A 72,089-nucleotide genomic window follows, 5' to 3' on the forward strand; every position below is an offset into this window, starting at 1 on the left:
TTCTTTGTATATAAGAATCAAGAATCTGATTGCAATTACTAGGCAAATGTGCTTAGCAGTTACATACAGTAACAGTAAAATACTTCCACTAGCATAGTCATGACCTGACCAATATCTCTTTCAATATTGCCCATGTAGTCCTTTCCACAGTACAAGCAGTGCTACCTCCAGCTGTAAATTATAGCTTTCTGTGCTGTTGTGACTTTCCATACGTTAGTATGACTGCTAACTGTGGCCCTTGCTTTTTTTCCCTTCATGGACAAGGTGTTGGTGGGCAGCCGTCGCCTACTGGTTAGCACTTCGGACCTGTAACCGGAGGGTTGCCGGTTCGAGCCCCGACCAGTAGGCACGGCTGAAGTGCCCTTGAGCAAAGCACCTAACTCCTCACTGCTCCCCGAGCGCCGCTGTGGGATAAATTTTATATGTCTCTCATTGAATGTTTAGTATACCTTACATACATGTAGTGAAATCTAATTGTCATCTCCTTACTCTGACCCTTGTGTTTTCGGAAACTCCTATGTTAGAATGTTTAGTTAAATTAACCCTTGTGTCAGCAAATTGTGGGTAACCCTCAGGATGGGGGGTCATAAACATTTCTTATCTTTGTCAAAACACCAGATGGTTAAGTGGGGTCGTAAACATTTCTTATCTCTGTTAAAATACCAGATGGGTAAGTGATTAATGGAGGGTGACAACTTGTGATTTTCCATGGGTGTGGGGTAAGGTATAAGAGTTGGCTTCACCCACAGATGTGTGGGCTTGTTACTTTGACATTTCATGTGGGTAACATGCTCCCGGCGTCGTGAATAAAGCTGCAGTCTCACACCAGTTGTCTTGGATTAATTTTGACCACACCGCTGTTGATGCAGGCAGCTCACTGCGCCGGGATTAGTGTGTGCTTCACCTCACTGTGTGTGTGCTGTGTGTGTTTTACTAATTCACGGATTGGGATAAATGCAGAGACCAAATTTCCCTCACGGGATCAAAAGAGTATATATACTTATACTTACTTATACTTAGTACAAGCACTGGCGCTGTGTGTGTGTGTGTGTGTGGGGGGTTCTTTAATGTGTGCTTGTAAGCCAGACCTGCACCCGGACATACTGTATTTACAGCCCCATCTTTAACCCCACCATTAGCTTTGATAGTTCATGAAACCCAATGCCCCCTCCCCACCACCACCACCACCATCCCATAGAGGTCATCAGTGAGCACAAGTATACAGTACAAGTAGAGTGCTTGCTATTAAAATGCATAAATAATACTCAACAGGTTTCCCCTCTTTCTCACCAGTTCCTGCAAAAAGTCATGTACTGTATGTGATAGCAGGAGTCTCAGTCTGTGGAGCTGCAGGTCTGATCTGTGTGCTGGTCTGGATCAGGTCAGTGCTGATAGTGTTTAGTGTATTTACTGTAGGTATTTATTATGTAATTACTGTGATGATCTCTATCTGTGGAGCTGTGGGCTTCTTCTGTCTGGTTGTCTGGCTGAGGTGAGTGAATGTGACACAGACAATGTAGTCTCACAGTGTTCTTCAAATACCACACAAAATAATGTGAACCCTCTGGTTGTGTCTGTTTCATGTTTACTGACCGCTGCATTATAACTTGTTATAAATCCATTGTAACACATTATCATATGATGTTGTAGACCTTTGTATCAACTTAAGTTATATTGGCTATTACCAGTTTTGAAGTTTCATTTGCTGTTTATGGCCTTGCAGGTCTCATTGACCTGAGGTCATGCATGTCACAAAGGGGAAGATACTATTGGGGAAAGGTTCCAATGGGGGCTGGCATAGAAGCAAAGAGGGGGAGTGAGGGTGTGTGTGTGTGTGTTTTAATGTATAGAATCTCACATGCAGTCCATCTGATCAAAAGGTATATGAGCCTGGACTCAATTTTATACACTGACCCATTCATTTCTAATGGCCGGTCATTTTTGAACAGGAATACACATGGGTGTTCTAAAGTAAATAAAAAAAACACCAAAGTTGTTATGAAAATTATAAAAAAAATGTTTTGTGTGTTTAGATGCCCACTGTTAACAAAGTCATGGAGCCTCAAAATAAAGTCAGAAAAAAATTAACAATATTTTTGAGAGAAAATCGGTGAAATTTGACCAGGAACAGGAGGGTTAAATGACAATTTATGAATGTTTTAGCAACAGTGAATAATGTCTCCCACTGCAACGTTACATGACTGTTTACATTTTAGTTATACCAAAACATGCAGAAGGGCAGTGGTGGCAAAAAGAAAAGATGAGCAGGTGAGAAAAGAGTTCTCAAGAGCATTCTCAAGTATGTACTGCAGATGGTAACATGCATGAACAGTATGCACATAATGCATAGTAGCATTGACTGTGTTTATGCCATCTTTAGGATACTGATGATTATGTCAACAATGTCCAAGTTGGGAAATCTACCGCCATCCGAATGAGTTCAGTGTCCCAGAGCCTGAATCCCAACACCACCCAATCTGATTCAGTTTATCATAGCCTGAACCCCAACACCACCCAACCTGATTCAGTTTATCATAGCCTTACTTCCCCCCCCCCAACCTGATGCAGACTACCAAACCCTAAATGCAAATACCTCTTAATGACATTTTTCTCATTCACGCCTGAAATCAGTATCACCTAAAACTTCAGTGTCAAAAGTCCAGTATCATCCCCAACCATCTTTAGAACTTCACCTGGAGGAGTCACCTTGACAATATGTTTGGACGTTTACAAATGTCTAACAATGTCTAACATTCTTTAAAGCGCCATGAGACATGTGTAATGTTTTGGCACTCTATAAGTGAATCTCACCACAAATAGATTCATTTTCGTCTGTATAATTGAATAGAATATAGAAAAGTTACATTTTCGTTTCCAAAGAGTTTAGTTTGGCTCAATGTTCAGCACTTGTTGACTGCTTTTGATGTATATGATAATGCAGTGGCGGACCGTCAGGGCCTTAAAGCCTTCTCTGAAGGCCTAACTATTTTCAAACGAATGAAAAATAATAGTGTCTTTAATAACATTGTACTTTAGCATTTATTATTTGCTTCTGCTTCTCCTTCCCCGATCGTTCTTGACTACGGATATCCCACCGCTGTCCGATATGTGATTTGATTGGCAGATTGTGTGAACAAATAGTGAGGGGGTGCGATACATTTTAATCCAATCACACGTCTTGTTAAGTCCCGCATCAGGCCTTCACAAGGAATCACTGCGTTTTCGGTACCTAAGCAACCATTACAAAGATTGTTAAGGCGGAGCAAGATATTTCATCAGGAGCCACTTCCGGGAACCCGGATCGCACGAGGGGGGGGTCAAAATCCCCCTTTATGCAGAGCAGAGGCAGTGACTGCTCCATTGAAGTCTATGGGCATACAGTAGCTCAGAATTTTACCACATATGCTAAGGTCTTGGTTCTATAGAGTTAAGAATGTGAATTTTGGGCACGTTTACATGATCCTCAAACCCTTCTGAACATTTCAGGTACATTTTTAGCATTTTTGAGCATTCCAGTCTGGAGAAAATCGACTTTATATCAGGTGTGCGCCGGTTATTTATGCCGCTGTTGGCCGGTTCCAACGTACGCTCATCAAAACGTCATCGACACGCCTCTTTATGCAGACAGGATTCGATCCCCATTTCGTGCCCATAGACATGAACTACAACGAAGTATCTTGCTCCGCCTTAACAATCTTTGACCATTAGAAATCATATGTTTGGATTCGGCTTGATTGATGGCTACATCTGACTGATTAGCCAATCAAATCGACCTGTTATGGCGAGGTAGGCAGGTCTGACTGCAGCTGGGCCTGCAATGTTCCAAAAGAATACCCGGAACCGTTCATCACGAATTTTGACGCTGTCTGTTACGTGATGAACTTCGTGAGCAACTTCTGTCAGTCAGACAGACAAACATTCACTGGAAAATTACATGTCACACTGACATGACTATGGTTATAGTTATGAACAGTAAATTGACCGTTTTTGTTTAAAAAATATATATTGATACGCCTTCATTAAGCAAAATAATAATGTAACGTTGCAGTGTCAGCTGGACTACATGTTAGCAAGATGCACATAACGTCAGCTAGCTCTGCACGTAGCTGGTAACCTATGCAGGAATTGGTAAGTTTTGTTTCATGTTTATTTGATAACATAGACTTGTAGTACAGTAGTACTATAGATGCTTGTTATCTGGCCCTTTTCTATATAAAAACTGTTTTTGTGCTGCTTGCAGACTGCAGTGTCTGCTTGGTTACTCTACTGTATGCTAGCTTGAGGAGTTGGTGGCTTTGGTGAAGATGTCTGGATCGGCATCTATGTGAAAACTGTCATTTGTCTTTGGTTCCCTGCCCTGCTAGTTTAGTCTGACTTTTTATCTCTCTGAGTTTTGTGGAAATTATTGGTGAAATCAGACCATCAGACCAGGCTATCAGACATTCTAAAATAGCCAACAAGCAGTAGCAGCATTAGGCCAATACACATATATATACGGCAATACAGTACATCTGGTGACTTTTATGTTTAATAGCATGGTGGTGTGCTGTGACATTTTTTTTTATAATTTTCCGTTGAGACATTTTCTCATAGTGTAGGCCTACCGCAAAATAGCCTACGTTTGGCAAACACTGTAGGATAGCCTACTGTAGTTTCACGTGAGTAATCAGAGCAGCGTAGTACCTAGAACAGTTGCACTGTAACGTTAACGTTAGAGCTACAACTAAATAGGAGAGCCACAGTCTGAAGCAAGTTTGCTGATGTCAGATTAAACTACTAAATGGTTTGGACACATCATTGTAGACCGGTGGCAGTGCTATATGTGCGTGCGAGTCATGAACATAAATTAGGCAACCGATAGCCTAAATATTTCAAAGTAGTCTGCACAAACCCATACTTGAGTACACTTGGTGTTCACTTTCAATATGACATGGACTAAATTGCACGTCTTTACTGGCAGCAGCAGGCAGCAGTTTATAATGTACTTGTGAATATGGGTGGTAAATAAATAGCCTAGCAGCCTACTTTGCTGCTGAGGGTGATCTGTTAACCAATAAGCAATCGGAGCATTAATTGTTTGTGTAACGAAGATTCTAGTGCTACAGACTCGCGTAGGAGAGAGAAAACTATTCCCCCCACCATGAAATGCTGGGAAATTGCATTTTAACGCTGAAATGTAAAAAAAAAATAACGTTAACGTAACGCCCCCCTATTATTATTTTTGTCAAAAAATAGTCATCATTGAAGGCCTAACCACTGAACGCACGGTCCCCCACTGTGATAATGGCATATTCCTTTACATTCCTTTAACTAACTAACTAACATATATCAATCATCTAGTTAGTTTAAGACTTTATATACAGTATATTCTCAATTTTGAAAATTGTCTTCCAGCATTTTGTAAACTAGATGTACCGCATAGTGGTACAAAATATGACCGCCGCTCAGTCCTGTACATCCATTCCGCGAAAATAAATCACACTTCAATTTGTCTCCATCTTTTACTCCATCCCCCACTCTTGAAACTTTTGTGTATGCTTGTTTGGCATGCCTGAGTGTGTGTGTGCGGCTGCACAGAAAGTAGCCTACTGGTGCTGAAAAGGTGAATAGATTGTAGAATAGCCAAAGAAGATGTAGCATTGTTATAAAACCTTTAAAATCTCTAAACAATCACAAGTAGGGCAGGTCATCACAGTTCATCCATTGCAACTGGATTGATGAAAGGTCACTTACACCTGTAGGCTACATTGTATTTGGGAAAAGCAAAAGGTATCAGCATAATGTTATTTATTTATTTATTTATTTTTTATGTATTTATAAACAAAAACATCTCTGTCAGTTCCATGCCGTTTTCAACAGCTATCAAAAACAAAGGTCATTTTTGGATGGATGGATTTTTTGTGAATGTTTCTTCTTCTACATAAGATTTTAGTCATCTTTAGTTCATGTAATACTTTATTGTCAATGCACAAATTAAGTAACAGTAGTCTGAAACGAAATGCTGTTTTACATCTAACCAGTGGTGCAAATAACTGACATGTCCAAATGGGCCTTGATGAAATGCGTCGCTAGACTGTTCATACACATTTTAACGGGCCAAAGTTGAAGAGCTTTTGTCCGTTATTGTTCGTGCAAATATAGGCTGATTCATGTTCCCTTGCATTGTGTAACTGAGGTCCATGGCTAGTCTGGCTTTCATCAGACCAAGCTCAATCTTTTAAGAAATCAAAAAATAAATAGCGGGCAGATCAGGCTGGGTTCACCCAGCCTAGTCCATAGGCACCCGATATTGTTTAATTTTCAGATTGAGATATACACGCTCTGGCTATTCTAAATGCAAAAATGCATTAGGGAGTTATGACAAAACTGTAACTAACAAACTAGATCCTAATAGAAAGCTGTTAGCTTCCCTAAGCTACAGGTAGGATTATAAGGTAGGCCTATTTACAACATAAATTGTCAATAGGCTATGCTGGCGACACAAATAAAATCTCCTTTGGAAACCAATGGCTTACGATTTACAGTATCAAGCGGACTTAAACTGCCATATCGTGGCGAAAAGTTGTAATAACATTCACGCAGCTCCATGAGTCAAGGAAAGCGCGAATGAAGTAGCCACTTCTAAATGGGACCCACTACACAGTAGCTTAAGGTGTGTTGCTAAAGCAGCCATAATGAAATGAAGGTGTCATTGTTTGGATACTTCACACACACGTGCTTTTTAATTTCACAGACTACAACTACCAAGCTGGAATCAAAGCACATCGATTCCCCTCTCACACCCTGCACGCACTTAAAACAAAATAAACAGGCGTCTCAGTCTCACGCATGTATAGGCAAAACTGTATCAGACCGGTGTAACGTTGGTAAATCTTCCATTGCACAGAATGATTTTGTAGCACGTGCAATAAATGACAGTCGAAAGATACAAACAGTGCTGCTATCAATTTGCTTGGTATAACCGCATTTATAGTTTTCTACCAATGCAATCAATCAAATGGGCCTCCATCACTCAACCAACGCTAACGGTAACATTACCTAGGTCCTTATTGATATTACAAGATTAACGTACCTGCAGTAAAAACCAAGCATGTCCGATAAACATCCTCACTTCATCCTCACTTACACTTCATGTGAACATCGTCCTGTCCTTATTAGATGTTCGCTGCGGTAAATTACAGTCCTTGTAGGAAGTGTCCATTATTTTTTCAACCCACTTTTAACTTCCAACAAAATTACGTCTCACTGCAACGATGCGCCATCTAGTGGACAAACGACTACTTATCGCCAATACTGAAAATGCAGCCATGATGATGATGATGAATATTTTGGCTTTCTTTTGATCCTATTGAATTTGTAATTATGTATCGGCCGTTCTAATACCGATAGTATGTGGGTGCCTGTGTGTGTGCATGTTTATATGTGTGCACCGCCATTTACAGGCCAATGAGTGTACAGTCACTAAATGTACACATAACCTAATTTTTTTAGCCCCCCCCCCATGGATGAAATTCTACGAAACTTGGCATACCCCCAGACCCCCAGAGAATGCCAGGTCAATCATACACATAAAATTTGGTGCAGTTCTGAACATCTTAACTGAAGATAGGGGCGATTAAAGCAGAATAATATTGCATTTTCATTTTTTACCGGGGGGGGGGGGGGGGGGGGCAAATCACAAATGAGTGATTATGAGCCAGGTTGATGTGGGCCCTTGAGACCAACATACCATAAAAGATTCACAGAGAACTGTGTCTGCCCTACCCTCCTTTCGGGGGGTCCAGTCCAGCGGGGGGGCTGCAGATGAAAACGAAAAATGACGGTTCCATGCTATCCATGTGGGGGTACATGCCCACCAAGTTTTGTGTACCCCGGTCTTTCAGTGTCCCGGGAATCCTTGTTGGTGTACGTCACTAAATGTACACATAAATTATTTTATTGTAAGGCCCCCCATGAACGAAAGTACACAAAACTTGGCATGCATTCAGAGGGTGTCATAATGATCCTACACTTTTAATTTCGTGCAGTTTTGACCTTGTCAGCCAGAGATATTGAGATGAAAACACCTAATTTTTTGCTTTTTAATTTTTAACTAGGTGGCGCTATACATGAAATAAGTGGTAATGGGATGGGTTGACATGCCCCCTTCAGACCAATATACAAAAAAAGGTGGACCTCCTAGGCCCTACGGTTCTCGAGATATTCACAGAAAACTGTCTCCGGCCACCTACAGGCCAGTTGGTGTATAGTAACATAAATTAATTTATTGTGTGGCCCCCCATGAACGGAATTCCACAAAACTTGGCGTGCATACAGAGGGTGTCATAATGATCCTACACTTCCAATTTCGTGCAGTTTTGACTATGTTAGGTCACAGATACCTTCAATTACACCACCTCATTTTTACTTTTTTGTGTTTAACTAGGTGGCGCTATACATGAAATGAGTCCTCCTAAACCCTACGGTTTTCGAGATATTCACAGAAAACTGTGTCTGCCCTACCCTCCTTTCGGGGGGTCCAATTCAGCGGGGGGGCTACAGATCAAAACGAAAAACGATGGTTCCATGCTATCCATGTGGGGTTACATGTCCACCAAGTTTCGTGTACCCCGGTCTTTCAGTGTCCCGGGAATCATTGACGGAAATTTGGGCATGCGAAAAAGAAAAAAAAAGAAAGAAAAAAAAAAATCTGACTAAACCTATATGACCACCGCTTCGCTGCGCGGCGGTCATAATAAGATCAGATTTAACTGTAGCTGTTGTTTTCTTCTTTTCATATAGACATACCAACAAGTCCCTTTTTTAATTCATGTTTATGAACCCAACACTGCATTCAATGAGTTGTAAAGAGTTCAAATGTATTCACACCATTCAGACAAGGCGATGCATTACTGATTTTTTGACCAGGATCATGATTAATCTACAACCTTGTATGGTGACATTTCACGTCAAATTTACAGCCTATAGATAGAAAGTCATGATATGAGAGAATGATGAAATTTTCTATTTCTTTTGTAAATGCAACATGCCTAAGTTATACTGTCATCTGTCAGTGTCATAGAGAGATTGCAAGAGAGGGAGGATGTTCCACCCCCATTCTGTTCAATGGCTGATGGTAGACTAGCTAATTCAGCCAACCCAAAAGGGGAAAAAAACACATTTTGATTGTTTTTGTTTTACCGAATACACATTTTTTTAAATAATTGTTTTGTGTTTAATATACACTGTACATATTTTGGCAGATGTAGTCATTTTGCTCTATTTTCATGAATTCATGAAACCATATTTGGTCTTCCTCTTTTGTAATGTGGTGTAAGAATGTATTTAATTTTTTATCCAAGTTTATGAATCCAACACTGCATTGGAGGAGATGTATTCAGTGGTCAATTGTATTCAAAGACATAGATAGAGCTGATGGTGATGCATTACTATAGACATTTGAGTTGATGGTGCTGAGCAACATTGAGCTGTAGTAGCATATGGAGTCCAGTAGGGGGACATTTATAACACCACTGGGCCCCATAGTCCTCATGTCCTCTGTCTGATGCCCTTCTCTCACTCTCAGTGTCTTTATGAGTTTAGACTATATGACCGCCGCCCAGTCCAGCACATTTTTTCCACAAAAATAAGTCACGCTTGTCCAATGGTGGTCATTTCCTACTTTGTTTTTTTGTGTTTGTAATTGAGTGTGTGCAGAGGGTGTGGTCATTTTGTGTACATGTGTGCACATAAATTAATTTATTATTTGCAGCTTCGCTGCTTGGCCCCCAACAATTCATAAAATGTATTAGGTATCTCACTTTCTCTTCAGTTTCTCCGAAAAACACCACAGCTGTTTTCAGTCCTGATCTGACTGACCTTTTTTTTCTGTCTTGTTTTCTGCCTGAGGTGAGTGAATGTGATACAGAGAATAGAACACTTATAATGGGGAATAAAGCATGCTACTGTTTCCATTAAAGCAATTTTTGTTGGAACAAGAAATGTATTTGAAGTATATACTCTTTAGATCTCGTGAGGGAAATTTGGTCTCTGCATTTATCCCAATCCGTGAATTAGTGAAACACACTCAGCACACAATGAAGCGAAGCACACACTAAACCCGGCGCAGTGAGCTGCCTGCAACAACAGCGGCACTCGGGGAGCAGTGAGGGGTTAGGTGCCTTGCTCAAGGGCACTTCAGCTGTGCTACTGGTCGGTGTTTGAGCTGGCAACCGTCCGGATACAAGTCCGAAGTGCTAACCAGTAGGCCACGGCTGCCCCAATGCAGGACAGCAGTGGCAAAAAGAAAAGACAAACAGGTAAGAAACCACTAAAGTCTGTAATGAAGATGCTAAAATGCATGAACAGTATTGTATATTGATTGTAGTTCTGCCTAGGATGCCGGTGATTTTGGTGACAATGTCCAAGTTGAGAAATCTACCACCATCCAAATGAGTTCAGTTTATGAGAGTCTGAGACTCACCCATAGTGATTCAGTTAACCAGAGTCTGAACCCTAAAAACACTCAACATGATCCAGTTTATCAATGTCTGTGAAACTGTGAAAATTGCAGACAATATTTGTCTTATTTTTCATGAAGAAATATTGCAGTGCAACGTGTAAACATCCAAACAGGCACAGAGGGAAAACACATGAATTCATTGAATTGCTGGAGCTAAAATGTTTACACGTGTGTGTGTTTATGATTCTTCAATTCTGTACAGTGAGACAGTATGGGCCGTGTCATTGAGCATGCCAGAGAGCTTTTCGCTGAGCGGTATCAACTACTTAACCACTGCACCCTTGCTGTTTATTGGCAGTTATTTTTACAGTTAACCACAGCGCTTGTAAGAGCCTTGTTCCACTTCAGCATGATCAAGTTTATCAATGTCTAAACTGTGAAAATTGAAGACAATATTTGCCTTATGTTTTAAAAAAAAAAAAAAGAAAATGCCTCCTTTCTTCTTATTAACGGACTACAACTTAGTGATGTGCCTTTACCCTTTGACTTACTCACCATTGCATTGTTTGTTTATTAGCCTGGTTTGACACTTAACATTTAGATAGATAGATAGATAGATAGATAGATAGATAGATAGATAGATATAATACTTTATTGATCCCCAAGGGTAAATTCAAGAACAAGTAAAAGAGCAGTAATGCAATGCATGAATCATTTGTGTTTTTTTTTCACAGATAAAATGCTATGTGGTGCATGGTTTTGTAATAAATGAATGCTGCTGAATGACTCCTGCAATCTGATCGGCCTCTATGGTAGATTGATAACTGAGATCAGACCAGAAGAGTTTGTTTTGTCTTCTCTCTTCTCAGAGAGAGAGTGTTCATACTCTATATCTGTAGTCAAAAAGAAAATATTTCAACCTCTACATACAGTAACATAATAGTATTTCCTGTGCTCAGTTTGTGTTTGGTTATGCGTGTGGTAAGTCAAGGACAGAAATACATACTGAAGTGCATGTAGCTGAAGTCATACACACACTTTATTTTGTGTATGGCTGAAATCCTGCTTTTGTGTATTATACTAGCCTAGAAATCTAGTTACATTTGCTGCCAGAGCTAATCTAGCAACTCTCGGTTGGCTTGTGAGCTGGAAAAATTAAATTTCTATCAGGCCAATTAAATCGTGTATAGAGACGTTAGGCGGGCTTAACATAATGATTGATGGCAGAGTTGCAACTGTTTGGCTTGAATTCCCTGCTACTTGAAAACAAAGAAGATGGATGTTGCTGTTGGCAAACAGTGTGACACGAGATAAGCTTTTTTTTAAGTTGGCAAAAGTTTGAACTAGCCAACTAGCTCCGCTGGTGGGAAAACAAATGGGACTCATCGCTGTCCTATTGCGTGCAGAGGGAATTTGAAAGACAACCAATTATCCCGCCCCTCGGACTGAGCACTGCCAGCGGTGAGTGCCCAGACCCAACATTTTGATGTGGGTCTGGCTTGTCAGGCTAGTATTATACATTATTGGCTACAAGAACTAGCATTTGTGATGATTAACCCTGTACTTGTCGACTCTATGGATATTTTGATGAGATTACAATTATATACAGCTCTGAAAAAAAAAAGAGAGATCACTGCAAATTTGAATATGACCAAATATCACTTAGCAATCATAGGATGACATCAGAAAAAAATGCAGTGGTCTTTTATTTTATTCCAGACCATTATATGGCATGAAAAATGGAAGATGACAGTTACACTTTCTGTCTGGTGTTGTTCTGTAGTGTAATAAGTAATTCAGTCATATCTCATATCATTTATACATTTGTTTTAGATGTCCCTAGCAAGAGTAATACAGGAGTTTGTCCTAGATATGACTGGGTAAACAGTGTCTCATGGCCACAGCCTGTGTGCAGTGAGAGGATCATCAGTGGTCATACCCTGCTCCTCTACCCCCCCTGCTGGTCAAAATATGACTAAAGTCTTCTGGTTCTGCTTCTGTAGTATACCGTCATTGTCCTCTATTTAACCCATTTTATCCCAACGACCGTACAAAAAAAATCTTGCTCTTGTGCCTTTAAAACTGTTACTGGATGAATTATCAATACATTTCTCCCAAAAATAGAAACCTGAAAGGGTCTCAGTTAAATATGTGCAGCGTTAAATGTGTAGTGTAATTTGTCACATGGCCAGAGCTGCTTATGTTTTGGTTGCACCCTGACCAGAAAATGTCCACCCAAAAGCTCCCAAACTAAAGCTTAGAAAAGTATGTTTATGTAAACATAGGACAAAGATTTTTAGTACACATCATCTTTAAGGTGTCTAGTATGGAGGGATGCAATTGAAATATGTGAACTTTGTTCAGCGTTCTCATAGCATGAGTGAACATGATGACGGTCACAATTGTGACCGTTGGGAAACAACATAGTCCGATTTTAGGAATTTTCACACATCTCATTGTACAATCATCTAATTTCCACTAAATTCCATTCAGAGATGATATGGGGACATTGTCCCAGGTCTGTTCTTTACTTTTAAATTTGTATCACATGGCATTTCTCAACATGGCCTCTGAAATTCTCTATTATATTCTAAGTGTGCCAATGTTTACATAGATTACATACATTCCCAACGGTCACAATTGTGACCAAGCATAAAAGACTCCTTTTCACCCAAAATTTGAAAAAATAGTAATTGATTACTTCAAAGGGTTACTCAAGACACATGATTTTGATATATTCAAGTCTGGGAAAAATTTGGGATTAAACGGGTTAAAAAAAATGTTCTCCAGCATTTTGCAAATAAAATAAATGCAACTGTTACTGATTCCCATCTTCTTTACATTTCAGTTAGTAAAGATTGTAATGTAATGTGGTGTAAGAATGTATGTTATTCTTTTATCCATGTCAGAGTCAGAGGTAGAACTGAGGGTGATGGATTACTATGAAGACATAGAGAGTTTCTAATGACACAGCACTCAAAGAATGTCCCAATAAAATGTATGGGGTTAGTTTGTGACAACAATATGGCAGTTGTCTGGCACATATCCCACCCCTTCCGCTGCCAAAAGTCGACATGTGAACACATTGTGCCAATCATCTGTAGTGCCTTGCGCATATGCACAGTTCTGCCTGAAATAGATGCCAAATAAGTACCCAAAGTGCATGGCAATATGGCCGCCGATTGGAGGGACATGCCCAAAAGGACTTTGATCAGTGACTAACTAAGGGACTGAGTGACATTGAATTGTAGTAGCACATCATGCCCAGCAGACATTCATAACACCACTGGACCCCCATATTCCTCCTGTCCTCTGTCTGATGTGCTTCTCTCCTTCTACATGTCTTTACTGTAGAGGCCGGGACACACCAAGCCGATTATCGGCCGTCGGACTTTGTTGGACAGTCGGAGCCGGCGGAGCCATCGGCGTTCGCTGTGGCCGATTTGACACGTCCAGTGGCAGTCGGCCTCAATGACCAATCTGATTGATGGAATGCTAGCCCTTGACTAAACATTAGCCCTACACCTTTCACTGTGACGGTCAGCTGGAGCAGATGTTGCTACACAAACTCTGTGTGTGATGAGATTGCTGCACCCTTGACTGAACAGCTACAGCACCCAAAGCACAGGCTCTTCCACCCGGCCATTGTTCTAGCATACAATCCATAACGTACATCTAACATAAATCCCTCTCCATCTTCAAAACATTCCTGAAGACCCAGCTCTTCAGAGACTATCTCCTCTCGTTGCACTACTTACAACTAGCCTTGCTAATTCTAGCTTTTACCACCTGTCTAGAAATGACACTTCAGATGTGTTTGTTTTGTAACTGACAGATGTGTTTGTTTTGTAACTCAGAGAGAAAGTGTTCATACTCTATATCTGCAGCCAAAGAAAAAATATGACAAATATTTCAACCTTTAGAGTGGTGGTCAGCATCACATGAGAAAATACTGTAGTTCACTCTCTTTTTCTTTTGGTCTGTGGTCAGACACCAGCAAACAAAAAGCTTAAAACTGCTTGACCCATTACTTGTGTTCAGTCTGCGTGTGGTTTTACAATTGTCAAGGACAGAAATATGTATTGGAATGCATGTAGCTGAAGTCATACACACACTTCATTTTGTGTCTGGCTGAAATCCTGCTTTTGTGCATTATACATTATTGGCTACAAGAACTAACATTTGTAATGATGAAGCTTGTACTCATCGACTCTCTGGATACTTTGATGAGATCACAATTATATACAGTATGTGGCATGAACAAGTGGAATATTACTCTTTCAATTCCATTCAGGTGTTGTACTACCTGTAGTGTAATAAGTAATTAAATGATATAGATCATATCATGTATGCATTTATTTTAGATATCCCTAGTAAGAGTAGACCAAGAATTTGTCCTGGAGATGATTGGGTAACACTCTCTCATGGCCACAGCCTGTGTGATCATCAGTGATCAAGCCCTGCTCCTCTACTCCCCCTGCTGGCCTAAATATGACTAAAGTCTTCTGGTTCTGCTTCTGTAGTAGCATACCATATCCAGTAGGGGGATTTTCATAACATTGAACTTGACTTGAAACTTGATCACTGAGCCCTGATGAAATGGTGACATGTATGTAACTCGTATGGATTTGAACTGCTTTCAGTGAAGTACACTCACAAGTTGCACTCTATGTCATTATGAGATGCTCTTGTTTACACTGAAACCAGTGGCTTGTATGGATCCATGAAATGGCTTTGAGGGCAATTTATGGTCTGCAAGCAACTTGACAGTCTGCTGCCATCATGTGGTCAAACATAGAAACTACAGCTTGACCTTGTCCCAGTCAAATACATTTACATTAGATGACCAGCAGCTTCCTTTTATCTTCTCTTCTGATTCTAAAACCTGAGCACCATAACATTATTAAAAACACATTGGCAGTCTTTCTCCAGTTTGTCTACGTCACATACAGTAGAAGGAGCATGCTTGTGTTTTAGCAGTGTGGCAATCGGGAACAATTTCTGCGGATCTAGATAGAGGTGATCACTCAATAAGGTCACTCTCTGACCTTAGCATGCCATTGTGTGCTCACAGCAGTGCAACGTGTAAACATCCAAACAGGCCCAGAGGGAACAACTTTGTCTTGTGACAGAAAAACATTTGAATTCATTAAATTGCTGGAGCGAAAATGTTTACAAGTGTGTGTGTGTGTGTGTTTATCATTCTTAAATTATCTACAGTGAGACAGTATGGGCCGTGTCATTGAGAGCTTTTCGCTGAAGGGTATCAACTAGTTAACCACTGCCCTCTTGCTGTTCATTGGCTGTTATTTTTACAGTTAAACCACAGCGCCTGCAAGAGCCTTGTTCCACTTCAACATTGCGTTGAAAATAACCTAGACTGCACATATCACCAGGATCAAGATTAATCTACAACCTCGTATGGTAAGATTTCACAACAAACTTATTTTTTACAATTTATAGATACATGTATCACAACCTATAGACAGATATGTTATTTTAGGGCACCACTATGGTAAATGACTGTGTTACAGTCTGACCACCCAAAGCATTTAAACAGCACAAGGGATTTTACTGTTTCTCAAGACTGAGAGGAAGTTCAGTAAAGCATATATCAGCAATGCTTTGTGTATCTTCTACGATGTTACTTCTACGAATGTTACTTCTACGATAAAGTAACCGAGTTAGTCACTGTGGAACAGTGTTATAAAAGTATCTGGTTATCAGGGCAAGTAAGTATTGTGTTACATTTTTATTTTGTCATATACTGTATGTCATGTAAAATGTCTGTAAAATTTCCCTTATTTGAATTTTCTCATAACCAGTCAGTCTCTGTAGGCTACTGCTGACCTGTCGCTACACCCAGCAAAACAATGTTTTAAAGGCATCCTTTTGCTTGCTTAAGGCGACGTATTACTTGATCTATAGCCTATAACGGTATTGTTGTTGTGAGAGCATGTTTTGATGCTGTTTATTTTTAATGCCGTTGTTCCCATCACTGGTAATCAGTAACTTTGTAAAATATTGTTTTGTTCATCATTGTGGCCAAGAAGTCATGGGTGACCTGCACCTACTGATGTTTGAGTGATCATGATATGTCATGAACCAAGCTCCTTGGCCACAGTGGACATTTACTGTAATTATTATGCATCAAGGCATAATAACAAATGTTACAAATGTGTTTTATTTTGTAGATGTATTCAGTAATGGGGAGAATAGACTGATGTGCGCTGGGTTTAGTTTCACTGCCTCTTAGTATGTGTGAATTGCTCTTACTGTAGTTTGTGCGAGATAGCACCTCGTTTTGCAGACACTCACAAGCTGTGGTTGTGGGTGACATTGTGTCATGAATGTGTTGCAAAATGCATGCATACAGTTTGTCTGTATATTTTTTGTGCTCTGTGTGTCTTGCTCTTAGTGTGTGTGTGTGTGTGTGTGTGTGTGTGTGTGTGTGTGTGTGAGAGAGAGAAAGAGGTAGTGTATCAATAGTCTTTAGCTTTAACTTACATTGCTCTCTCTTGATTCTTTATGTGTAGGCCTACGTTTATATGATTCACAACCAAAGTGACATCCACTTGTCTATTCAACAAAAAAAGACAACCAGGATTGTGTCACCTCATTTTAAAAACTCTTTTCAAGATCAAAACCTGCCTTGTCTTGTCCTTCACTGCATCTTTTTCCCCTCAAAGCTTTGCCTCTTTCATTCTGGCACATGAAATGATAAGATCATATAGTCACTTTAGCCTACATTGTTCGTTATTCATTAAAAAACAGCATACAGCCTAAAACATTTTGCAGTGTAGGCTAAAACCCTTCAGGCAAATGTGAGGGGTTTTTTTTTGTTTACTGGTAGCTGAATGTAGGCTATGCTAAGCTAATTCCTCAATGAGACACTGCTAGTAGTCTGGCCTATTTTCATAGTATTTACATTGGATGGCTGCTAGGCTACTTGCATTGTTAACAGACAGTTCATAAGGATCGCCTATTGAACATAGATCAACCAATAGCGGTTCAGTACCAGCACCAGCTATTAAACAGCTGAATGGGGAGACCAGAGAGAGAGAGAGATGAGTGGATGACACAGTAACTGCTATCTGATTAGCTAATAACAATGCGTTGAAATGAAGCACCACTGTAGAAAAAAGAATCTTGTGATTTTGGGCGGGCACCTGCCCACTATAATTGAATAGGCACAATGCCCCTGAGTGCTACTATAACAAATTGTTTAGAGATTATTTAGTTTAACATTGAGCATTTTCTAATATATGTTTCTAATTTGCTTCAGGAAGAGCATGAGTGAAGATGAAAGCGACAAGTTCACTCCCTGTGGTTGTGTTTCTCATATTGACCATCAGCCAAGGTACGCCATTTTATATTCCATCATTTAGAGATAATGGTAGACTACTGGACATTTTAAGAGAGTTGTGCTATTTGTGTCCATAGGTCAGAATTTTATCTGAGAGAAATGTGATGATCAGAATAATTTAATAACTTCATGAATATGATTAACATAAAGTGATGGTATCACCCTTGTGTCTCTGTCACATTCATATGTATATGAAGAAAAACTGCAATTTCTGATTCAGATATTATCCAGGCTCTAAGTCACTGTAAAATAACCTAAATATATATATATTGCAGGTGTCCTCAGTAATATGGGAGGACGTTATTTGTCAGTAGCGCTTTACGGCTATACGGATATCTGCGCTGTGAGAGGATCATCAGTGGTCATATCCTGCTCTTTCAAGAATCCTTGTAACCTCACCATCTCTAAAATCTACTGGGGGATCACAACCCAGGAAGGAAAAACACCTACTGATCTCAGATTGAATGCTGCATACAAAGGTCGTGTTCAATATTTCTGGAAAAATGACACCAACTGCACAATGGAAATACAGAATGTGAAGAAGGAGGACAGCTCAAGTTATCAACCCATTTTTGAGATTAAGAATGCCAATCAGACAAGGAAAGGCCAGTTTGAGATCAATTTGACAGTCACAGGTAAATATGATTATTTGTATGGTTCCTGCTTATCATGTACCTACCAAATGCCATATTAAGATTTTGAGACAATTTGATTATCTGTGTAGTGAAGGGATCCAGCCTTGTGCCCGGGTCTCTAGGGTATTAAAACTGCAGTTTGACGGCAACATCAAAGAGCCAGTATAGTATAGAGTCTTTATTGTCCTATAAGGATATTCTTTTTCAAACACATCATTGCATTCCAAACAAAGACAGCAGCATCTGATGTTGATGTACATGCAGGATATATACAGTCTAATACATATAGCATATCACATATATACAGTCCAGGGCTCTGTATCTGCGGCCAGATGGGAGTAGGGTGAGGAACCGGTTCAGGGGATGGTCAGGGCTGCTTACTATGGTGCGTGCAAGGCGTGTGGTGGCTGTGTCATTTGCATCAGTGAGGCTGGGGGTAGGAAGCTGTATTATCTTGGATGCTAAGCGTGAGATTTTAATGAGTTTGTTCTTGCTGGTGACATTTAGTATGGTGAAGAAACAGGGGGAGCAGTAGAGTAGAAGGGGTTGGATGATGCTTTTGTAGAGTAGCAGAAGGAGATGGGGGACAACATACAGTGATATTAGTTTGCGTATTGCATACAGTCTCTGTTGTGCACATTTCTGTGTAATGGTGACATGTTCATTGAAGTTAAGCTTATTGTCAATGGTGAGAGATAAGCATATATTTGAAAATGCTGACCTGTTCAACTGGTTGGCCATGGATGGTGATGTGAGTGAGTCCAGGTGGTGATTTTGATGCAAAAATGACCAGTTTTTTTGTCTTGTCAATGTTGAGTTGGAGGTAGTTATCAGAGCAGCACTGTGCAAAATCTGTGATGGGACTGGTGGGAAGCGTGTACTGGAAGGGACTGAGTATGCAACCTTGGGGGGTTGGTGTTGGTGATGATGGTCGATGATGTTATTGTCCCTATTTTCACTGTCTGTGGCCTGTTGCTGAGAAAGTTGTTTATCCAGTGGATGAGGGGTGGGGTGACATTCAGGTGCTGTAGTTTATTGATGAGTTGATGGCGCTGGATTGTATTGCTTGTTGTTATGACTGTCAGAGTGCATATTCAACTGTAGGGACTCCGTCACACTGCCCTCCCCACTTCACATACACTGACGTCCCTCATGCAGCCACCAGCTGTACTTCTCCCATCCCAGGGTGCCCCACACTCTAGTACTTCACACATCTCGTCCCATACACGGGGATCAGCCTATCCGTGGTGTCCCTCATACAACTCACACATTGGGCACGCCACCGATGGCCTTACTGCAAACCATTCCGCTTATGACACCCTTTATAGCTAAGGGAGAGAGCAGTGACCCCACCCAACCTCACACCTCGGTCTTGGGGTACTAAACCTGCAGCTTGACCACAACATCAAAGAGCCAGGCTGGTTGGTAGTTCATACTCAACTGTGACAACACTCCACCACAATCTGTATTGAAATATCTTCATTGTGATTTTATCCTATTTTTCTAATGATTCAAGACCTTACAGTGACACTTCCTCAACCAGTGATAGAGGGTCATGCGGTGAATTTGAGTTGCATGAGTTCCTGCAGTGAGATGGACAAGCATAAAGTGATATGGAGAAAGAATGGACAAGATTTACCTGGCAAACAGAAATACAGAAAGCAACTTGAGATCCAGAATGTCAGTATTGAGGATGAAGGCCTCTATTCATGTGCTTTAAAAGGCTACAAGGAAACTGCAACTACACCAGTGAAGCTCAATGTAATGTGTGAGTATGAACTGTGTTCCTATATTACAAGTACTGTATATGGCACAAGCACTAGCACCAACTTCAGGTCAGCATTTGGGAGGGGGGGGGGGGGGTCACAATATGACAAAATCTTTTTTAAGGTGATGTATTTTGCACACCCAGTCGTTTATCACCAAAGCTAATGCAAGACAGCATTTCAATATTCGTGAATGATTCAGGCCTAAATAGACTAAGGTCTGTTGACAGGCTATTTAAAAACACATACACACTTATAAAAGTTAGCCTAGACCTTTTATTTTATTGTAACATTTGCATTATTATTGAGGCCTAAATGTTATAATGTACCTGAATTTATATTCATCAAGTTAGTGAGGTATTCCACAAAGCAATTCTGCCTACAGGGTAGTTAGCCTAAATGAGCATAGTGGTCCCTTTTTAACAAAATCATGTACAAATGATCACGTCTTGTAATACTAAAATATTGCAATACCAAATATTACCAAAAGGTGAACCATTAAAAGACTAGTAAACATTCTCAACTCAACATCTCATTTCCTTCATTCACTCTTTATGTATGTTTAGGCTGTTGTCATGTTATTTTCATTTTTACGTTTTATAATATATATATATGTATAATGTATATATATATATATATATATATATATATATATATATATATATATATATATATATATATATATATATATATATATATATATATATATATATATTAGGGCTGTCAAACTATTAATCGCTGAATTTCTATAGTTAGTTGTGAATAATCACATATTTTATCACATGATTAAAATTCTATGACTTTACATTTCTAAACATTGCATATTAACAATGTAAAGCCATTTATACCAGTGTACAGTATCTTGATTGGGAATCAAATGAAAGCAAAGAAAGTTACTTTATGAACTCAACTTTAAGACATATTTGATTATTTCAAATAACATTTCCAAATATGTGGCACCACATTGTATTCTTCAAAAATATAGACAGTTGGTAAGTGTTCTTAACAGTCTTCTAACTAGGTTGTTGGTGTTTCGTTTTATGTGTAGAGACCCTAAGCAAGCTACTGACGAGGTTTGGTGCTTTTTTGAACAGTATTACTGCCCATAGCTACTCCACTGTTTGCGATTTGAGGCTATATTCCAGGCCAAGCTCTGTAGTGGTTGATCAACGAAAAATACTGTCTCCATGGCTTATTTGATGTTTTCTAATGGCTTTAGAATAGCTTTCTTTAATGTGTGCTTGTAAGCCAGACCTGCACCCGGACATACTGTATTTACGGCCCCATCTTTAACCCCACCATTAGCTTTGATAGTTCATGAAACCCAATGCCCCCTCCCCACCACCACCACCACCATCCCATAGAGGTCATCAGTGAGCACAAGTATACAGTACAAGTAGAGTGCTTGCTATTAAAATGCATAAATAATACTCAACAGGTTTCCCCTCTTTCTCACCAGTTCCTGCAAAAAGTCATGTACTGTATGTGATAGCAGGAGTCTCAGTCTGTGGAGCTGCAGGTCTGATCTGTGTGCTGGTCTGGATCAGGTCAGTGCTGATAGTGTTTATATGTATGTACTGTAGGTATTTATTTATTTACATTTGATTAATTTCTCTTCATTTTCATAGGCACCACAAGATGAATAAAAGACACATGAAGATAAAGGTGAGGTGTCTACTGTCCATGTCTTTCTCCGTAGTGTAAAAATATGCATTTCATGAATTGCTGTTTCCCCTACATATGTCATTACATAAGCTGTAGAATAATGTAATTTCTGTAATCATCTCAGCAGGATCAGGGTACTTGTCCCTCCAGTGCTGAGGCTGCAGGAGGAGTGGAGGACAACGTCCAGTATGCCCGTGTCCTGCCCAAACACAACAGGCAGACTGCAGGAGTGGAGGACGACATCCAGTATGCCAGTGTCCAGTTCAAACGCAACAGGCAGACTGCAGAAGGAGGAGAAGATGATGTCCAGTATGCCAGTGTGCAGTTTAAAAAAGCCGGAACAACACAGTGGTGAGTTTTTGACCTACAAATGCCAGAAACATAAAAAAAACAAATGTCATCAGATGTCATTCTTTTAGTATATAAGTAACTTTTTGTCTACTGTTCCAAATTACATTAAAATCCTCTATTAAAATGGGTGCCATTTTGGGAGACAACTTGATTGGTCTTAAACTCTGGTCTAAAACCTATTTTGTTTCCCATTTTTCCTTCCATTTTTTCCTGTAAATGACAGTTTTTCTCAATTGCTAAAACACAATTTCTGAAACCTTGGTCCATTTTCTTAAAACATTATAAACACAAAACCTCATCTTCAAGCTCTATGTACAACTTTTACGTCAAAACAGTTTTACCTGTGCTCAAAACCACATCATAAACAAAGTGACCAAAATGATATACACTATCAAGCAGTCAGTAAACAATACACCAAAAAATAGAAAATACATTGTTCAAAACATAGAGGGAGAACTACATTTTAACTATAAACATGTTTCTGCCATGCTAATGTAAGTACTCTGTCACTGTCCTGATATTGTCCTGCAGTTCTCCTGACCAACCTGAGGGGGAGCTCTGATCTACAGCAGTGTGGAAGCAAGAGTCTAAAGGTGTCCCAGCTAGTGTGGGGGACAGCAAAGCCTGAGATGAGAAGACCTTCTCATGCATCTGAAATTTGCTTTTGCTGAATAGATGCAACAAGATGCTGAATCAATGCAACAATGACTGAGCTGTATACATGTCCAGTAGGGGGCACCACTAACTGTAATGGGGCCTAAAACACTCTACACTGCTTCCTTTTCTGGGTTTGAATTCTCTTCTCTTCTTCTCTTCTTCTCTTCTCTTCTCATCTCTTCTTTTCTCTTCTTCTCCCTACATGTATCTTCGGGGGCTTTTCTACAGCCATTACAAAACATACATTGACTATTATTTTCCCCCTATGCCTCCACTAAATCTGCATCAAATTGTGTATCACTGTTGCATGTAGTGCTATTTCGGTTGTGTTGCATATGAATAAAGTAAAATGTAATTTTATTGAAATAAATTGTTAAAGTTAAGAATAAAGTGTAGTCAGTCATGTTGTGCAGATACACACCACACCTTCAGATGAGGGGTCAGGGCTTTGTGGGTTTAGAAGCCAAATTGGCTATTTGGATTGAAAGAAAGCACACACACACACACACACGCACACACACACACACACACACGCGCGCGCACGCATGCACACAAGACGGTAACAACCTGAGAAAGACCTATGAGAGTACCTCTGTTAAATGTACTGATATGGTTTGAACATCAATTTCTATGGTAATACAGACCAGAATGGTAATACAGAGAGATGTTCAATTTAATTATTCACTAAGAACCCAAGTGGTGCTGAGTGGCTGTGTTTCACTGATATGTTGCCCTGTGTGTCAGCATCTTTGTCATTTTTCACAGCCTATTGTTGTTGGGCACCTCAGGAGGACAAACACCACATTATTGCCCCCCACTATCTCTCCTTCCACATGTCTCTTCTTTCACTTATTGTATTATTATTTCCTTCATGCTGTTTGAGTGGTTTGACATAACGTACTGTCTCTCTATGAGTTCAACAAAATGTTATTTTGAATGTGACTTCACTCAGTTTACTCTTAGGCCAATATCACTGTCTTACAGGGCCCACCATTTGTAACCGTCCATTTGTAACAGCTTTCACACAGAGACAGGAAGTACAAAAATAAACCACCTAGCAGCTAGCATCACATGTACTGCTGTGGCAAGGGAGTTTCTGAGTGCAGGCATGTTTGCCCCAGAGGTTAGCACACCACACGCGTGAGATTTAGGTCACGCTGACCATAATGGAACCTTGTGTGCTCACAGTTGGGCAAAGAGTACCACTGGTTGATTCACACACAAACATACAAACAAAAACACAACCTCTGTTGCTGAGGGAATAACTTTTTGCGGTGATATATAAATATATACAGTATTTAATTGGATTATTGTGGCTTAACTGTTTGAATGCGTTTGGTTGGGGAAAACACAATTAATGCAAAATATAATTAAATTGTAATTTGGGCTGTTTGATTAATAATCTGTTATGAATCATATCAAATCAATATTTTGTTGCCCTACCTTATAAAGTTGTATGATTGGTAAATCTTGCAGTTATTGTATTCTCCCAACCATACCATCTCACAGTCCAGGTAAGCTACATCATTTCAGAATGATTGCAGTGAAAAACACAATTCAAACAGTTAAGACACATTAATACAATTCTGATTTACATCCAGAATCTGCTATTTTGAGGACATTAAGCCCATCAGAGAGATATTCACTGAACAATGTGAAGTACTCAACTACTGTACTCTTGCTGTCTGCGCTCATTGGATGTTTCAAAGAAAAAAACACAGCGTCTATAAAAGCAGAGTTCCGCTTCAGCATTGCGATGAGAATAACGTGTTGCACACATCTGACAGGATTAAGATTCATCTGCAACTTTATAAGGTACAGTAGGACAACAAATTATTGATATGATATGATTCATCTGCAACTTTATAAGGTAGGACAACAAATTATTGATATGGTATGATTCATGACATATAGATTATTCATCCAATAACCTGTTTAACAATTGAGTTTTAGCAGTCGTGTAGTCTACGTGATACGCAAGGCTATGCAGTATACCCACTTCAAAAGCATCACCATCTCAGTATGCCCACTTAAAATGGGCAAGGAAAGGTACTAACATTTGGGGTTGATCACAGTATACCCACTACAGCTAACTAGATGACATCACAGTATACCCACTACAGCTAACTAGACTACATCATAGTGTACCCAATACAGCTAAATAGACTACACCACTGACTTTTACTTTTCTCCAGTTTATCCAGCCATTCTCTGAGTCTGGCGATACCACTTTTAGCTCTAGCCTAGCATATATCATTGAATCTGATTAGACCATTAGCATCATATTCGCCAGTTAGCATCATGATTAAAAGTGACTAAGATTTCTGGTAATTTCCTATTTAAAACTCGTCTCTTCTCAAAGAAAATGGAACGTGGCGATTTTCTTGGCTGATTTGACATGGAAGTATACTCTCATTCCAGTGTAATAATCAATTAACGTTACAAGTTATAGCCTATGGGGACTATCTTCAGGTGCTGTGTGATATCACAGTGCTGCTGCGCCCATGGTACGTTCACAATGTTCCTTGATTATTCCGAGAGGTGGAAAATGATCGTATTTCCCCTAATGGTTGTGTATCCCTTTAACCTAAGAACGTAGGCTGTAGCCTATTTTGAATAGCCAATGCCAAAGTTGTTTTGAGGTTATGTAATTTATTCATTTAACTCGTTTAACAAGGTGTGTGTGTGTGTGTGTGTATCAATAGAGTGTATGTGTATGTGTGTGTTAACATAGTGCTTGGACCTGGGCAAGTATGCAGTAGCTAGTTGTTTCAGAACGCCTTCATGAATAACAAGAGACAGAGAGAGAGAGAGAGAGAGCGAGGGAGAGAGAGAGAGACAGAGAGCAACTTCACTTTACTTGAATGAGTCTCTCTCTTACAGTTATGTAAAGTATTAACTTCTTCAATAACAAATTGTTTTTGTGACGATTTAGTGTTTTATAATGATTAGCTCTAGTGATTGAGTATTGTTTAACATGTAGCTGTTTGCTACAGAAAGAGCATGAGTGAAGATGAAACTGACCCTTGCACTTCCTCTGGCTTTGTTTCTTGTATTGCTCACCAGCCAAGGTAGGCTACGCCATTTTATATTCCATCAGATTAGAGTGTCAGACAAGAGAGTTCTGGTCAGTTCATACAGCAGTTCTGCATGTTTGTCACATCCGAGAGTAATGATGATATCAAATCGAGTCATTCATCAATCATTTTGTTAATCCATAAGTGTGTCCATGAACCTTTTTGATTTCTCACTGTTATGTAAAATAAATTAAATTACTCACTGTTATGTAAAATAAATTAAATATATCTTGCAGGTGTCTTGAGTAATAATGGAGAAAAGTGTTGGTCAGTAGCGCTTCACAGCGATATATGTGCTGTGAGAGGATCATCAGTGGTCATACCTTGCTCGTTCAAGAATCTTTGTAACTTCACTGTCGCTAAAGTTTACTGGAGGATCACAACTCGGAAAGGAAAGACACCTATTGATCTCAGTTTGAATGCTGCGTACCGAGGTCGTGTGCAGTATTTTTGGAAAAATGACACCGACTGCACAATGAAAATACAAAACCTGAAGAAGAAGGACAGCTCAAGTTATCAACTCATTATTGAGACTGATGATAAACATCAGACAAGGGAAAGTCCTTTTGAGGTCAATTTGTCAGTCACAGGTAAATAAGGTTATTCATATATGATTATGGACACCTGCTTATCATGTGCGTACAATCACATCACTATTTTTGCATTTTGTTGTCAGTAAAATAACATGTTAAGATTTTGAGGCACATTTGATTAATCTGTATTAAAATCTATTCTATATTCTTTATAGTTTGTTTTATATAATTGCATTTATTCTATTTTAATGGCTCAAGACCTTACAATGATGATTCCACAACCAGTGATAGAGGGTCATGACGTGAAGTTGAGTTGCAGAAGTACCTGCAATGTGATGGGCTCCACAGTGATATGGAGAAAGAATGAACAACAATCACCTAGGAAACAGAAATACGGAAATGAACTTGAGCTTCTCGGTGTCAGTATTGAAGATGAAGGCTACTATTCCTGTGCTTTAAAAGGCAACAAGAAACAAACTGCATCTACACCAGTGAAGCTCAATGTAATGTGTGAGTATGACAAGGTCATTGTCAGCAAGCACATTGACTCTAGTACAACTTTACAGTACAAGTATACGTACGAGTGCCTACAATTAACAAGCACAAGTAACAAATACTAATACTCAACAGGTTTTCCCCTCTTTCTCACCAGTTCCTCCAAAGAACACATCAGCTGTTGCTGGTCCTGGTCTGACTCTGACCTGCAGCAGTGTTGCCAACCCACCTGTGGAGATCTACACCTGGTTTAAGGTGAATGAGTCCACTCCAGTAGGATCAGGACAGCAGTACAGCATCACTAACATCAGCTCTGAGGATGGAGGACAGTACTACTGTGAGGCCAGGAATAAATACGGAGCTGAGAACTCTACTGCTGTGTCCATCACTGTTGCAGATCTGGGTATTTCTCTCATCTCTCCTTGTCTCTTCTTTTTGAGAGTTTCCTTTTATTTCACTCCATGCATAGTGCTATCAATCTTTAGTTTCCACTTAAATTTACTGTTTATAGACTACTCAGTAATTATGACCGCCGCGCAGCGCAGCGAAGCGGCGGTCATATAGGTTTAGTCAGATTTTTTTTTTTTTTTTTTTTTTGCATGCCCAAATTTCCATCAATGATTAGACTACTCAGTAATTCTCTAATCTGTTTGTCCCTCCCAGGAGACCGTAGGCCTGTACTGTACCCGTCAGTGGGAGTCTCAGTCTGTGGAGCTGCAGTTCTGATCTGTGTGCTGGTCTGGATCAGGTCAGTACTTATAGAGTTCATATGTACTGTATGCACTGTGCATATACTGTATTTATTTACATTTGATTTCTCTTTATTTTCATAGGCACTGCAGAATGAATAAAAGACACATCAGTATAAAGGTGAGGTGTCCCGTTCCTGTCTTTATCCTTTATCCTAGGGTACAAATATGCAATTCATGAAGTGTTATGTTTCCCCTAGATATCATTACATGGGCTATAGAATAATGTAATTTCTGTAATCATCTCAGCAGGATCAGGGTACTTGTCCAGCCAGGGCTGAGGCTGCAGGAGGAGCAGAGGAGGATGTCCAGTATGTTGTCCTGTACGCCAGTGTCCTGCCCAAACACAGCAGGCAGGCTGCAGGAGTGGAGGACGACATCCAGTACGCCAGTGTCCAGTTCAAACACAGCAGGCAGGCTGCAGAAGAGAAAGACGACGTCCTGTACGCCAGTGTCCAGCGCAAACAGGGCAGGCAGGCTGCAGGAGTGGAGGACGATGTCCAGTATGCTTGTGTCCAAAGCAAACACAACAGGCAGGCTGCAGGTGGATAGCATAATGTCCACTCTAACATTTTGGATGAAAGTTGTGAAAACTAGACTGATCTGGAAGATCTGGAGTCTGGAAAATGATCTAAAAACTATCTCCACTGTTCATATCAAATCCAGATATTAACATTATAAAATGAAATGTATGCAATCATGAGTAATCAAAATAGTTTAAAAAACATGATGAGATAAGATTTCCATTTTTATTTTTTTATAAAATGTATACAAGTTTTGTCATGAGTACTTTGTCACTGTTCTGATGTATTGTCCTGCAGTTCTCTTGACCAACCAGAGGGGGAGCTCTCCGTGATCTACAGCAGTGTGGGAGCAAGAGTCTTAAAGGTCCCCAGACGAACCAGCTAGTGTGGGGGAACAACAAAGTATCCGATGAGAAGACTTTTTTTTTTCATTTCTGACATTTCCTTATGCATTTGAATTATGCTTTTGTGAACATGCAGATCTCTTTCTAGGCCTTTTATAGGCTATTTAACTAAGTGAGCATGATCCCAGGATTCGATCCCCCTGAGCAGTTCACTGTTGTTAATTCACTGTAAGACAGCTAGAAAATATGTGTTGTAATATTTAAACAGGTCTTATAAGTTTACTCATACAAACTTTATTACTTCACTTTTTTTACTTCACTTCACTATTTTGTAGGTAGTTGTTTTCCCCCCACCAGAATGGTAATACAGAGAAATGTGTAATTTAGTCGTACACTGAGAGCCCACGTGTCGGCACATCACTACTTGTCAATACTAGATGTACCGGAGAGCGGTACAAAATATGACCGCCGCCCAGTCCAGCACATTTTTCCACAAAAATAAGTCACGCTGAAAGGCATACTGTATATGATTCTAACTGTCTCACTGTATTGCATTATGCACACTCAATTCTCACTGATATCTGCTAGACAACAAGTACCAAAACATGATTAGTTCAGATTTCCCATCTAAAATACATTTTATACAACTCCACCCCCATCTAGCCTGTTCATAATTCTGAGAAATTCTTGAATTGTGTGCATGTGTGCGTGTACATGTTTATGCTTATGTGTGTGTGGGTGTGTGTGTGTGTGTGTATGTGTGTGCGTGCATGTGCTTGTGTGTGTGCACGTGCATGCATGCGTACATATGTCTACTGTGTGAGTATGTGTCATACGTATGATTACTGTGAATGTATGTGTGTACATGTGTATCTGTTTATGTACATGTGTGCATATGGAATGGGTTAACATGACCCCTGGAGGCAAACATACGCAAAAATTGGTTATCCTAGGCCCTACGGTTCTCAAGATATTCACAGAAAACTGTTTCCAGGCCACCTACAGGCCAGTTGGTGTACAGTAACATAAATTCATTTATTGTGTGGCCCCCCATGAACGGAATTCCACGAAACTTGGCGTGCATTCAGAGGGTGTCATAATGATCCTACAATTTCGTGCAGTTTTGACCATGTTAGGTCACAGATACCTGCGATTACAACACCTAATTTTTACTTTTTTGTTTTTAACTAGGTGGCGCTATACATGAAATGAGTGGTTATGGAATGGGTTGACATGGCCCCTTAAGATCAACATACAAAAAAGGTGGTCCTCCTAAACCCTACGGTTCTCGAGATATTCACAGAAAACTGTGTCTGCCCTACCCTCCTTTCGGGGGGTTCAGTCCAGCGGGGGGGGCTACAGATCAAAACGAAAAACGATGGTTCCATGCTATCTATGTGGGGCTACATGCCCACCAAGTTTCGTGTACCCCGGTCTTTCAGTATCCCGGGAATCCTCGACAGAAATTTGGGCATGCGAAAAAGAACAAAAAAAAAAATCTGACTAAACCTATATGACCGCCGCTTCGGTGGTCATAATAAGTAATTAAATGATATAGATCATATCATGTATGCATTTATTTTAGATATCCCTAGTAAGAGTAGAGCAAGAATTTGTCCTGGAGATGATTGGGTAACACTCTCTTATGGCCACAGCCTGTGTGATCATCAGGGGTCATACCCTGCTCCTCTACTCCCCCTGCTGGCCTAAATATGACTAAAGTCTTCTGGTTCAGCTTCTGTAGTAACATACCATGTCCAGTAGGGGGATTTTCCTAACATCACAGAGCCTAAATGCACAGCCAGTTGTTGCTGGGCACCTCACAACCAGCAACAAGATCAATTTAAGCATGGTTTACATTACCAGACCAGTCAGACTTTTTTCATTTGATGTGAGATATATCTGATTTTGTCCAAAACATGTGAATAAATGGCATTTAACTTTTCCATTTTGGTTTGGGCCACTTCAATAAGTATAAGTATAAGTATATATACTTTTGTGATCCTGTGAGGGTCTCTGCAAATTTGGTCTCTGCATTTAAACCAATCGGTGAATTAGTGAAACACAAACAGCACACAGTGTACACAGTGAGGTGAAGCACACACTAATCCCGGCGCAGTGAGCTGCCTGCTACAACGGTGGCTCTCGGTGAGCAGTGAGGGGTTAGGTGCCTTGCTCAAGGGCACTTCAGCCGCGGCCCACTGGTCGGGGCTCGAACCGGCAATCCTCCGGTTACAAGTCCAGAGTGCTAACCAGTGGGCCACGGCTGCCCTGTGTGGTCCAAATATGTGTGCCCTGTGTGGACCAATATGTGGTCCAAATCTGATACAATGTTTTGCAATGTGACATGTAGTCTGAACAGTCATGTAGCTGTGACTTTAAAGGCTCTATTTTGGAGATCAGAAATGGATGGTAAGAAGCATAACGTTTATAGACATAAACGTTATTATTTGAAATTATTTTAACTCATAGGCAAAGTGAAACTAACTTCACCGTGGTCTGATAGTCAAACGACGAAACAGTTCTATACAGTTAGTACTTTCACTATTGACTGACAATGGGTTACCATTGAAAACATAGCCTGAAAGAAACAACACTTACCCCAATAATGATCGAATAACTGAATAAAAATCCTAAGGATATTTATCCTGCAGAGGAGTTGCTGCTTACATCTCGTGACAGTGCATCCTCGGCTGTGCTTTATATGCACCTTTCACTATAGACCAGGTTTTTCTTGCTCAGTGGCGTAATAATTTTTTGAGACTGTAGGATAGCAATTTTGGATCATGCGCCAGACCACACCTAATGTTGCTAATTACCACACCCCTGGGCGCAAGGTTTAATAAAAAGTGGAGTGCATGGCGCAAAATATATCACTGAGTAAGTTTTAAAGTCTGCACATCCAAATGTCTGACCTGGGAGCAGGACAAACAAACGACCAGACAAAAAAGAGAAAAAGTCCGCTTCAACCAGGGTTTTCTGCTCCCACTTGTTTTTATTTTTCCATGACGTTTCGGGTAATCACCCTTCTTCAGACGTGAAAACACATACAAAACACACCCCATATATACAATTTCCGGGTGATCACATGACCCTCATTGCAGGTGTAAACAGTTGTTCTCAATAATCGGGCTCACAACCCAGACCATAGTCATTAGTTACAAAGCTGATGACCTTAAGTACAAAAAACATTGAGAGTGACACCCCCTATATACAAGTGACACTGTACACTCAGGGACCCCAACAGACAACCAAGAAATAAAAAATAACTAAAAAACAGAAAACATGACAAGAGACAAAAATAATGACAATACTGTGCATACCCCATCCCCAATATGTACAAACTGGCAATAGCCAGTATTCAAGTCTGATAACAGCAACAATGGGTAAAAAATAGGCATCAAAAATTGTTGTAAGCCATTCATGTGGTCACAATATATCTTCACTGGTTGCCTACATGCAATTTTAAGTCCATGAAGCAAGGCATGCAGGGGCACCGAAGAGTTTGTAGCAAAACGAGTGACACGAGTCACTAATAAGCAAGAGAGTCACAGCAAGAGTCACAGAAGAGCTCTAGAAGAGCAGGTAGACAGTCTTCAGGAGCTAGTACAGTTCACAGGAAAGGCCTCAGGTCAAAATCTTCATTCATTCCTCTGGGAGACAATGTCCCCAGAGTGTATATCCAGTATCCTTCTCTCCTCAGTAATAAGGAATTGACATCCCCCCCTCGACTCGGGCACTTGACATGTTCAATACCTGTATTCCTCAGGCTGGAAACGTTGTGCTTGGCCGTTGTGAAGTGTATCACCACCGGGCTCTTGTCGTTGTGGTTACGGATGTTGGATCTGTGTTCTGCAATCCTTGTTTTCAGGGTCCTGGTGGTCTTCCCGATGTAGGCCAGCCCGCAGGGACATCTGAGCATATAAATTACATTAGTATTGCATGTAATCACGCCCTTGATGTGGAAAGGTTTCCCTGTGAGAGGATGATTGAATGTCTATGTTTTTGTGGTGAAGTTGCACTCTGACCACACTTGTAGTTGCCCTGGGGGATCTGACGCAAAAAATGGTCTGGTTGGGGAGGTTGGTGGGCCCTTACCAATAGGTTTCTCAGATTGGGGGGTCTTTTAGACACAACCCTTGGAGGTAGTGTGAAGCAGGTCAGAGATGGGTCAGAGGTAAGTATATACCAGTGCTTCTGTATGATGGACTGGAACTCGTGACTGAGGGGTGAATACTGTACAATGCAATTTGGACGTGTTTCTGTGGCTGTGCGTTTTGGCATATATAGGCAATCAGATTGTGACGTACCCTCGAAGCGCCTGTGATCCATTCTGGCTTGTACTGTCGGTCATTGAAACGGGCCTCCAGGTCCTGGGCTTGTGTCTGAAAATCCTCCTCTCTACTGCAGAGTCGTCTGATCCGGCTGAACTTTTAAATAGGTAAGCTTTTTTTTTAGGGAAACTGGATGATACGAGAGCCCATGTAAAATGCAGTTCCTATCAGTTGGTTTACGGTACAAAGTGGTACCCAGATGTTCCCCATTCCTACTGTATAGACAAGAATATCCAAGAAACTCATTTGTTGCTTACTGTATTCCATGGTAAATTTGAGTTGTGAACTGCATGAATTTATATACTCATGGAATATTATGATCTGATTTTCAGTCCCTTGCCAGATAAAGAATACATCATCTATGTACCGTTTCCAGTTGGTGATATGTTGAAGATGGGGGTTACGTTGGTCCCAGATGTATTCCTGCTCAAAGAACCCACAGTAGAAGGAGACGAAGCTTGGGGCCATCTTGGATCCCATACTGGTACCTGAAATCTGTAGATAAAAGTCCGAACCAAACAAAAAGTAATTGTATTTGAGAACAATCTCAATTAAATCCACAATGCATTGTGTGTGTGTGTGTGTGTGGGGGGGGGGGGGGGTGCAAATGGAGCGCTGGTTTAAAAAGTGCTCTGAGGCTTGTAGGCCTCCACTGAATTTGTGTACAGTGACTCTATGTCCATAGTGACTAAATACATTTCTTCCACAGGCATGTCAATTCTCTGAAACATTTTGATGCACTCCACTGTGTCCTTGATGTAAGATGGGAGGGAGGTGACCAGAGGTTGGAGGAAATGGTCAACAAAGGCAGAAATGCAAATGTAAAATATATCACTGACTGGGTGTAAGATATGAATAAGCTTTGAGTTGTGCTTTGCCCCACCTTGCACCGGGTGCACAAGCCCTAAGAGCACACTGTTTGTCCCCTGCATGTATCATATATGTTGATATGATTCCTATAGTATGACTGATACCATGCTGACTCTAATGTGTACTTACCAATCAGGGGAAGGGGGTGTCTTGTGTGTTACCAGCTGTATCAGATCAGAGTATCAATGATACTGTAGGCCTGCAAGAGTATCAATGATACTGTAGGCCTGTAAGAGTATCAATGATACTGTAGGCCTGCAAGCAACCTGACAGTCTACTCCCACCATGTGGCCAAACTTAGGAAGTAGGCCTACACCTTGACCGTGTCACACATATTTTAAAGCTATGGTTTATAGACCCTTTCAACAAGGTAAACACAAACAATGCTTGAACATTCTATTTGGGCCCCAATCTACTTCCTCTGCATTAAGATAACATATGGAATGTTAAAAAGGAAGTCTTGTGGGGCCAACTATGATGCTGATAATGGAACTCTCTTGAAAGGGTCTATAGCATATGTCCAGCAGATGGCTACATTTCTCTTTTGCCCCAATTCCAAAACCTGCACACCATTCAAGCAAAGAGAAAAATGTTTCCTGAAGGAATAACTTTTCCTTGTGGCAGAAAAAAAGAGACCTCTGTATGGAGCTAAAATGTTTGCTATCTTTCTCCATACAGTGAAGTCAGCATGTCATTCGCCATTTCCAGTGAACAGTGTCAATTAATCAACCACAACCTTTTTGTTGTTCATTGGCTGTTATGTTTTACAGTAAAACCACAGCGCCTATAAGAGCCTTGTTTAACTTCAGCATTGTATTGAGGATTCTCTGGTTTGCACATATCACCTGATTCAAGATTATTCTGCAACCAGGTAGGCCTATTTTGAGATTTCACATCCAACTTATATTTCACAATCTATAGATATATGTTTGACAACCTAAATATATATTGTTTTACAATGACAACCCAAAGCATTAAAACAATACAAGGGAAATTATAATGTACCGAGACTGAGAGTAAGTGCAGTAAAGCATCTTCTTATGCTACATAATGTGAACTGATTTATTAGTAATTGGTTAATCATTGTTGCCAAGAAACCATGTCCCATAGGTGTCCTACATCTGATTTTTGAGTGATTATGAACTGGTGTATGGACCATGATTTCTGATTAGAATGCACATTTTGTTAAGCATGCAATAAGGCATTTGTAATAAATGCATTCTCGATTTGTTAACACTTTACTTTAGGTTTCTACACAAGAGTGATATGATAGTGATATGATACTAATGTCATAACCCTAACACTAACCCTAACCCTAGCTTGTCAAGACATACATCGAATGACACTTGAGAGTTAGTGAGTGACAGAAGCGTTATATCATAAACGTTTATGACTTGTTTATAATGTTTATGACACGTTCATGATAGTGTCATGTCACTTTTATGTAGATACCTTCAAGCAACCCGAGATTTCTCATGTAATTGTGTTCAGCAACAGGAAGAATAGATTGATGCTTGTTGGTTTAGTTTCACTGCCTCTTAACATGTGTTAATAGCTCATAGTTTGTGAGAGATAACACGTCACTTTGACTGACAATGAAGAAACTGTGGTTGTGGGAGAAATTGTTCCATAAATGAGCAAATATCTTTGTCTGTATATTTAAATGTGTGTGTGTGTGTGTGTGTGCGTGTGTGTGTGCACGCGTGCGTGCATGTGTGTGTGTGTGTCCACGTGTGTGTGTGTGTGTGTGCATCTGTGTGTCTGTCCCTCATACATTGAGTTGTCCAGACCTCAGACTTTTTGTGTATCCATTAATTGCAAAGTCTGCGGTTATTCAATAGCTCTAAAACTGCAATCTATTCTTTTTTGTTTTCTTATTTCTAATTTCTTTTTGTAGGAAGAGCAGGTGTTATCTCATTTAGAACAGTGTTTTTCTATGGGCTGATATGTTAGATTTTATGTTAGGTGAAATAGGGGTGGTGATGGTGCTCCAGAGGTTAGGGTTCTAGTGGAGCATCAGAGGGTTCTAAATGGAACCAAATCTCTCTCTCTCTCTCTCTCTCTCTCTCTCAATGCAATGCAATTCAAATATGCTTTATTGGCATGACAAATCAACAAACAAACATATGCAAACATTACAAACATTTACTCTTCATCAATACACTGTGTGTGTGTGTCTCTCTTTCTCTCTCTCTCTACTCCCCCCTCTCTCTCTCTCTTCATTAATCATAAAGTAATATAATATGGGTTACACAATGTTGTTTTAGCAAGGTTTTAGTTTCATTTTGACTAAATACATACATTTATCTGCCACAGGAACTGAATGAGTGAAGATGAAACTGACATGTTCCCTCCCTCTGGTTTTGTTTCTTCTTTTGGTCATCAGCCAAGGTACACCATTTTATATATTCCATCAGATTAGATAATGGTACAAAACAGAGTTCTCGCATTAGTGACCATACTGTGGATCAGCATGTGTAACATCATCAATAAATTATATTGATTATAATTTACTAAATCTATGAAAATTACACAATGTCATGGCATCAACCCTGTGTTTGTGTCACATCTGTATATGATGCAAAACTACAACTTTTGATTCAGACATTACGCAGGCATTTCCCAGGAGTCACTGTTATGTAAAATAAATGAACTAAATCTTGCAGGTGTCTTCAGTAACCCCCCTTCAGGAAACTGTTGTATGTCAGTAGCATTTCACAGCCAAATGAGTATCTGTGCTGTGAGTGGATCATCAGTGGTCATATCCTGCTCTTTCAATAATCAGACATGTAACTTCATTTTTGAGATTGAGAATCCCAATAAGACAATGGAAGGCAAGTTTGAGATCAATTTGACAGTCACAGGTAAATAAGATTATTCATATGGTTCCTGCTTATCAGGTGCCTACCAAATGCCATGTTAAGATTTTAAGACAATTTGATTAAAATATGTGATTGAAACTGATGATAAAAATCTGACAAGGGAAGGTGATTTTATTGAGGTCAATTTATCAGTCACAGGTAAATGAGGATGTTTGTTTAGTTCCAGCATAACACCTGTTCAATCATGTGCCTACGATTACATCATCATTTTTGCATTTAGTTGATATCAGCCAAATACCATGATAATATTTCTAAACAAATATAACCATCCGTAATAAATGTTATTCCTTAATTTTTAAAAATGTCTATCATATTACATTAATTTTATTTATTTTTTTATTGCTTCAAGATCTTACAGTGCTGGTTCCTCTACCAGTGATTGAGGGCGGTGATGCAAAGTTGCTTTGCATGAGTGTCTGCAATGTGACAGGCGATCCCAAAGTGATATGGAGAAAGAATGGACAAGTTGTAACTGGCAAACAGAGAAACAGACATGAACTTGAGCTCCAGAATGTCAGTATTAAGGATGAAGGCTTCTATTCCTGTGGAACTGCATCTGCATCAGTGAAGCTCAATGTAATGTGTGAGTATGAAGAGCTGAGTGTCAGCAAGCACATTCACGTAGTACATGCATATAGTACAAGTACAGTGTTTGCAAAGAACAAATAGCGAAGTTTACTACTGTAGATGTCCCTCTTTTCCACTAGTTTCTCCAAAAAACACCTCAGCTCTTTTTAGTTCTGATATGACTCTGACCTGCAGCAGTGTTGCCAACCCAGTGGCAAACTACACCTGGTTTAAGGTGAATGAGTCTGAGTCAGTAGGATCAGGACAGCAGTACAGCATCACTAAAATGTCTGAGGATGAAGAACAGTACTACTGTGAGGCGAAGAATAAATATGGAGCAGAGAACTCTACTGCTGTGTCAGTCATTCGTTCAGGTATTCTCTCTCTCTCTCTCTCTCTCTCGCGCTCTCTCTCTCTCTCTCTCTCTCTCCCTCGGGCGGGGGGGGGGGGGGGGGTGGTTGTGTGGCCTACTGGTTAGCACTTCGGACTTGAAACCGGAGGATTATATTCTATAATATCTTGTCTGTTATGGTTAGGGCTTCGTACTTGTAACCGTAGGGTTGCCGGTTCGAACCCCGACCAGTCGGCATGGCTGAAGTGCCCTTGAGCAAGGCACCTAACCCCTCACTGCTCTCCAAGCGCTGCTGTTGATGCAGGCAGCTCACTGCGCCGGGATTAGTGTGTGCTTCACCTCACTGTGTGTTTACTGTGTGCTGAGTGTGTTTCACTAATTCACAGATTGGGATAAATGCAGAGACCAAATTTCCCTCACGGGATCAAAAGAGTATATATACTCATACTTATACTTCTTTCTGTAGCTATTCTGTAGTTTTCTTCAATTGCTTTTGTGTCCTTCCTCCCTGCAGAGCTGAGCTTTGGGACCTGTCTGACGATAGGTGTAAGTGTGAGTGCAGCTGGGGTTCTAGTTCTGGTCTGTGTGGTAAACTGGATCAGGTCAGAATGAAACCATCATATCTTACATGTGCTGCAAATGAGACATTTCAGTTTTAGTTTTTTTTTATTCTATATTATTAATGCAGTTATAATTCATCATGTTTCCAACAGTGTCAAGAAGAGATCAGGGGGGCACAAGAAAAGGGTAAGGCAGTCATGTTGGACTGATGAGCTTTCTTACAGTGCAGAGCATATGATTTCTGTCCTTTTTTTCCTTAGTGCATATTATTAGCTGCTTCTTCATTACTACTTAGTGTTTAGTATACTTCAGTATTGTATACTATATATACCATTGTTTAGCATACTTCAGTATTATATACTATACCATTGTTTAATGTACTTTAGTATTATATAATTATACTACTGCCAAAACAGGACAATGGCCATCTCTTCACTCTTCAGCCCCAAGCCCCCAGAGAGTCTGGACGAGAGTCCGACGTCCAGTACACCACTGTCCAGTTCAAACGCAGGGAATCTCCAGAAACTGAGGGGGATGATGTCCAGTGTGCCAGTGTCCAGTTCAAAATGGCTGGGGTGGCACAGGGGTGAGACACAAACTGAGACTCGGTTAAAAAATATAGAATCTGATTTTTTGGGGTAGGCTAATATACTGCATACTAGGGGATCTGTCTACAGTGTTTATGACCCAAAGGGGCTTTAGCCTGAGATAAATGTTTTTGACTTTTGCATTACTGTGGTGGGGGCTCAGAGGATGTCTAGCAAAAATACAAGTTCTCAGTTCCTCCCCTCCAACACCACACAAACACACACACACACACACACACACAAAATTGTGTGTATGTTGTGGAGATTAGCCAACATACAGTATGATCAGACAGAGGCATGGACAGTGGCTACCTGACTAATCATCGCTACCACTTCTGAATTCCGAACCCAAAACGCAGATACCATAGCCGCCAAACAATTAAATAGTCATCAAGAAAAGCATCATGCAAAACACTGCAAATACGCGGTGGCCTACACAATATATGACAACACTTAATTTTATAAACTCTTTTTTTTATGCCTTAAATGCGACAGGATAGTGGAGAGTGACAGGAAGTGAGTGTGAGAGAGAGTCGGGGTGGGATCCGGAAAGGACCACGGGGCGGGAATCGAACCCGGGTCGCCGGTGAATGGTGCAGATGCCCCAGCCAGTTACACCACACTTTAGCCTATTACAACGTGGAGCAGCAGTCTGATAGTCTTCCACAAACAGGTCACAGAAAGTGCACCCCACATTTGTGCCACAAATTGCCTACTCCATAACACAAACAACCTGTAACTCACCCATTAGAAATCCACTCTACGGGCCTTATGTTCAGCAAAGTCCTTAAAGATATCTTATTGAAATCCAACTGCCTGGCTCTGCTGTTCTCTATGGAGAGTATGGCCAATCTACTCAATGGTTCTTGTCCCATGCTTGCCTACTCCTTAGGTAGGACTTAACATCAGCATCGGTAGCACCAACGCCAGCAGCAACATTAGAAAACTATCCAATTTAATAACTTTGGATTTAGTCTCCTCCAGTTCTTGCCTTTCTTTTATCTTGTGTGTGCTCGTAATTATGAGATAATGTGATATTTGTTTTGAAAGCAATGAGCTTCCGTATCTTCTAACATCTGAACGTAAACAAATAGTGTCACCATGACTAATAGTTATAGGGCAAGAGAGTGGTATAAATAGCTATCAATCCCTTAAAAATAAACATTGAAAAACATGAAAAGAAAAATAAACATCCGAGAACTGCTGTCGAGATTCCATCACGATGTTGAGTGATGAGCCCAAGTACTGACGGGAGGGGGCCCAAGTCGGTGGCGTAGTGGTGGGCCCCCCTCCGCGCCAGGGCCCTGGTACCTTCGGTAATTCTGCCATTGCAAGTTCTCCTCACATACAATATAATCTCCAGATCTCAGGACTATGAAACAATCTATAACAAAATAGGAAAGAAAGTGACTCTTTTGTGATTTCAATATGCCTAAGTTGTGCAGAGTTCTCTTGACACTGTACTGATGTCTTCTTGCAGTTCACCTGATTTACCAGAGGGGGAGCTCTCTGTAATCTACAGCAGTGTTGCAAGAAACGGAAGCCCAACTAAACCATCTAGTTTTCCGGGGGAATAGAAGACTGTTCAAAGTTATTCAAGCCATTACTGAGATCATGTATGCCAATATTATATTATCCCTTGGGGATCTATCTATCTATCTATCTATCTATATTATGCTATATTACTATACTATATAAGCTCAGCATAAAAATATACAAATTCTAGATGTGCTTACACCGCAAAGCATTTCATAATAATGACAGGAGTTAATTTTTACAAATATTTGTTTATGCAAAATATTTCTAAATGTAAAATAATTTCCTCAATTTCCTCTATTTTGGAACTTACATTAAAACAATTGTTTGCTGATTGAGTTGTGTCTGATGTCTCTTGTTTTTGTAACGGTTCTAGGTCAGATGTTCAATTTGCTATGTTGGGGTGTGACATGGTTTATAAGAAACCAATAGACCTCTGAAGTTCGCCTACAAAAAAGCAGCCATCTTTGACATCCGGTATCTGGCGATTTTTCCTATGGGAAAATAACATGGGGATTTTGAATTATCGCATCTTTTAAACTCTCGCGGGGATGAAAAAGTCTGAAATGCAGACGTTTTCCTGAACACACTTTTGTCCTCTGCCTTCGAGTGGATACTGTGATCTCCGGTACGTGAAGGCGGCACACTTAGATTTTTGCTACCCCAGAGCTAACTTGCAATGCAACTTGCTATAGGTAGTTAGCTTCAATTAACAAACAGATCTCCTTATATGGGCAAAGATGGCCGTTTTGGTTCTTTTTTGTAGGCGTACTTCAGAGGTCTATAGTGGTGGCCAATTGGTAGTTGAAGCTGACCATCTAAATCCTGACTCCTTGATCAAAGTCTGCTCTCATCTAGTGGTGAAAGCTAGAAACTGCATGTTGTCATAGAGGTTATAGGAAAATGTTATTACATGGTATATCCAGTAGAGGGTTCCCTCTGTGTGTTCCTCTAATCCACAAACCTGGACACATAATGCACATAATGTCTGTGGTGAGCTGTTTGCTCTATCTATCTATCTACAGACTTACAAACAGTCTGTCAAACAGGACTACCTATTGAGTTATGCTACCACACAAGGGCAGTGGAAAAAATAAAACAATCCACTGTTAGAAGTACATTTACTGTAATTTTGTGCTACCTCAATGTACAATATTTTATATTTCACGTCTGCCAATCAAAATCGCTAAGCTAAGACCAAAAACAAAACATATTACAAACAAACGGACATTCAGGTTTGTTTATTTCCCCTCTCCGCTTTGAAAGTGTTCTGTAGTCAAACATCTAAAAGTGTGTTAATGGTAGAAGCATTTTAGCTTCCAGAATAGCTCCATATTCATCAAAAATGCTATTGATTTGCGCTATGGTAGCTCATCTCGACAAGGTAGCATAACTCAACAGAGCACAATATTTATTAAACTTGATGGAAAGTTATAGCATGGTCCAAAAAAGGAACTCACAGATTTTGGAGCAAATCTGACTTTTTAGACATTTACTTCCACTTCTGTTATATTGCACCAAATTATATTTGCCCTTTAGAGTTCAAAGTAAAGAAATACATTACAAGGGTTTCATCAACTCCATGTTGAAATGACATGGACTTCATGCATTAATAAAACAAGAAATGAAACAATGTGGCATGTATTTAGTATGTAGCAGGTATTTAAACACGGGCACAGTGAGATACTTTGGGAATGGGGGACACACCAGCTTACTCTTCAGCTACCTCCAAAAACAGCTATAAAAGGTTGTTGTACGCATGAGCGTGCTATGAGTTTAAATAGGACATACAACCTCAGAGGAAACCACCCTTTACAGTCTGGCAAATTATATCAAGCTACACGCAAACACAAACATACGCACACACACACACGCACACATGCAGATACAATGCTACATACAAACACACACACACACACACACACACGCATATGCAGATACAATGATAAAACATTTATTTGCACTGCGTTTAGCTGTACTGTATGTACAGTTTTTTTATGCTTATATGATCATTTGTTTCTTCATGTTTTACACACTGTTTCTTCATGTTTTACATACTGTTTTATATCAAAAGGCCATGCCAACCCATCAGTTCAGTGTTTGATTTTGAGAAAGAAATCATTATTATTGTATGGTGTCTTCTTTACATTTCAGGAGGTTCTGGTCAGGAATTGGAGGTCACTTTGCCTCTTAACCATATCTGTGCTGTGAGTGGATCATCAGTGGTCTTGCCCTGCTCTTTCACCCATCCTCCTAATCTCACGGTCACTAAAGTCCTCTGGATCATTAACACCACACATAAAGGCCAAATATCCGATATATCTGAGAACCCACAGTATATGGGTCGAGTCCAGTACATGGGCGATTTGGAGAAAAACTGCACAATGACACTGCGTGATGTGAAAGTCAGAGATACAGGTCTGTATTATGCCAGGATTGAAACAAACCCAAACGAGGAGACATGGCAATCAGATAAGGTCCACCTCACAGTAAAAGGTAAATGTAACACAGCATTATTATTAGTATAACCTCTGTCTCAGTAAATATTGAGCACAAAAAAAAAACATCATCCTTGTAGAAGTAATTTTCGATGACTTTTTAAAAATGGTCCAATATCACCGCTGACTAAAGCTCTTTACTGATGCTCTTTAGGCTTTGCAGACCTGTTGGTCCAGGCTTCTGGGCCAGTGATTGAGGGGCAAGACATTAAGCTGACCTGCAAGACCCACTGCACTTTGGGGCAAAACTCCAACATCACGTGGACAAAGGATGGGGAAAAAATTTTGTTTATGCAAAGATCAAAACATGAGCTGATGCTCAACAATATCACTACTGAAGATGAGGGCAACTATTCCTGTGCAATAGGAGGCCAAGAGGATCATCCATCTCCACAAGTGAAGCTTAGTGTACTGTGTGAGTATACAACTATATAACGTATTAAAGCCATGGGTGTCCTGGCATAACTTGATCCTAGGTGCTGGACAGACACGAGCCCAATTGAGAAGTACAGAAGCACTCAATGTTGCTCTCAAACTATTTTGTTAACAATATAAAAACAAACAATCATTTGAATAGTTTGGGAGCAGCATCTTGTGTGCAGACTATACTTTCACAGTTGAGTAAAAACGAAATTGCCTGGACTGAGCAGTGGCTATTGAAACAGGACCAGGTAACCCTAACACTACAACTTATGTGGAATCAATTCAATGAATATGGAATAATGTTGAAGATCAATCAATCATTTAATACTTTGTGAATTCTGAAATTGAAAATATTTATTTTAGACCCTCCAAAAAATACCACAATTTCTGTCCGTCCCTCCTTTGTGATATTTGAGGGCAGTGCAGTGACACTGACCTGCATAGGCAAAGCCAACCCACCAGTGGAGAACTACACCTGGTATAAAAGTGGAATAGCGCCATCTCTGGTGGGCTCACAGCAGATCTACTCCCTGTTGAATATCAGCTCTAAACATCAGGGGCATTACTACTGTAAGGCAGAGAACCAACTTGGACACAGTAATTCTACAGCTGTTTATCTGGATGTTCAGTGTGAGTAGAAAATACAACAATATTGTATTATCATATTTATTTTGATTTAACCTTTAATTAAATAATCATATGTAAACTTCACTTCTCTTAGTTTTCACTACAAAATAAGTCATAAGAAGTGCTGTGTGATTTATCAACAGAGTAGTAGAATGTATACCATGTATCCCACATGTAACATGTTTAACTTTAGGCTTACCAGCCTATTATTATTACATTACATTTTACATTACATTAAGCAGACACTTCTTAACCAAAGTGACTTACATATATGTCAGCTATATTACAAGGGATCACATTGTCCCCGGAGCAACTTGGGGTTAAGTGCCTTGCTCAAGGGCATAACGGTGGAAGCCGGGAATTGAACCAACAACTTTCAGGCTACTGCATGCTAGCCCAGCTCCTTAACCACTACACTACCACCTACCATATTATAATAATAAATGAATCTCTGTCCCAGCTGCTATATTGTATAGGTTCTAGGATGTTATGTCAGAACAGGATTTTAGGTCACAATGGATGTACATGGATGTTTGTTTTATTTGCAAAAGATCATCCAGGGAATACTTACTTCAGCATCGGTCAGTCCCTCTGGTGAAATAGTGGAGGGCAGTTCAGTGACTCTGACCTGCAGCAGTGATGCCAACCCACCAGTACAGAGTTACACTTGGTATAAGAAGGAGAAGAGTGAATCAGTGATGTTATGAAGTAGGTTACACATTAAAGTTACGACAGGAAATGGCACCTAGCTGATCTATCGACTTTAATAGAAGAAGAAGAATAGATTAAAAAAATCATTGATAACCAGGAATGTAGTGGTGAAATGTAGTGGTAGAATGTAGTGGTGAAATGTAGTGGTGAAATAAGAGCTGGGTATACTATGGTTTCTGCTATCTCGATGAGGTGGACTGCACCATGCGGTATCAGATTTTTTAAAGAGGCGGTCAGAACATGTTTGATGATGGTGGAGATTATTGTACAATGTTTATAACAATATCAGTGTTAGTAAATGGTTCCAAGAGTGTTGATGAGTGTACATGTACATGGATAATAGCCTATGAGATAATACAGTGTGATTTTTGAATGATAAAAATGAATAAACTCTTTTGAGAGGTTGATAAACTCTAATAAGAGGTGGGCAAACTCTATTTCTGAAATTTCAGAGGTCGATAAACTAGGTTTACTGTGTTTAGCCTACACTACATCCCTGTTGATAACTGATCATGTCTATATAATGACCTCTAGTTTGAATCATATTAAATAGGCAATACATTAAAAGGGACACCTGATTGCATTTTATCCACTAACTGTTAACATATGGAAGTACCAGTAGTTTTCCACTGATTTTGTACAGTGTCCATATGGATTTAGATTACCCATTAGGGACTGTGTTATAACCAGGCTACACCAAACAGGCAACTGAAGTGGAATGTTTACAGAGGGTATGTTGCAAGATTTAGCCTCAACTGTGATCAATGGACATGAGAGCACATGGACATTCAGCACAATTACACTTTTTTACTGCTTCAGTTGCACTTTCAAGGCAGCCCCTGCCAATACAGACGACTCGCTGTCCACACCTCTCTCTCCCCCCCACAGGCGGCTGCTAGCAGGGAGCCTGTCAGCGTCCACCCGGAGTCTTCAGACCTTGCTCAGCGTGTGGACACAGGATCTTTCAGTGATGTCCAGTGTGCTAGTGATCAGTTCAAGAGCCCCGTTGAACAGGACGTACCCCTGTACAGCAATGCGGCCCAGATGCTAAAACCCAACACGCAACAGCAGCAGCTTGAGTTGTATGAAGAGGAGTATACAGTTGTGCATTTCAAACACATTACACCTTTTTAATGAGAAGACAACGATATACAGGCATAATGTTTATGACACAATCATGACAGAGTTTGTGAAAAAAAAGTTTGCACACTCCTTAGTATTCTTTTTTGATGTCCTTTTCTGAATTTATTAAAATTACAATTCAAGAATTTCTCAGAATTATGAACAGGCAAGATGGGGGTGGCGTTGTATAAAATGAATTTTACATGTAAAAATCTATGAACTAATCATGTTTTGGTACTTGTTGTCTAGCAGATACTCTGCGGTGCATCTAGTTATAACAATTCCTGTAACTCTTGTGCACACCCTATTATTGCAGTTCATAGTAAGCTGTTTATATACACGCTGTAGTGAGTTTCCCTCTGAAGAAGAAGTCCCACTCTGAGCCTGTGGTCTGGGGGGTCATGGGGCCCGCCTTGTTACTTCTGCTTTGGCCTCGGCAAGGGTTTACTATGCACTCAGTGACTTACAGGGAAGGACAGACAGGAGTGCATCTAGTTGAAGGCCTTCTGATGTGGCATCTTATGTCTATAGATGGCCATCTATTCATGTTAATGTGTCCATGCATGTGTGTGTTTATATCAACAGACATACACGATGGAGTGCATCTAGTTGAAGGCATTCTGATGTGGGGATTATTTTTCTGGTTAGTTGTGCATCTATCAAATATAAAGTGCACTTTTGGATGACATTAAAGGTAAACATATACTTTAAATAAAATAAAATCTGCATTATAGTTGTCTGCCTTTTATTTTATTTTAAACTAATTTGCAAGTTAACAGGCACCAAAGGCCTTGTGAGGAGGTGACTTCCCCCTCCTCACGCGCTACGCTGGGAACTCTTTATCGAGTAGCGTTTGTTTGATACTTTCCGACTCGGTTCACAAGCACGCACACGCGCGCACACACACACACACACACACACACACACACACACACACACACACACACGCGCGAACCTCACCGGAATGTTTATGGACATTGTTGTGATTATGGACGGTGATTGAATGACTGTGGGAGTGGGGAAAGACAACAGGGAAGTGTTTGAACTTTGGGGGGAGGAGTCGGGAAATGTTCGTTGCGCTAACGCCATTAGGGAAGCAGTGCGCTTTTGGCGTTTTCAAACACAGAGCCCGCGATAGCTAAACACATTCACTAATCATTTCCCCCCCCGTCATACTTTGCAACAAAACACCATCGCCAACATTTAGTGTAGGTACCCTTTACCATGTTTTATTTACACACAGGTTTCGCCAGTATTTCCCTCGCCTAGTTTCAAACACAAACCTCAAAACACTCACCCATTTCTCAGCTCCAGCCTCTCCATAGCAAAAGCGCGCTTGCTGTGGGAGGAGTGTTTTTTCTACCTGCCGTCGGAAGCACGGTCCAAGCATTCTACTCGGGTAGGGGGATCAGATCTATTTTGGTTTATTATGAATGTTTATTTTTCTTTTTGGGATTATGTGATATTATGTGGGTGAGGGAACATTGTTATTATGTTTACTTTGATTTCTTTATTGTTATGGCCATTGTAAATACTTTATTTGGGGGGATTATTACTGTTTGGTTAAATGGTATGGGCCGGGCGTTTCTAAATGGTCCAAGCTTAGGGTAACAGGTAGGGTTATATGGTGGTACCTCAGTCTGTGGAGGGAGAGCGACACGAGAGGAGCTATGTGCTGTGATGCTGTAAGTGCCTGCTATTCTTTGCCAATGCCATTTTTGTATTTTTGTATTTTTGTTTGCTTTGCAAGACGGTGCTCAGCCGTATGCTATGCCGGGGCTAGTAGCTAGCATTAATAGCGTCTATTATTATTTTTGACACTTTTTTTTTTGGACATTTATTACATTTTTTCTTATCTTGGTTAGTTTGTTGGCATTTGGCACTATTGGTGTCACAACCACACCAAGCTCTCCATCAACCACGCCCACTCTTGACTCTACGGAAAACACTGCTTCCCGCTCACTCTCAGAGAGAGTCTACTAACAGGCCACACCTGCCCTCGTTGTCCCTCGTTTGTCCTAATTGCCAGCACTATGTAAACCCCTGTGTTTGTTCACTCATTGTCTGGCTTCACACTGAGCTACACGGACTTCAGCTCCTTGCTGCATGAATCTTGCAAAGAAGAAACCCACGAGTTAAGTTGACTTTTGTGTTTGCCTTTTGGACCTTTGCATTTCTATGACATTGTTGGACTCTTGCCTTGTTTCCCTTTGAATTGATCCAGTAAATCCTATGTTTGAAACTACTCCTTCCTCTGAGAATTGAAGAGTCCTGTTTTCAGTTTCTGTGTTTTGAATTCCTGCAAACCAACAAGTAAAATCTCAGAACTTGACTTCTCTGTGCCTTGAGTCTGTGTCTCGTAACAATTGGACAATTTTGGAACTGCACTATTCTTAAAATAAAAACAAAGAACTATTTTTGGACACTGTTGCCCTCTTTCACCCTCAACTGTCCAGTCTGGCCACACCTGCACACGGGGTACCGCTCGCCCCCTTACAGGCCTGTTTTAATGAATGCATAATAACTTCTGGTTTGGTTCGATGGACCTTGACACCCCCAACCCCCCCCCCCACAGAAAGCACACTTTATTTCAAATTCTCAGAAAAGGGTGTTGTCTGTACATTTCTTTATACCATCTCATGGTGTCCATTAATGTTTGTCTGTGTGTTTTGTGACTCAAACACCACCTCTTAATTAAATGATACTGATCCCTAAATGCATATGATTTAGAATAAGTGGTATTATTTAAACCTCTCAACATTGGGAGTTGTCCACATTGACAAGTGATAACCACATGCGTGTCCTCTGTGTAGTTCCTCATATTAGCACTGCCGCTTAACTGAGTTGAAGCACAGTCAGTAAAACTCTTTAGGTCAACTTAAGTATATGATGCAGAGAGATATTAGACAAGAGAAAAGGCCACCTTTTCCGCAGTTTCCCAGATCTCCATCTTTCCAAAAATGTGAGAATAACTGCTTGTTTTATGACCCTCCATCCCACTGTTTGTCTGCGTGGCCTCTCTCTCTCTCTCACTCACACTCTCACTCACACTCACACTCACACTCACACTCTCTCTCTCTCTCTCTCAGTTGATGAAATGCACCTGTTAGTGAGCCGTGCACATCCTACCCTCCAAGGATTGAATCTATGAAACACTTCCACAATATTAAGACAGCTACAAGATGTATAAGAACCTACAAGATGCTAATATATAATGACATATATGTTATACAATGTTTGTCAGAATTGCAAGTCCAAAACACTTTTAAAGACAAACAGATCTCAGCTTGCTAGAGTTCCGTGAGGTCACTCAGTGTCAACCACACAAGTTATTGCTCCCTCACCAATGCACGTGTCAGACACCATCACCGGCAGACCACAGAGATGGCCGCTGACATAGTTGATAAGCTCCGAGCAGCTCCTGACTGAGTGTTGTCACATGACCAGATGTGCAAGATGGAGGAAAGTGCCAAGCGCAGAGTCGTGGGTGGAGCTGAGCTGTGCTGAGGTCTGATTGGAAATCCCCTTTGAAGAAGGGCATTCATTAATTATATTAAAGTCTTGTCAATGTATGCCCCAAAATCTCCTTTTCTATCTTCATTCTTCTAGGAAGAAATAAAGGTTGTGCACATATAACCAAAAAGATAAAAAATAAACTCACATATGTGTATCTCTCTCTCTCTCTTTCTCTCTCCCATACTTACTGTATGTGTATGTGATGTGTATGTTTTTTATGATTTTTGGATGTGGGGGGAGTAGTATTTATTTAGATGTTTTTTAAATCATAATGTAATTGTTTCAGTTTATTATAGTGTATTAAAACAGTTGTACAATTAATATTTTTTGACAGCCCTGACGTGTATGCGAGTGCCATAGTGGCCTCTGTCTGTGTGTTGATTGTGGTCATGTCACTGCCTGTGACTTCTACTGAAAATTATCTTTGAAAAAAAAGGAGGAGGGGTATGAGCGCATCACAGAGGAGTCTTCCTGTTCTCTGTTCTCTCAACAAGATGTTTGCTTATTTAGGCAAGTTTGGTTAGATTAGATTAGGCCAACATTTAAGATCGCTACCCACACAGCCATCTCTGTCTCATATGCAAATTATTTGATACATTAGTATATGTGTAAGCACGCGCGCACACACACATACATACACACAAGCGCATGCACACACACATCTCACACAGTCTATCTCTCAGTTGATAAAAAGTGTCTGTTAGCAGCCACAAGAAGTATAAGAATGCCAAAAAAGTTGCAAATATAATGAGATATGATGTATTTCATTATTGCAAGTCCAACAAATGTTTAAAGACAAGCTGATTTCCATTTCCTAGAGTTGCATGAGGTCACTCAGAGTCAACCACACAATTAGTCATGCCTATGAGTATGTATGTTAACTTTCTGTTTCTTTCACATATGTGTGTATTTGTGTATGTGTGAGTTTTTTTAAGGGGGGTATTTATTTATGTCTATGTTTTAATCATCATGTAATTTTAGTTTATTATAGTGTATTTAATCTACATTTTATTATTTTTATTATCCTTTTTGGCAGCCGTGACACATACTGTACCCATTCGAGCCTCTTTTTGTGTGGTATTGACACTGCGTGTGCTCACTTCTAGTGAAAATTAGCTTTGAAAAAAAGAGGAGGGGAAACAAGAGCATCACAGATGAGTCTTCCTGTTTTCCGGGTCAACCACAAGATGCTTTGCTTATGCAAGCCAGTTTGTGTGTCTGGTTAGACTAGATCAACATTGAAGATTGCTTCCCGCGCGGTAAGAGCTGTCTGTTCTACTTGTTTGTCAATTATCCACTTTTGAACGCATTTTAGCAAACACATTTGCTAGTTAACTAAGCATACACTGGGCTACCGTTATGTCTATTCACATGCTCACTGATACAGATCAGGCACTTTAATGACAAATAGCAGCTGTTGCTTGAGACTGTACACTTATTTCTGTTTTCCGTTCCACTTTACTTGTCTGAATGGAGTGTGTGAAGGCAGGAGAGAACTAGCTAGGATGAAAAGAGCACTTTCTCTCTCTCTCTCTCTGTCTCTGCTAGTCATGCGCACCATAACTCAGGGTAATAAGACACGCTTAATGACACCAATGCACTATGTTTATTTGTTGATTGTGTGAAGCCAGGAGTGAACCAGCTAGGATGAAAACAGCACTTTCTCTCTCTCTCTCTCTCTCTCTCTCTCTCTCTCTCTCTCTCTCTCTCTCTCTCTCTCTGCATGTGCATAATAACTCAGGGTAATAAGACACGCTTAATGACACAAATGCACTATGCACTTTACTTGTCTGAATGGAGTGTGTGAAGGCACTTTCTCTCTATCTCGCTCTGTCTGCTCATCATAACTCAAAGTATTTTGAAGTCTGAAGTTGACTGTTTGATATATATATATATATATATGCACTGCAAGCTACATGAGATCGGGCCTATACTAATCCATGTGCTTTTTGAAAACGAACCCAAGAGCAATTGTATAAGAAGAGGTCTATAAAAATTGATATAAAAAAAGAGATTATTTGACAAGTTGGATATTTGCACATCTTAACCGTTAGAAACAGGGGGCACAGGGGACTTCCTCTTTTTTGGCACTTCTCGGAAAAAAAAAGTATTTCACCAGGTCATACAAAAAATAGAGTAACACAAAAGGCTAATGTACGCATGTGCTCAAATAGAATGTGCAGCCTCTGTGGAAACCACAGATTAACCACATTGACTTCAAAGAGCCTGCTGGATTTGACTTACAGTAACAACCCCCCCACATACACACACACACACACACACACACACACACAATGTGCACTGATTGTACAGCATTTATGCAATATGTATTTATATTGCTTATTTTTAAATGCATTATGTTGTTGCAGAATGTGTTATGTAAGATTACGTTTGCATAACACAGTGCAGTTCAAAGTGTGGGGTGGGCCCCACTAGTGGGGAATAGAGACATGTCAGGTGGGGCGCGATGAACAGGAGGAAATTCGTTTTTTTGTGCCTATCTTTAAAAATGCCTTTCTTGTTAAAACAGAGGGAAAGGTCATAGATTCAAAACAAAATAGCCACTCACAAACAAGTCATAAACAGACCGACATATTAATTAAAACTAGATGTACCGCAGAGCGGTACAAAATATGACCGCCGCCCAGTGCAGCACATTTTTTCCACAAAAATAAGTCACGCTGAAAGGCATATATGATTCTAACTGTCTCACTAAATTGCATTATCCATACTCAATTCTCACTGGTATCTGCTAAACAACAAGTACCAAAACATGATTAGTTCATAGATTTCACATGTAAAATTCATTTTATACAAGCCCAAGTCATACGTATGATTACTGTGAATGTATGTGTGTGTGTGTGTGTATCTGTTTGTGCACATGTGTGACCCCTGGAGGCAAACATACGGAAAAAAATTGGTCATCCTAGGCCCTACGGTTCTCGAGATATTCACAGAAAACTGTGTCTTCCCTACCCTCCTTTCGGGGGTCCAGTCCAGCGGGGAGGCTACAGATCAAAACGAAAAACGATGGTTCCATGCTATCCATGTGGGGTTACATGCCCACCAAGTTCCGTGTACCCCGGTCTTTCAGTGTCCCAGGAATCCTTGACGGAAATTTGGACATGCGGGGGAAAAAAAAAAAACGTGACTAAACCTATATGACCGCCGCTTCGCTGCGCGGCGGTCATAATAAGTAAGGGATAATGGCCACCAAGGTGTCCTGTTAAACTGAATTAATGGACGAGGGCAAAGACATACCAGCATGGTGCTCTTGAACAGTTCAAACAGGCAATGCTAGTTTATTTTAGAGCCTAGTTTAATTTATAGAATATAACTGATTGAGTGTCGATGAATAGTTTACTGTTCACTGGATGATAGACTACTGAAGTCATGCATTTATTGGTGTTTTTCTGTTAGAAACTCTGCATCATAGGATGAGTATTGAGGGATCATAGAGCATGAGTGAATTTGTGTAGGCTGTTATGTCTGAATAAATTAACTTTTTTCAAGTGGTGAAATATTTAGTGGTCATTTATGTAGGCTCACATAGCCTAAATTAGTCTTATATAATTGAATTGCATTGATCCTGACTGTAGACAAAGCATGGTTTATACTGTGGTTATCGAGGGTGCCCGGTGAAAACAAACAACAGAGTTTGAGATTAATGTTGGCAAAAATATTATGCCTATGTGTCTTTTAAACAGTAGAGATCTTCAATGGTCATTTATGCCGTCTTGTGTAGCCTAAACTAGACTTATATAATTTAATAGCATTTAATACATCATAAATCATAATGATGTACCGATTGTACCTATTTGCTTTAGTTGAAATGTGTTCATGCATGAGCTCATGAATTCCTGATGACTCATAAGATATAAAGGAATGAAGTGAGAATTAATGTACCCATACTGTAAAGTGTTACCAATATCTCACAAAGTATAGAGTTGTCAAAATAAAAATTACGTAGCACACCTACAGTATACGCAACGGTGGTTGGGCGAAGTTTGTACGTTTAACGGTTCAAGCTGAGTTGAACACAGAAATTGGTCGGAAGAATAAAAAAGAATAAGAGTTTTAGCGATAACAGTACAGTTCATTTGTAAACAAAGTGAATGACAACTGACATTTTCTCCTTTCAGTTCCACTGTACTGAGTGGATGAATGAACCAGTGATGGTGGAAATGGTGCCTTCTGTATCTCTGGCCCTATTTCTGCTTATCCTTGGTCTCACCATAACCCCAGGTAATAATTTGTTAAATGATAAATGCATTGTTAAACATATTTGTTTGAATGTTAGATAAGATCAGGCCAGCGTTGATCTGGTTGTTGTGATACAAAACTGGACAGAAATCGCAAGGTATTCAGTGTGCACCTCAAACAGTTAGTGTGCAGTCATGCTCATATAAGATGTGATGAAAATACTTGATACTTTTGCATGTTCAGTAATGGGGGCAATGACACTTACTTCCTCTATTTCTACACTATAATAAAAATGTCTTTCTCTTGCTCCTTTTAATAGAGCTAGGGAGAGGTTACTCTATGCATGTGCACTATGAGCTAAAATAGAACACAGCCAAACCTCACAACACAACACAACACAACATGGCTGATTTGACCTACAGTTTCATCTGCACTACATACACATCACTGATGCTTTCAACCAACAGCAACTCTACACGATGGAGCAAAGTGACCTGTTCTGAAATAATTGTAGTGCTCTTGCTCTCACAATGCAGAAGTGAAATAGAAGACAGTGAGACTGTAAAATTAAAATAAATGGTAACACTTTATATTAAGACACACATATTCACCATTAATTAGCTGCTTACTAACATGTATATTAGTAGCATACTAGCCTTTTGTTAGTCATTACTGTATGCATTATGCATCAATGCAGAATATGTTCCATATTCCAAAGTTGGATCCTAAATCGATTTTTGTATTGGTGCTAACTTGGCTGTCTGCTTCTTGTGTGCGCTGCAATACAAATGTGAATAGGAGGCAACTTTAGTTTAGGGAACACATGGGGTTAATAACACATGGGGGTTAATAACACATGGGGTTAATAACACATGGGGGTTAATAACACATGGGGTTAATAACACATGGGGATTAATAACACATGGGGTTAATAACACATGGGGGTTAATAACACATGGGGATTAATAACACATGGGGTTAATAACACATGGGGGTTAATAACACATGGGGATTAATAACACATGGGGGTTAATAACACATGGGGGTTAATAAGTGCCAAATTAATTGTGAATTAAATGTGAACAAAGACCCAACTTTAGAATAGGGAACATAGGCGTGCATACATAGACACTAGGTGGTGCTAAAGCACTAGGACGTTTTATGGGGGTTAATAAGTGCCAAATTAATTGTGAATTAAGACCCAACTTTAGAATAGGGCACATATTTTGCCTTACAAAGACTTAATTATTAGTTATTTGTACACTATTAGCCCTTGTGGTTCTGTGTCTAGTTCCATATGAATAGACCATCATTACCATTGATAAGTATTATTAGGTGTGAATAACTGTTCTTGTGGTACTACCACTTTACAAGCCCCATGCTGAGCCATGCATATTTAGGTCATAATTCATATGAACAACTTATTTAATAACTATGAATAAGGGGTAATTTGGAGCTTACATAGGGGAAATTCTTAAGTAAGGGTAGAATAAGGTCTTGCAGAATAAGGTATTAATTAGTGACGTATAATGACAAATGGCTAGTATGCTACTAACATACATGTTAGTAAGCAGCTAGTTAATAGTGAATATGCGTGTCTTAATATAAAGCGTTACCAAATAAATAAATAGATAAATAAAAATAAATACAGGGAAGATATCTTATGAAGAGCACAGTGCATTTTATCTTATTTCTACAGAAGTATTTTTGTACAGAGTGTAGCTGATGAGTGATAGTGATCGCATGAGTGTTTGTGCACAGTGTTTGGAAAATGTAACTTATATATATATATTTATTTATCCATGAATAACTGTTTGGGCCTTTGAATTTCAGGTGTTTCTGGTCAGGTGACGTGGGTGGTAACTATGACTCATTACAGTATCTGTGCTGTGACTGGATCATCAGTGGAGATGCCCTGCTCTTTCACTCATCAGCATAAACCTGATCTCATAGTCAATAAAGTCTACTGGGGGATTAATGCCCAAAGGGGCGTGCCATTACCTGATCTCTTAAATAATCAAGCGTATACAGGTCGAGTGCAATACGAAACAGATATGAAGAAAACCTGCACATTGATGCTGAGTGATGTGAGAGTCACAGATACAGCTGACTATTATGCCAGGATTCAAACAACAACAGAAAAGGAGAAATGGCAATCAACTAAAGTCACCCTTACTGTCAAAGGTAAAGAAACATTAGTAAGTGAGATATGAGATACTGAGCATATTCCAATAAGCATTTTTTTTATTGTAATCTGACTCCTACTGTATGTCCTCAACTCACCAAACTAAATGTTACATACAGCCCTTGCTGTTGATACATCTGGACCAGCGATTGAGGGGAAAGATGTTAGACTACGCTGTAAGAGTCACTGCAATCTGACACAAAGCTCCAAGATACTGTGGAAAAAGATTGGGAAGAATGTACTTGATACACAAACCAACAGCGATCTGATACTCCACAACATCAAGATTGAGGACGAGGGACACTATTCCTGTTCAGTGAAAGACAAAGCATACCATCCATCTCCACAAGTGAAGCTTAATGTCATGTGTGAGTAAACACAAACAATGTTTGAACCAAAGTGCCTATTTGAAACAAATCAGTACCATACTCCCCTGAATATTGTAAGTATATGGGAAAACTGGCCTTTGTGTTCTCTTATGCCAAATATTTTGCCTTTAGACCCCCCAAAGAAAACCTCAGTTTCTCTCAGTCCTGCTGGTGAGATACATGAGGGCAGTTCAGTGACTCTGACCTGCAGCAGTGATGCAAACCCACCAGTGGAGAGCTACACCTGGTACAGGACACACAGAACTGCAAAATCTACAGTGGGATCAGAACAGATTTACTCCCTCTTAAGTATCAGCTCTAAACACAGTGGGCATTACTACTGTGTGGTGAAGAATCAATATGGTGTTGGTAATTCTACAGCTGTTCACCTGGATGTTCAGTGTGAGTACAAAATGCCATTTTTTCAATAAATATATTGAAATAATAATAATAATAATTATTATTATTATTATTAATAACATTAAGAATAATAATGTCACAAAGTGAGAGATCAGTCAGACATTTACTCTTCACTCTAACCGATGTTACTGCATTGAAAACCAATTGTTATTTACAGTAGACTTCTAGGGTGGTAATAGAGTTGTACATGTTGTTTGTTTACAAATGTGATGTTTAAATGTTGGTTTGTTTGCTTCTTTAACAGATGCTCCCAGAACCATCTCAGCATCAGTCAGTCCCTCTGGTGACATAGTGGAGGGCAGTTCAGTGAATCTGACCTGCAGCAGTGATGCCAACCCACCAGTTCAGATCTACACCTGGTGTAAACAAGAGAAGAGTGAACAAGTGAGTGAATCAGCGATGTCAAAAATATCAGCCCAGCAGGTTTACAGCATCAGTAAAGCCCACTCTGAACACACTGGATATTACTACTGTCAGGCTAAAAACAAACATGGACACTCTGACTCTACAATTATGCATCTGGATGTTCTCTGTAAGTAAAGTGTAGAGTGCAAATTTAATTGGAGTCTGTATGTTTTATAGTAGGTGAAAATATTTTGTTTTCAATGTTACATTTGTTTCTTCAATCAGACCCCCCTAAAGGGACATCAGCGTCCCACAATCACACTGGTGATCTAAAAGAGGGCACTTCAGTGACTCTGACCTGCAGCAGTGATGCCAACCCACCAGTTCAGAACTACACCTGGTACAGGAAGACTGGAGATAAAACTGATAATGTAAGCTCAGGAAAGACCATCACCTTCACTCTGGACACCACTACTGCTGGACTTTACCACTGTAAGGCTAAAAATAGGATTGCCTCTGAGGATTCCAATGCTCTTAAGGTCTCACTGGCAGGTAAACATGACTAATTCCTCACAACTTTGTCCCAATAGAGATCCTTTATGTGATACTCACCTTCTCCTGCATCTTTGGTCATTTATTTATATTTGGATTTAATATCCATGGAGTTATGCTAGGCTGTTTATCATTATAAATCAGCCTTATAGTATCAGTGTGTCTGATGTGTTTTCATTTCTAAAAAGTTAGTTTCAATACTCATGGTCTCATGCAGGATTGTGTTTGTTTATAATTCAGGCTCAGGATGGCAAAGTATGGCTGCGATAGCAGGAGGAGTTGTTGCTTTCCTCACAGTTCTCATCGTGGTCCTGGCTGTTCTTATGTCCCGGTGAGTAACAAACACATATTTATTACGAATACTCAGGAAAGCGCTGCTCTATTTTTCAAGCCTGATAGAGCTCTGACACGTATGTTCTACCTGAGTGTTTTTTTTTTTTTTTTTTCAAAGAAGGAAGAATAATATGTCCAACTCAACCATCGTCTCTGGCAGCACAGTCAGGAATTCACAGGTGTGTAAATCGGGGGATCCGTGTGTTAGTAGGAAGTTAACAGTCATCACCGTCCATGACTTTGGTGAAAACCATAAGATAGGGGAACGGTACTAAAAGGGACACTCTTTACTAAGTGCTCTTTTTGCTAACTCTGCATGTAATGTTATGGCATACTGTATTTCCACGGTTACCCATCTGGGATTGTATCACAGAAAACCCACCGTCTGATCTGAATATGTGACCAGGCATGGCAAAACCAGACACATGTCTCCCCAGAGACATTTTGAGTTATTCACAGTTATTCACTTTTCTGAAAGTGTAGTTTCAAAGCTATCCAATGATGTCTCACTCATGGAGATCTGATAATATTTGAATAAGTTGTAGCCATTTTAAAGTATACACATCTCAAAGCTACAAGCTGAGAAATCAGGCTTTTCAATTTGACTACTTTCTCCCTCAATCCATGGGAGGGGAACACAATGGTCCTCATTTACATGACATTAAGATCAACCCTCCCCCCTGATCTGTCAGCCTGCAGTGCTAATGACCCATCGAGAACCAGCTAGTAGCAATGGATAAAGTAGTCTAAAACAAACATGAGATCACGTTTGCAAACCATGTTATTTTGAATGAACAACCAGTGCAAGGCACCAGGCTGGCAATGGATTTAGCAGGTTTAGCAATGGATAAAATAGTCCAAAACACAAACTAAACAAACATGAGATCACGTTTGCAAACCCTGTTAATTTGAATGCACACACGATGCAAGGCACCCTGCCATCAGTCAAAACAAGACATTCTCGCATAATTCAAATTAATTGCCCACCGAAACTATCTGTAATGGGTTTTGGCTAGTAGCCTATGGTGCCAATAGCTAACGACATTAGGCCTATGTTAGCTAGTAGCAATGGATAAAGTTTCTAACACACAAACTTTATCCCCATCAAATGTAACTGTGGAAATAGCATCTGATATCTTACGATCTTCCTCGTTGTAATTATCTTCGGCTAAGGTCAGCTCTAGATTAGGGATGTTCTCCAATGTAATGAAGTCGCCTTTATCATCAGATTCAGGTCATCTGCAATCCGCTGTGCTTTGTCCATCTCCATTCCAATTGTAAACAAACAGCATGCTGGTTCAGTAAGTAGCCATGAGGTTACTTCTAGCATACAGATGAGCTGATTGGCTGACAAAACAAAAGAGCACTAATAGTCACGCCCAATTCAAACGCTGGTTTACTTCCTGAAACTTAACCATTTTCAAAGACAAAATATACACTTTTAAAGCAACCAATGCGGTTATCTGAAACATGGAATTGCTTCTTTAGGACTTCAACTTGCACATTCTGCAAAAAAGCGAAAATAACTAATTTTGAAAAAAAAAACCTTCAAAGTCGTTTTTCGCGACTTGCGTCTCTGCGACTTGAGCCTGGTTTTGCCATGCCTGGTCATATATTTCTCCTGCCATCCTCCACAGGATGCTGCTGACAACGACTATGTGAATGTCAACCCGGCGACCTCTCACCCTGGCCAGAGTGTGGACTCAGGTGATCAGGATGATGTCCAGTACGCCAGCGTTCAGTTCAAGAGCTCCAGAGAACAGGAGGTGCCCGTTTACTCCACTGTCGAGGAGCCCAAACTCCACTCACAACAGCAGGTGCGGGAGGAGGTGCAGTACGCAGCAGTCAACTTCTCTAGACCTACTGCTGCCACCCAGTGAGTAGAATGGGGCATTACAAATGCAATGCACACATTCACTTTCATTCACACCATACTTATGCCCTCTGGTGCCTAATGGTGAATGCAATGGGATGAGACAAAAGCCAAAAAAACTAGATGTACTGCAGAGCGGTACAAAATATGACCGCCGCCCAGTCCAGCACATTTTTTCCACAAAAATAAATCACGCTGAAAGGCCTATAGGATTCTAACTGTCTCACTAAATTGCATTATCCACACTCAATTCTCACTGGTATCTGCTAGACAACAAGTACCAAAACATGATTAGTTCAAAGATTTCACATGTAAAATTCATTTTATACAACCCCACCTCCATCTTGCCTGTTCATAATTCTGAGAAATTCTTGAATTGTGTGCATGTACATGTTTATGTTATGTGTGTGTGTGTGTGTGTGCCTGCGTATGTGCCTGTGCATGCATGCGTACATATGTCTACTGTGTGAATGTATGTGTGTGCGTGTGTATCTGTTTGTGCACATGTGTGCACATGAAATGGGTTAACATGACCCCTGGAGGCAAACATACGGAAAAAAATGGTCATCCTAGGCCCTACAGTTCTAACCAACAAGGATTCAGTGTCCCGGGAATCCTTGTTGGTGTACGTGACTAAATGTACACATAAATTATTTTATTGTAAGGCCCCTCGTGAACGAAAGTACACAAAACTTGGCATGCATTCGGGGGTTTCATAATAATCCTACACTTCAATTTCGTGCAGTTTTGACCTTGTCAGCCAGAGATATTGTGATGAAAACTTTTTTGCTTTTTATTTTTTAACTAGGTGGCGCTATACATGAAATAAGTGGTAATGGGATGGGTTGACATGTCCCCTTAAGACCAACATACATAAAAAAGGTGGACCTCCTAGGCTCTACGGTTCTCGAGATATTCACAGAAAACTGTCTCCGGACACCTACAGGCCAGTTGGTGTATAGTAACATAAATTAATTTATTGTGTGGCCCCCCATGAACGGAATTCCACAAAACTTGGCGTGCATACAGAGGGTGTCATAATGATCCTACACTTTTCGTGCAGTTTTGACTATGTTAGGTCACAGATACCTGCGATTACAACACCTCATTTTTACTTTTTTGTGTTTAACTAGGTGGCGCTATACATGAAATGAGTGGTTATGGAATGGGTTGACATGGCCCCTTGAGATCAACATACAAAAAAAAAAAGTTCTTCCTAAACCCTACGGTTCTCGAGATATTCACAGAAAACTGTGTCTGCCCTACCCTCCTTTTGCTGCGCGGCGGTCATAATTATACTTGTCTACATAAATTTCACATCTATTTATGAAGCAAAAAAAAACACGTCTTAATTCAATTAACATCAAATAACTCATTTGTGAGTGTGTGTGTGTGTGTGTGTTCTACAGACCTTTGCCTCAGTGAATGTATGTCTAAGCATGTCTATTGTCCACAGTACCGGTGCAGATACAGATGTCTACAGTGCAGTCAGCAAACCCAGAAAGAAGAAGGCCTGCAGGCAGAGTACAGCTCACCAGCAGTAATGCGTGACCGATGACCTGATGGCCGATGACACACACACACACAGAGAGAGAGAGAGAGAGAGAGAGAGAGAGACGACCGATGACCTGATTGTGTGCACTTTCAAAACAGGCAGACACATGCAGCACACACACACACACAGAGAGAGAGAGAGAGAGAGAGAGAGAGAGATTACATTATGACCTGATGGTGTCTGCAATCAGTCTTAGAGGTTTGGGCACTCTCTCATGAAGAACGATGGAATACTGTAGCCTGCTGGTTTAGCTGTGAAGGGTCCATCAATTCATCCATTAATTTATTTAGTCATTTATTCATCTGTCTAAAACATTTACACATGGTCATTCATTAAGCTGAGACTTTAATCCAAGGCAATTTAAGATGCGAAGCAAAAAAAAAAAAAATCATCTATCAGTGTGTGATTCATTTAATGTGCTTGTTTTTATTGTGTTTTCGATATAGAAGTGAATTTTTACCTTGGCACATTTGCGAAAGTCTTCAATAGGAATCTCTTCTGTATAACATGACATTTCATCACATTCAACTTCATTTTGAAACCTTTATTATTATTATTATTATTACAGTATTATTATCAGTAACAATTGTATTTATTAAGTGTGGCATCACTTAAGTGTGCGATCATGCAAATTTATTTTTCTTGCAACCAGAGTGTATAATTTACACCAAAATGTGACAGGCCAAAGAGAGAGACATATATACCGTTTACTGCAATACATACTGTACAAGTTACTGTAATTGTCTGTATTCACTGATAAGCCTTATTTATTTCAAATGAGACATTTGTCAGTTATGTGACCTGTTATTTTGTCATTGTTTTGACTAAAATGATTCTTTAAAGACTGTTTTGTTGTTGTTTGTGTGTTTGTTTGTTTGTTGACTCTTTGCTGACTACATCAAAGTAGCAGTCATGGAAAATTCTGTAGCACATTTGAAAACAGATGCAATCCTTCACCTCTGCCATGGTAGCAGTCCACATGCAAACCCTGACAGCACTCTGGGTCATGCAGACCTTCCTGGAGATGATGATGTGCTCATATGGTCCTTTTCTGGGGCCCATTCATGAGACTCCACAAATTTGCCAGCTGTGTTGTGCTCACTGCTACCATAAAAGCTTCCCCTGGTGGCCAAAGTGTCACATAGCAACCAGAGACACGACCAGAAAACAGTGGTCCTGTAGAGGGAGCCCTTGAGACATCAAAATAGTTTCCCCTGGTGGCTAGACTTTAACAGTGCAACCAGTGACACTCATTCAGAGAGCACAGCCATCTCCCAGCCTTAAAGGAGAAGTCTGTAAAGGTTTCACATAGATCTCTGTTTCTCGAGGTCACTGAGTACTGTCAGTACAAAAAAAAACAAAAAAAAAACAATAGGTTTACCTAACTCGAATTGCTACAGCTAGCAGCTAACACATCCAGGAATCTACAGCTGCACAAGATCTATTTTGCCGATGCTCACACCCTGAATATGCCTGTCAACAACACATACATAAAGGAGGTGTTAAAATAAAGGCTGCTCGGTCGTCCTCTGTGTATTGTGAAGAGTCCATACAGGAAGTTGCATCTTTGCAGAGACATAAAGCTGCATTAAGGCACTTTAATGGGGGTGGGGTGGAGTGGGGGAAGTGGGTCGTATTTGATACTAGAAATTGCATTGATTATTGTGAACAACACTTGTGAATAGAGAATAGATAAGTGACTACGTATGACTCTTTCACAAGAGCCCATGATGTATGAAAGTAATTATAAGTTGATGCATAAATATTACTATCAATAAAAAAGGAGAGGAGGACTCGGAGGACGTACAGTGAAGGCCACCAGTGTAGATATTAATGCAGCGTTAACCACAAGCTCACTAACAGCTCGTTCTGGCACTAGTGGTCCGTCTTTGTGAACAGGACCGTACAGAGCAATAGCTGTGGCCGTAGGGCATCGAGCGACTTCATTCTGACTTGAATAACTTTTGAAACGGTAAGTTTTGAACCAAATTATTCTGTTAGTGCCACTGAATAAATCAGCCTTATAGTATCAGTGTGTCTGATGTGTTTTCATTTCTAAAAAGTTAGTTTCAATACTCATGGTCTCATGCAGGATTGTGTTTGTTTATAATTCAGGCTCAGGATGGCAAAGTATGGCTGCGATAGCAGGAGGAGTTGTTGCTTTCCTCACAGTTCTCATCGTGGTCCTGGCTGTTCTTATGTCCCGGTGAGTAACAAACACATATTTATTACGAATACTCAGGAAAGCGCTGCTCTATTTTTCAAGCCTGATAGAGCTCTGACACGTATGTTCTACCTGAGTGTTTTTTTTTTTTTTTTTTCAAAGAAGGAAGAATAATATGTCCAACTCAACCATCGTCTCTGGCAGCACAGTCAGGAATTCACAGGTGTGTAAATCGGGGGATCCGTGTGTTAGTAGGAAGTTAACAGTCATCACCGTCCATGACTTTGGTGAAAACCATAAGATAGGGGAACGGTACTAAAAGGGACACTCTTTACTAAGTGCTCTTTTTGCTAACTCTGCATGTAATGTTATGGCATACTGTATTTCCACGGTTACCCATCTGGGATTGTATCACAGAAAACCCACCGTCTGATCTGAATATGTGACCAGGCATGGCAAAACCAGACACATGTCTCCCCAGAGACATTTTGAGTTATTCACAGTTATTCACTTTTCTGAAAGTGTAGTTTCAAAGCTATCCAATGATGTCTCACTCATGGAGATCTGATAATATTTGAATAAGTTGTAGCCATTTTAAAGTATACACATCTCAAAGCTACAAGCTGAGAAATCAGGCTTTTCAATTTGACTACTTTCTCCCTCAATCCATGGGAGGGGAACACAATGGTCCTCATTTACATGACATTAAGATCAACCCTCCCCCCTGATCTGTCAGCCTGCAGTGCTAATGACCCATCGAGAACCAGCTAGTAGCAATGGATAAAGTAGTCTAAAACAAACATGAGATCACGTTTGCAAACCATGTTATTTTGAATGAACAACCAGTGCAAGGCACCAGGCTGGCAATGGATTTAGCAGGTTTAGCAATGGATAAAATAGTCCAAAACACAAACTAAACAAACATGAGATCACGTTTGCAAACCCTGTTAATTTGAATGCACACACGATGCAAGGCACCCTGCCATCAGTCAAAACAAGACATTCTCGCATAATTCAAATTAATTGCCCACCGAAACTATCTGTAATGGGTCCATTAATACACAGTGCGCAGCCTCTCAGGAGACAATAACTAGCTTGTATTCTCTCATCACTAATAATTCAAAGTAATCAGTCAGTTCATTCATGTTATATGCAAGGGAGACAAAGAAAGTCATTCCGCTGACTGCTGTCATGTTCAAAATAGCGCATATATTGCTATTGGTATTAAGCATGCTTGACATAAGATAATTTCCTGCATACCTGATTTCGTCTTCACATGACCAATTGAAGCGAGTACCTAATACAACGTTGTCTGTGCTTCAGGTGTGGAAACCTCCAAATGGGATGTTAACTACTATGTGGCTTAATAGGGTCTACTGTCAACATGGCCTGTTCTAACACATACCCAAGTGGTTTAACGTTCAAGAAAGCTTACTGGACAACAACAACAACAACAACAAAACCACCTCCTGATCTTTCCGAGGAACCACGTTATCAAGGGAGAGTTCAGGTGGATTGACAGGTGTACGCTGAGCCTGTCCAATCTGATCACAGGAGGCGCTGTTGGTTACTACTGCAGGATCACCAGCAGTGAAGAGGCACAGAAATGGCTGGGTAAACCGGGAGTTGAATTGTCTGTCAGGGTAATCTAATATATGATCCTTGGAGACTTGTCTCTCACAACTTGGTTAGAACAATCTTGCTGATTGATTTTATGAAAACAAACTAACTAGTAGTAGTATTAGCACTAGTAGGTCCTAGTAATGTACCCAAGACCTACAGTAGCATAAAGCTAAATGCCTCAGACATACAGACACTAGGTTGGCTAATGACTATCTGTCTGTCTGTATCTCACTATGTCTGTATCCCTATCAATCAATCTATCTATCTATCTAGTATTGGTATATATACTCTTTTGATCCCGTGAGGGAAATTTTGAAAAAAAAAATACTAATCACTTAACTAATAACCCAATTAATGATGCTCTTAGCTATTGTCAGTCAATAAGTCAGTATTGGCATCGGCTCCTGTTCTCTCTGTGGGGTTGTCACAGCACTGAGACCTGTCTGTGGTGCGCATTGTGGTTTCAAGTTAGAGCCCAACACTTTTTGTGTCTCCGATTGTCTGGGTAGATCCACCAACGGACGTCTTAGTGTTTGTGAGGCTCTCTGGAAGAATACTCCCCAGCACTTCAGTGACTTTGACCTGCAGCAGTGATGCCAACCCACCAGCGCAGAGCTACACCTGGTTTAAGGTGGATGAGTCCACTCCAGTAGGATCAGGACAGCAGTACAGCATCACTAACATCAGATCTGAGGATGGAGGACAGTACTACTGTGAGGCCAGGAATACAATGGGAGCCAATAATTCGACTTCACCATCCATCACTGCTGAAGGTATGCAATATTTGTGTGTGTGTGTGTGCGCGCGTGTCTCTCTCTCTCTCTCTCTCTCTGTGTGTGTGTGTGTGTGTGTGTGTTTGTCTCTCATTACCCCCTGTGTAATCAGGTTAGTTGGAGTAAAAAGTATTTCTAGTCACTGGGAGGTTCGTCTTTAAAGCCTTTTTTCCTCACAGGAGAATACACCGCCATCTTGGTTTTTTGTGTTTGGAGCGGCTGCCATGTGTGGAACTGTTGGCTTCATCTGTGTCATCTACCAGATAAGGTGGCAATCATTTATTCACTATTATTACTTATCTATGCATTACAATAAAAAAGGACAAACAAATCCCACATGTGGGATGACTTTTCTATACATGATTATTTTTATTGTTTTTATTTCAGCCACTTTTGTAAGAAATCTATGAAGTCCATGGAATCAGCCGAAAAGATGGATGTGAGTATAGTTACTGCCCATACACAGAATGTTGTTCTTTTTGTAAATGTTGTAAAAAGCTACATGTTACAGTGGAAAATTGTGTCTGTTTTTGTAGGATGAAGATGATTATGTGAACGTCAATGAGCCAAATGCAGATGGGCAGAATCCCAAGCCTGACAACGAGGAAGAGGAGATCTACCAAAATGCTTAGATGATTCATCACTGTCAGGCTGCAGGCCTTTGTAATGAATAAGTACACTTTCAAAACAGACAAACACATGCACACACACACACACACACAGAGGGAGAGAGAGAGAGAGAGAGAGAGAGAGAGAGAGAGAGAGAGAGAATACATGACAAACCCAATGTCACACACCTTCCTACAGAAATTAAAACACAAACAAATAGTCAGTGAGTCAAGTCATTATCTTATTGCCGTTTATAGTCATTGTTTTCTGCTTTAAGTTGTACAGTATAAGACTCCTCTTTATAGGAACTCTTTGAGAGTTGGTAATTTTTCATCTAGCCACTGGTGTTTTCATGTATTGTGCAGGCATGAATTGTAACTTGAACTTACCATGCAATCCAATGTTTTAAACTTTTGAAAATATATGAAAAAAATTGTGTTCTGAAAAGACAGGGAACCATCCATCTGATTCATTTTCTGGAAAATGTTGCTGTAAGACTATAGCTAGCATACAATTGTGAATCAACTGCAAAGGTTATTGTTGAGAATGGCACAGGACAATAAAAAAAAAAGCTGTGAATCTTCATTGTTGTTTAAAAATAAAAAATGTTTTCAACATATAGCCACATCATTTGTTTGTCAATAAAGAGTACACTGTTTATTAAGATATCAACTTCCCTGTTCAGTTAGTGTAATTGTTTACCTTATTCATTTTACTTGCATGAGATTAGTGTAAAGACATCAAGAAACCAGCAAAATAGTTAAATAATAATGTGACAGGTCAATTGCTTGATGTTCTCGACCAAGTAGCATCTGGCTCTCTGTGGAATGAGCCTTTCCTTCTGACTGTTCTATAATGCCCCTTCTGGTGTGCATGAGTATTGCAGTGTTCCACCTCGATACTGCATTTGAAATTGCAGCTATAATACATGCTATACAACACAATATGTAATACATATGTTTACCTCTGGGGGGATTTTGGCACTATTCCGAGTTTCCCAAGTAACCATTCAGTGTGACATGTAAACATGTAATGCAGTTATACAATAATAGTGAGTAGACATAACATGTATTGGTTGCATTGCTCAGATTTGCCATTTGGTGCAGCTTTTTGCAAATAAATTCCAATACACTTGCTATGTGTAAAATGTTCTTTTCATCAATGTGAAGTGATTATAGATGTTTTGACATGTTATGAATGTTATGTTATGAATGACATACCTCTCATTTTTATTGAAAATAAAACTTCTTTGTGGATGGAAATATAATCAACGTTTCAAAGATTATGCTGGACGCTTTTGCCTTTAAAGTGGGAGAGAGAGATGGGAGTGGGCTCATGAAATGAGGATGGGTCTGAATTAAATCTGGGTCCCTGGAGAGACTAGTAAAACACACTAAGCACACAGTGAACACACAGTGAGGTGAAGCACACACTAATTCCGGCGCAGTGAGCTGCCTGCAACAACAGTGGGGATTAGGTGGCTTGCACAAGGGCACTTCAACCGTTCCTACTGGTCGGGGTTCGAACCGGCAACCCTACGGTTACAAGTACGAAGCCCTAACCATAACAGACAAGATATTATAGAATACAAATTTCATGCAAACCAAATTTCAGCAAAACATTCACAGTGAACTTATTTGTACTCTTTCCTGGTAACTGTGCAACATCTGACGGATTTCCCCAGATGGCATCACAGAAATGTCAAATATAGAAGCGTGAAAACCTAAAAAAAACAAAACGTTGCCACGGTGACAAGCTTGGTTCCTGTTCAGACAGCTTCACTTGTTGTCATGATACCACTGCTCTTCAAGGATAACGGCAAGGTAAGAAGAACTGAACCTGCATTAGTGTTAAAAGTATGTTGATCTATAGTCTCATTAGAAAATATGCACTTCTAACTGTGCACTAATTCAGAGTGACGTATTTGCGATAACACATCTCTGTGTTTCTACAAGTGTATAATAGTTGTAATGTCTAAACAGGGTTATGTAAGGATGAGGGGTGTGAATCTCTTACTTTGATGATTCTGTTGATCGTTCAAGGTGAATCAAATATGTGTCTTTTCTTGTTTATTAGAGTTTAAAGCAACTTACAGCCGTATTTGAAATATGAGTTGTATGAGTGGGAGGATTGGGGTTATGCTGTTTAACTGTGTGTGACATGTAGTCTCTCTCTCTCTCTCGCTCTGTGTGTGTGGGTGTGTCCGGTGTCTGTGTGTGTTATCTTATTTACTGTAGACAAAACTGTAAAACTGAAGTCTGGTGATCTTCCCGATCTTACAGACGACCCAAACTACAGAGACAGTACCAGCGTAGACTGTCAGCCTAGAACTAAAACATGTAACCTACATATGGACCCTTTCAACAAGGTAAACAAAAACAATGCTTGAACGTTCTATTTGGGCCCCAATCTACTTCCTCTGCATTGAGATAACATATGGAATGTTAAAACGGAAGTCTTGTGGGGCCAACTATGATGCTGATAATGGAACTCTCTTGAAAGGGTCTATAGAATTAGAATTCTATAGGATTAGAATACAATGATTTTATTGTACAGCTGTGCAAACAATTCACATAACAGTAGGCTATACACAAAACAAGCAGCAGAAAATAATAGAAAATAAAAGTAATAGTCATACAACATTAGGTGACCAACTGTTGCTCGGACAGTCTTAGGACACAAGGTGAACTACCAACTACGAAGATGAACTACGTAGATGGGGGAATATTGCCACTTTGAGTGAGTCAGAGGACTGATGTCAAGTTAAATGCTGTTTGCTGACACTGTACTCTCCCTTTTTGTTCTTTATTGTCAAATGATTGGCATTTGATAAACATGTCAATGTTACCAACATTTACCTGTATCTGACAGTAATTCTGCATTGTAGACACATACGAGGAAGCACAGAGGAGCCTGGGGAGGTACCTGAAACAACAGTGTGACACAACAGACATGGAGTCAGATGCAGAAAAGAAAACCTCTGGAAGATTTAAGAGGTTTCCACAAATTCCAAAAAAGGTTGTTTATCAAATGCCAATCATTTGACAATACCCACCACGACTAATGAGGACTCTGATAGGTTGGAAGGTTTGCCACCCATCACATGGCTCATCCCTCCTCTTGATTGCAGCCCGGACCTTGGCAGTGTCTTTTGAAGGGAAGGGAGGCCAGAAGACCTTCTCCTCATGCACCCAGGTGGATGTGCCCGTTTGGATGGAGGCTGGCCTTAATGCTGTTTTCACCTTCAGTTACTGTAGGTACAGAAACCATGCATGTTTTCTGTACTTACAGTAACTGAAGGTGAAAACAGCATTAATTCATTTTTTGATAACTCATCTTTTTACATTTTAGAGCAAATCAAATCTACGCTCAAGAGGAATTTGACCAGGAAGGCCAATGCCAGCCTCCATCCAAACGGGCACATCCACCTGCACCCAAGGTTTCATTGCCAGGTATGGCAAGCTGGATTTGTGTGTGTGTGGGGGGGGTGCACTCTGACCCTATTTGGCCCATGGCCTATTGTAATCTCCTTTCATTCCTCCAACTCTTTGTTGATACAGAAACAGCATCCACCACCCTGCAGTCCCCCCAAAGTTATAGTCCAGTTTATCACAATCTCCAGCCCCTCTCCAAATTCAGTGAGCTACCAGGTCCTGCAATCCCCTGCGATCTTACCTTTCACAGAGGACTTCCTGGCCACGACACATCTCACACAGTTGCCTTCAGTCCAACCTGGGCCCACTACCTTCCAAGGGTTTTCACCTGAAGGTATGTTATAAAGGGAATATTTCATGTAATAGTTAACTCCTATGTCCAGCACTACTGTACATTATTTTTTTTCTTCTTTATGGTTGTTACAGATACAAGGGACACTGCCAGGCAGGCTCTAAAAGGCAAGTGCAACTTTTGTGCCTTTAGATTATCATGTGACAGATTGCCACTTAGGCAGGGCAATTAGAATGTTGTGAATGGCCATATAGTTGTTTGCATCCCCTTACTTTTGTTATTTCAACATGAAAACATACAAATCCTTGAACTCAGCTGCGCTAAATACCTTTTCCCGGTCAACACATGTGGCTTTGCAGAAGCTGCTGGTAATGGTCACCGAGCTCTCCTCTGAAGTGAGGGACCTTCGGAAGGAAGTCCAGGAGTTCCGGCAGTCTTGCAGGTGCTGCCAACCTGTAAGTGTGGCACAACAGATGGCCCAGGCAGATGTGCTGGAGATGCCCATCCGAAGCATGGATGAATTCGACCATGCAGAGGCTAGTCTCCAAACTCCCGAGGCCTGCAAGACATTGGTAACTACATCATTGCTGTGGAATGCTGGAACATGGCAACAAGCTTTTCAAACGTATTAAAGAAATCAACCCTTAGCCCTGTTGTTTCACATGACCGAGTGCTGTTGGTAGGTATGAGAACGACAGATTTTGTACAACATAGCAAAATGGCAGCCAACGCTAACTGATGAGGTCAAGGAAGTTTTGTTTTCCTGTGCCCCATCAGTTAGCGTTGGCTGCCAGTTAACAAATTTGGTCTACAATGTACCAAATGCTGTCGTTCTCATACCTACCGACAGCACCCGGCAGCCTCAAAGAACAGGAATGGAATATGGGTTGATTGACTGGATTTATCACTTAAGTTTCAAAAAATATTTCACACATAAAGGAGAAATCTGGTGTTAATCAATCAGTAGTCTTGTTGTTGATGTTGCTGAGAGCTGTCAGTTGGTATGAGGGTAAGGGGCACAATAAACTTTGTTTTGTGTCACATGCCCCCTGCCCTCAGGAGCACATCACAATTGTAGCATAATGTGAAAAAGTAAAAGGGTTATGAAGTTAAATGGATTCTTAAAACTTTGTTTCCATTTTGTTAAACTTTGATTTGTTTTAATTCCATTTTCCTCTGCCCTAAACCCATCAGTGAGCTTTAGCAACAGTTTTGCTATATGGTCTATGTTGTACCAAATTCTCTCTCTCATACCGACAGCAATCAGCAATGCCAAACAACCGGCCTATTGATTGATTCACAAAGAATTCTTTTTTTTTTAAATGCCTCATGCAAAACTACTTTTGCCACATTTTTTGTAACCAATCTTAGTTCATTCAGACTTGGAAATTGGTCCTACTCAAAGCAACATACCATCATAAAAAAAGCTGCTCTTCATCATATCAGCACAGTGCCCATATACAAAATATAGATTTTGATTAGAGATTATTTCTTTACCTGTATTTACAACCTAAAGTCAGTTATGATGAAATAAGATGCACTTTGTACTATCCATGAAATAATTTGTCATCTGAAACTCATGATCACTCTATTTTTATAACAGATGACTCGCCTGACAGTTGTTGGTGGCAACAGTTTTGAGTCGAGGGTCCGCCGAATTCTGTCATTGCTGTTAACCAATGAAGTGGCCTCTGGTCTGAACTGGGCTGGAAAAAAACTGAAGGAGGAGAATAAGCAGAAGAGGGCCTTCAGAGACACAAAGCTGCAAATGCATTTACGGTAAATCATTTCTGCTACCATTCTGCCTTTGTCACACGGTAGCATGCACTAGTGATGCCTGCATAGAGGCACGCATGCTCCCTGATCTTGGCTTTAAGCTCATCCTGCTTTTCGCGCGCATCTGAAAAAAAAATCTCCTGCATGCACGAGGCTGAAATGTCTCGTGCGACAGTAGAAATGACGCAATTGTGACGTCACATTGTCGCGCTACCGGTCGGGAGTGGCCAGTATGTAACAGGTCTAACTCATCAATATTTCAATCAATGGGCATAAATTATATTTCATAGTTGAAATGTAGCTAAACTACATGAAGAAAACAAAAAAATAATTATTTACGTGGAGAAATACATATTTTTGAGAACAATAAAAAAAACACCCAAACTCATTAAAAT

At 40.2% G+C, this 72,089-nt stretch overlaps 3 protein-coding genes and 1 long non-coding RNA gene across 7 annotated transcripts; all 4 read left to right on the top strand.

Annotated features, from left to right (window-relative positions):
• The first annotated feature begins 1,293 nt into the window (after positions 1-1,293).
• Positions 1,294-2,704, top strand: LOC121719731. The gene is made up of 3 exons (XR_006034346.1): positions 1,294-1,381; positions 2,217-2,268; positions 2,381-2,704. It is a non-coding gene; the product is annotated as an uncharacterized LOC121719731 (long non-coding RNA).
• A 1,005-nt stretch (positions 2,705-3,709) lies between these two features.
• On the top strand, positions 3,710-28,591 carry LOC121718494 (Fc receptor-like protein 4). Its single transcript, XM_042103506.1, has 11 exons — positions 3,710-4,128; positions 15,760-15,865; positions 15,945-16,173; positions 17,727-17,801; positions 18,083-18,442; positions 19,959-20,210; positions 27,144-27,389; positions 27,650-27,734; positions 27,820-27,856; positions 27,985-28,279; positions 28,557-28,591. Exons 4-11 carry the CDS (start codon positions 17,744-17,746, stop codon positions 28,589-28,591), a joined length of 1,368 nt encoding a protein of 455 aa, XP_041959440.1. The 5' UTR covers positions 3,710-4,128; positions 15,760-15,865; positions 15,945-16,173; positions 17,727-17,743.
• A 5,733-nt stretch (positions 28,592-34,324) lies between these two features.
• On the top strand, positions 34,325-40,501 carry LOC121719571. 4 transcript variants are annotated; one of them, XR_006034274.1, is made up of 10 exons: positions 34,325-34,678; positions 36,124-36,198; positions 36,474-36,671; positions 37,039-37,249; positions 37,719-37,729; positions 38,123-38,210; positions 38,322-38,355; positions 38,586-38,755; positions 39,252-39,429; positions 40,237-40,266. XR_006034274.1 is itself a non-coding variant. In XM_042105317.1 (9 exons), the coding sequence occupies exons 2-9, from the start codon at positions 36,141-36,143 to the stop codon at positions 40,331-40,333; spliced, it is 867 nt and encodes a 288-aa protein (XP_041961251.1). In that variant the 5' UTR covers positions 34,325-34,678; positions 36,124-36,140; the 3' UTR covers positions 40,334-40,501. The 4 variants fall into 4 exon arrangements, 3 of the variants coding, with proteins under 3 accessions (XP_041961251.1, XP_041961252.1, XP_041961253.1); XM_042105317.1 differs by lacking the exon at positions 39,252-39,429 and having other exon boundaries at positions 40,237-40,501; XM_042105318.1 differs by lacking the exon at positions 40,237-40,266 and having other exon boundaries at positions 39,252-39,832.
• A 9,863-nt stretch (positions 40,502-50,364) lies between these two features.
• Positions 50,365-61,863, top strand: LOC121719443 (B-cell receptor CD22-like). Its single transcript, XM_042105084.1, has 12 exons — positions 50,365-50,448; positions 53,332-53,434; positions 55,226-55,576; positions 55,697-55,945; positions 56,078-56,347; positions 56,610-56,897; positions 56,996-57,262; positions 57,503-57,593; positions 57,714-57,774; positions 59,233-59,471; positions 60,925-61,032; positions 61,087-61,863. Exons 2-11 carry the CDS (start codon positions 53,350-53,352, stop codon positions 61,010-61,012), a joined length of 1,989 nt encoding a protein of 662 aa, XP_041961018.1. The 5' UTR covers positions 50,365-50,448; positions 53,332-53,349; the 3' UTR covers positions 61,013-61,032; positions 61,087-61,863.
• The last annotated feature ends 10,226 nt before the right edge of the window (positions 61,864-72,089 follow it).

This window comes from Alosa sapidissima, chromosome 9 (assembly GCF_018492685.1).
Source record: "Alosa sapidissima isolate fAloSap1 chromosome 9, fAloSap1.pri, whole genome shotgun sequence".
Lineage (NCBI taxonomy): Eukaryota > Metazoa > Chordata > Actinopteri > Clupeiformes > Clupeidae > Alosa > Alosa sapidissima.

Excerpts from the sequence above, each read along its gene's own strand:
- LOC121719571 (XM_042105317.1), top strand. The coding sequence starts at position 36,141 with ATGAAACTGACATGTTCCCTCCCTCTGGTTTTGTTTCTTCTTTTGGTC. Across the intron at positions 36,672-37,038 it reads GATCAATTTGACAGTCACAG|ATCTTACAGTGCTGGTTCCT; the intron begins GTAAATAAGATT and ends TATTGCTTCAAG. Across the intron at positions 38,756-40,236 it reads ATGGCTGGGGTGGCACAGGG|TTCACCTGATTTACCAGAGG; the intron begins GTGAGACACAAA and ends GTCTTCTTGCAG.
- LOC121718494 (XM_042103506.1), top strand. The coding sequence starts at position 17,744 with ATGAAAGCGACAAGTTCACTCCCTGTGGTTGTGTTTCTCATATTGACC. Across the intron at positions 18,443-19,958 it reads GATCAATTTGACAGTCACAG|ACCTTACAGTGACACTTCCT; the intron begins GTAAATATGATT and ends TAATGATTCAAG. Across the intron at positions 27,857-27,984 it reads AAAGACACATCAGTATAAAG|CAGGATCAGGGTACTTGTCC; the intron begins GTGAGGTGTCCC and ends TAATCATCTCAG.
- LOC121719443 (XM_042105084.1), top strand. The coding sequence starts at position 53,350 with ATGAATGAACCAGTGATGGTGGAAATGGTGCCTTCTGTATCTCTGGCC. Across the intron at positions 53,435-55,225 it reads TGGTCTCACCATAACCCCAG|GTGTTTCTGGTCAGGTGACG; the intron begins GTAATAATTTGT and ends TTTGAATTTCAG. Across the intron at positions 57,263-57,502 it reads TCTTAAGGTCTCACTGGCAG|GCTCAGGATGGCAAAGTATG; the intron begins GTAAACATGACT and ends TTTATAATTCAG.